Below are 72,089 nucleotides of genomic sequence, written 5' to 3' on the forward strand. Positions count from 1 at the left end.
GCGGAACCATTATTTTAACATCGTTCTTCAGAGGAAACAAATAGGGAAAACCACTCTGACAGTTGAGGAAATCGAGAATTCGTGCGGATCTACTGGACTTTCCTGCAGCTGAATGGGATTTAGACGTCTGAGTGTTTCATACGCAGAATAAAGAGAGATCAAGTATAACTAACAAATCATTCTTAAATGATCTTTAAGTTATCTTTAAAGATATTTGATTTTGTTTAAAAGCTGATTGTGGTCAATCTCAATGAAGCACCGTGACATGTGTATTACCCAGTGATTCGATTCCTTTTGTTGGTCAGTCATGTTTGCAATTCAATGTTTCCGATTTCGGAGATATTTCATTCAGAATGAGAAGATATGTGATTAATAAAAATATATTAATATTAAACATTGAACAACGAACAAATATTGGATAGAACTGGTTGAAATTATTCGAAGGAAGATGAGAATGATGCATTGATGATTGAGCAGAAATCATTGCTTGCTTCAATATTTGCCGGACGACCGCTGTTAAAGGTTGAACTTCAAGATAAGTTGAGAAATCAGGTGCCAGGTGTGCGAGCATCTTACGTAATTGTCGCACTGTGCTCCTGGAGAGCCGCAGCCGGCGGCGGCACGTCGCCTCCGAGACAGCCTCAAATAAATTTCTGGGCCTGTACCACCTTGCCCTCTCAACCTTTTTGAGAGACTGCTCACCCACCTCCTGGACCTCAGTGACAGCTCCCTGCTGTCCTTCCTGAGGGACTGGTATTGACTGCTCCTGCGGTGGTCTCCCCACACCCGCCGCCTCCTGAGCCACCTCCTCTTCCTCCTCATCCACCACCATAATGGCCAGCTCCAAATCTATTAATCTAAAATCCATCTGCACAATGGGGTTTGGAAAGACAAAGAATTACTGATTCGTGTCATTGGAAGCATAGACCCAGCACCACCCTAATTCCTCACTTGGGCCAATACTCCCAGTTGTGGGTACTGTCAACACCACACAATCCATGGTGCCGGACGCGACCTGATTCGGTTGTGTGAAATTCCCATCATGACAAATGCTGGCACAGATTATGCAGGTGAGTGTGCAGCTGTGGCACTGCGCACCCTTGAACAATTGCCATATGTGCAACTGCAGTATCCGTTACAGGCATGGTCAGTGTCACGGGGCAGAGGCAGAGTTAAATCATCACCGGATAGGTGCCCAGTGACAGCAGATTCCATGCAGTCGAAGTGCGAACCACCGCACCCCGGCCTGGAGCAGCAGCTGCTTGATGTGGTTAAGCCTCAGTCAGCACATGGTGCACTGGCCCCTCTCCCTCCCCCGGAAACACAGTACTCAGTGCAGTTCCTAACCACACCCCAGGTCCAGATAATACCACTGCACAGTGCCCTCAAGGGGAAGGCTGAGCAGCACTCCTTCAGGGCCCCTTTTCCACAAAGTTATAGCAGTGCCCTCTGGGGGAAAGCTGAGCAGAACTCATTCAGGGCCCGCCCACCTAGAGCTCTGAGAAAAAAGAAGCCCCCCCCCCCCACCCCAACACCAAATCCGCCTCCCCACCCCGCCACCCCAGGTATCACTGGTCCACCAGCCAGCACCGGAAGACAGCCAGGAGGAACCCCACCAAGCACCTCCAGTGCCTGCCAGCAACATCCCCCACATTCCTTTCGCTTCAGGTCCACAGCAGTCACGAAGCTTTGCAAAACACTGCTTCAGCCTTATTGGAATCATGGAGGTGACTCTCCCAGAAAAATCCAAGTGTGGCATTCGCGGGAAAGCTGGAATAATTCACGCTGGTTTAATCAGCGGGAGTTCAGATTAGAGTCTCCCACACTTTGTACAATGCAGAGCTCACCGGCGCGAATATCATTAAATCTCAGGGGGCGGGGCCTATTCGCAATGGGGGGTGGGCTGAATTCAGCGGGCCTCTGCGCATGCGCAGTGACCCCGCTCGCTCGCTGGTCAGCCCGGGACCCCCGCAGTGTTCCTCCCCAAAACCTCCCACGATCGTGGCCGCCCTGTCCATTTGCGGGCCAACCCCGAACCCCCACGTCCCAGACCGATCTCCAATCTGGCTCCTTCCCACAGTGGGAATAATCTCTCTCTCTAACGACTCGGCCCAGATGTCTCAGAGTTTTAAAACCTCTCTTGAATCCTCTTTCTACGTTCTACGCTCGAAGAAACAGACCCAGCTGCTTCCATCTATCCACAAAACGGTACTTCCTTATTTCTGGTGTCATTCTCTTGAATCTTTTCCACCCACGCAGCAATACTTTAACATCCTCCCTGCAGTACAGAGTGCCGAACTAGAACAATGCTCTACTTGAGGCAGAATCAGTTTTTACAGCCGTGTAAATCACATTTTAACACATTTGTGCACATACATTAAGATAAACTCTTTATACTTTCCTCATTAGCAAGCACAGACGGTTAACATACGAAACAATCATATTGGAAAGCAAGTCTCATACCGATATAAATCTAAGCCTCTGATCAACCTAGACAGTTCAGAGCAAACAAATAAGGTTTTTATTTAGAGTGCAGTCAGTGTTGCAATGTTAGACATGGGGCAACCATGTTATGCAAAGCGATATCGCAAAAACAGCAATGTGAGACAAGGAGACCAATGTTTTTATCTTTCAAAGCTGTCGTCTGAGAAACAGCGATTGTCCCCAGGAAACAAAGACAATGTCACACACTTCCTCATAGCCCTGTTCACAGTACTGGCCCTGTGATCTTTACTGAGTTACAGACTGGATTCGAATTGATGGGTTCAGGATGGTCTATACATAGAATAACAAATAACTGGGAGTGAGTTACAGACCGGAATCCAAGCAATGAATCTAAGCAGAGGGTTTATATATAGGATAAGATACCCGGGAGTGTGTTACAGACTAGAATCTAATCAAGGGTTTGGTGTGGTTTATATATGGAATAACAGATACCTGGAAATGAGTTCCAAACTGCAATCCAATCTCGGGGTTTGGGGTGGTTTATCTATAGAATAACAGATACCCATAAGTGAGTTAAAGACTGGGGTCCAATCGAGGATTTTGGAGTGGTTCACATAAAATGACAGATACCTGGGAGTGAGTTACAGAGTAGAATCTAATTGAAAGGTTCATGGTGGTTTATGTACAGAATAACAGATACCTGGGAGCGTCATAAACTGGAATCTAATCGAGGGTTTCTGGTGGTTTATAGAACAACAGATACCCGGGAGTGAGTTACAAACTGGAATATAATCAAAGGTTTTCGAGTGGCTTAAATGTAGAATACGCTGGGAGTGAATTTGTACCTGTCTCACTTCCCAAATCTATCTTGTTGCCTTACAATGTTGTCTTAAGTGTCACCTCCTCTGCTTCTGCTGAATATGTTACTGCACTTTGACCATCAGGTCCCTGTCCTCTGAGGAGTTGGTAGTCAGCATCTTTTGGTCGTTTCTTCAGGCTTGTGTATGTTGAATCTTGTACTGGAACCATCTGGGGAGTGTTAGGCTTAGTCTCATCCTGCCTTTGGAGGCTTGCAGCAGGCCCAGCCTCGGCCTGCTCTCTTATTGAGCCTGAGCTCGGCCCAGACTCGGCCTGAATTCTGAGGCTTGCAGCAGGCCCAGCCTCGGCCTGCTCGCTTAGTGAGCCTGCGCTAGGCCCAACCTTATCCAGCCTTCTGAGGCCTGCAGCAGGCCCAGCCTCGACCTCCACTGTCAGTTGCGAAGACCGCTTTGGCCTGCCCTGCACCCGTTGGCCAGTGGCCTGGGCTTGCTCCTTGGTGTCAGGTTGAGTTCCAGGACTTAGCAAATCAGAGTAAATTCCTTCTTCTCCTGCAAAGAGGAAAGATCAATTTCAGTGGAAAAAGAAACCTAAGAACAAGGAGCAGTTGGATGCAGTGAGCTTGGTTCTCGTCCTGTGGCACGATTATGCTGATCCTATCAACTCTATTCTCCACTCCACTCCCCGTTCTCTTTTAGAAAATGCCCGAAAATCTCTCAAACTCTGTCTTGAATCTACTCAATGAATGATCATCTACCGCTCTCTGGGTTAGAGAATTTCAAAGACTTACCACTCTGACTGAAAAGCCTGAAATTTGATCCCATACCCTGAAACCGTGACCCCCATATTCCAGACTCCGCAACCGGGGGAGACATCCGGTAAGCATGTTGCACTTGAAACTGTGAGAGATCTGTATACGTTTCAAACAGATCACCTCTTACACTATTTGCTTCCAGAATACTAATCTCATATCAGCCAATATCCCTCAGCCCAGGAGTCAGTAGCAAAATGATTTTCTCTGTATCGCTCGAATGTGAGTTAATTCGGTAAGGAGACCAAAACTGTTCGCAGTATTCCAGCTGTGACAGTACCAACGTAGCTCTAACAAGAATACCTCACTCTAATACACCAAATGCTTGTGTAAAAGAGGCAAACATGGGTTTCGAGCTGATTCCTGTGCCCGCCTGTTTGACAAATCTCCAGGCAAGGGAGATCGGGAGGCAGATTGACACAGAGACAGTCTGAGCATCTCCAAAATGATAAAATTACACTCAGTAATGTTTACAAATAAAAAATTCCCTCTTACACTGCCCCACAACCAAACATTCCGAACAGGTACAGCACGAGGTTAGGGACAGAATACATCTCCGTGTACATAGTTCCCATCAAACACTCCCAGGACAGGTACCGCACAAGGTTAGATACAAAGTAAAACTCCCTCCACACTGTCCTCATCAAACGTTCCCAGAACAGGTAGAGCACAGAGTAAGATACAGAGTAAAACTTGCTCTACACTGTCTCCATCAAACACTCCCAGGCCAGGTATAGCACAGGGTTAGATACAGTGTGAAGCTCCCTCGAGACTGTCCCCATCAAAAACTCCCAGGACAGGTACCGGACGGGGTTACATACAGAGTAAAACTTCCTCTACACTATCCCCATCAAACACTCATCGGACAGGTAAAGCACAGGGCTCGATACAAAGTAAACCTTCATCGATACTGTCCCCCATCAAACACTTCCAGGACAGGTACAGCTCAGGATTAGATACAGAGTACAACTTCCTCCACACTATCCCCCATCAAACATTCCCAGGACAGGTACAGCACGGTGTCAGATACAGAGTAAAACTCCCTCTACACTGTCCCCCATCAAACACTCCCAGGACAGGTACAGCACGGTGTTAGATACAGAGTAAAACTCCCTCTACACTGTCCCCATCAAACAATCACCGTTGTACCGGCGGAAAACTGCTGACCTCGTCGTACCCACAGTAATGGACAGCAGTTTGTTAGGCAGAGTCAGACAGTTTTGGCGTACACGCTGGATTGAACCCCTACCTTGGTTTTGTCTCCTTTTCTTTTCATTTTTACCTAGACATAAGAGGCAAAATAAGAGAAAGTCAGTATCAGATGATATTGAGTCTCTGTTATCACTCCCTCCCTCTCCCCACTCTCTCCCTCTGCTGCCACCCTCCATCCCTCTCCGACTAAAACCCCAGTTCCAGTGCGAGATTCCCTCTTTGCCGCACAGCACCAGTGCGAGATCTCCTGTCTCTCACAGCCCAGTGTGACATCCCCTGTCCCTCACACCCCCAGTGCGAAATCTCCTGTCTCTCACACCCCCAGTGTGAGATCCCCTGTCTCTCGCACTCCCAGTGTGAGATCCCCTGTCTCTCATACCCTCGTGCGAGGTCCCCTGTCACTCATACCCCCAGTGCGAGATCCACGACCTCTCACACTCAATGTTCGGGAAGCATTCTGGGATTAAGAGGAGATTGTTTGCTGCTATGAGAACAGACCCAACACTTAACTGCTCTGCTGATGGCACAGATAGAAGGTGATCAGCAAAGCCGCCGTATAAACTGCCAAGAAAATTGCAGTAAGAATAATCTTCACTTTCTGGTACTGAACTGAGGAAACATCTGTAAATAGAACAATATGGAGAAAGAGAGTCGTTCAATAGCAAATGACAACAGCAGGACATTCTCTCACATGCAGTGTGTGTGCGCTTGTGTGTCTCCGTACATTTGTGTGTGTGCATATGTGTCGCGTGTGTGCAGCCTTCTTGAAACGCTGCAGTCCTCGTGCTGTGTGATCCACAATGCCATCGTGATTGTTAAAATTGAGTGTCTCGCTGGGCTATTTCTGACAGCAGTTGAGAGTCAACCACATTGCTGTTTTTCGATTCACAGGTGGACCAGTCAGGGTAAGGACTGCAGTTTTTCTTCCCTAAAGGACAGTAGTGAACCCAACCATTTCCAAAAATGGTTTCATGCCACCAGCAGATTCTTAAATCCAGATTTTTGTTATTGAATACAAATACCACTGTCTGTGAGTGCGTGTGTGCGTGAGTGTATGTATGTGTGTGCACATAAGTGTGAGTGTCGACATGTGTGTGTGTATGTGCGTGTGTGTATGTGTGTGTGTGTTTACGTGTGCACATGTGTGTGTGTTTGTGTGTGCGCGCGCGTGAGTGTGTTTGTGTGTGTGTGTTGCACAGGTCTGTGTGTTTGTGTGCATGAGTATGTGTGTATGAATGAAAAAAAAATTCACACTCCGGATGTTGTGCCTCCCAGATGGTGGACAGATTGTGGGGAGTTAGGAAGCGAGTTAATTGACACAAGACTGCTTCATAGTGTCTGAGCAGTATCCTTCCTTATATCATGACGCAGAATATATTACAGTGACAGTGGTAGAATTGATCATCAACCCGCAGGTTAGGGGGGGATTCAGTGTTGGTAACGTCACTGAATGGCAAGGATTTGTTCATGCATTTGAGATGAAGTAAAACGATAGGTTGTTACCTGGTTGAATTCTGATATTGTTGCTGTAGCCACAAGTTTCTCCCAAATCAACAGTCTGCTCGACTCCTGCTGCAGCTTCCTTGCATTTATAAACCGTTTCTCCAAGCTGGGAATCGAGTGTGACATCCAAAATCATCCCACCAAACTTCAGCTCATGCCTCTGATCACTGATAACCTTCTTGTTCCCTCTGAACCACTCAACAGCCGAGTCACGCAAGCTGGAACACATCAGTTCCACTTTGCATGTCCCACTGCTGGGCTGCTTTCTCTCGAGGCAAATCTGCAGCTCTCCAGCAGTACCTAGTGTGAAAAAGAGATTCGTAACTCGAGCAGCTGGCTGCAAGCAAAGATCTATTTTTATTCTCTCACAAGATGTGGGTGTCGCAGGCTGGAACAGCATTTATTGACCATCTCTAATTGGTCTTGAGAAGGTGGTGGTGAGCTGCCTTCTTGAACCGCGTCAGTCCCCGTGATGTAGGTATGCCCACAGTGCTGCTCGAGAGGGTGTTTCAGGATTTTGACACAGCGACAGTGAAGGAACAGTGATATATTTCCAAGTCAGGATGCTGAGTGACTTGGAGGGGAACCTCCAGGTGGTGGTCTTTCTGTTACTCTTCTAGATGGTAGAGGTCGTGCAATTGAAGGGTGCTGTCGAAGGAATCTCAGTGAGTTCCTGCAGTGCATCGCGTAGAGGCTACTCATGGCTGCCACTGTGCGTCAGTGGTGGAAGGAGTGAATGTTATTGGAAGGGCTGCTTTATCTTTGGCCGTGTAGAGCTTCATGGGTGTTGATGGAGCTGCACTTACCAAGGCAAGAGCAGACTATTCCATCATACTCCTGACTTGTGCCTGATGGTGGGTCTGTCTTCACAAAGGAAGACATGAATAATGTACCAAAAGCTCTGAGAGAAACAAGTTTTAATGAAGTGCTGAAGGAAATCAGTATTTATAGCGAAATGGTTTGGGGGAAAATAATGGGATTGAACAAAGAACAAAGAAAATTACAACACAGGAATAGGCCCTTCGGCCGTCCAAGCCTGCACCGACCATGCTGCCCGACTGAACTAAAGCCCCCTATCCTTCTGGGAACCTTATCGCTGTATTCCCATCTTATTCATGTATTTGGCAAGATGCCCCTTAAAAGTCACTATCGTATCTGCTTCCACTGCCTTCCCCAGCAGCGAGTTCCAGGCACCCACCACCCTCTGTGCAAAGCACGTGCCTCATACATCGCCTTTAAACCTTGCCCCTCGCAACTTAAACCTATGCCCCCGAGTAATTGACTCTTCTACTGTGGGAAAATAGCGTCTGACTATCCATTCTGCCCCCTTCATAATCTTGTAGAGGTTGATCAGTTCGCCCGCTCAACGTTTGTCGTTCCAGCGAGAACAAACTAAGATTCTCCAACCTCTGCTCACAGCTAATGTCCTGCATACCTGGCAACATCCTGATAAAAGGGTGGCAGGTAAGAAGATTGGATAGGATAGGATAGGATAGGATAGGATAAAGACAGCAAAGAATGACAAAAAGATTAATAAAGAGGGAGAAGGAGAGAAAGTTATCGAGGAATATGAGAAATTGAAATATAGTATATAATGTAACAATTTCCACAGATACTTAAAAAAGAAAAGTCAACAAAGTGAGCATTGGTCCTATAGAAAGTATGTCTGGGGAGTTGAAAACAAAACAATAAGGAGATAGTAGATGAACTGAACCAGTATTATAAAAAAAGGTTGGTGGCACGGTGGTTAGCATTGCTGCCTCATAGCGCCAGGGACTCGGGTTCAATTTTGGCCTCGGGTAACTGTCTGTTTGGAGTTTGCACGTTCTCCCCATGTCTGCATGGGTTTTCTCCGGATGTTCCGTTTCCTCCCACAGTCCAAAGATGTGAGGGTTATGTTGATTGGCAATGGTAAATTGACACTCTGGTCAGGGGAATTAGCAAGGTTAATATGAAGGATGAGGGGAATAGGGTCTGGGTGGGATTGTGGTCGGTGGCAGACTTGATGCTCTCAATGGCTTCCTTCTGCACTGCAGGCATTCTATTCTATGAAATTTCTTCTGCACCCTCTCCAAAACCTCCACATCCTTCTGGTAGCGTGAAGACCAGAATTGAACACGATATTCCAAGTGCTGCCTAACTAAGGTTCTATAAAGATGCAACATGACTTGACAATTTTTAAACTCAATGCCCCGGCCGATGAAGGCAAGCATGCTGTATGCATTCTTGACTACCTTATATAAAACTACAGCACAAAATAGGCCGTTCGGCCCCACAGGTTGTGCCGAACATATCCCTACCTTCTAGGCCTACCTATAACCCTCCATCCCATTAAGTCCCATGTACTCATCCAGGAGTCTCTTAAAAGACCCTATTGAGTTTGCCTCCGCCACCACTGACGGCAGCCGATTTCACTCGTCCACCACCCTCTGTGTGAAAAAGTTCCCCCTAACATTTCCCCTGTACCTACCCCCCCCAGCACCTTAAACCTGTGTCCTCTCGTAGCAGAGATTTCCACCCTGAGAAAAAGCCTCTGAGAGTCCACTCGATCTATGCCTCTCAACATCTTATACACCTCTATAAGGTCTCCTCTCATCCTACGTCTCTCCAAGGAGAAAAGACCGAGCTCCCTCAGCCTATCCTCATAAGGCATGCCAGTCAATCCAGGCAACATCCTTCTAAATCTCCTCTGCACACTTTCAATCTTTTCCACATCCTTCCTATAATGAGGCGACCAGAACTGAGCACAGTACTCCAAGTGTGGACTGACGAGGGTCTTATATAGCTGCATCATTATCCCCGGACTCCTAAACTCAATCCTTCGATTGATAAAGCCAGCACACCATACTCCTTCTTAACCACCTCCTCCACCTCTGGGGCCGATTTTAGAGTCCTATGGACCCGGACCCCAGGCTTCTGATCCACTACAGTACGAAGAGTTTTTCCCTTTATATTGTACTCCTTCATCCCATTTGACCTGCCAAAATGGACCACTACGCATTTATCTGGGTAGAAGTCCATCTGCCACTTCTCCACCCAGTCTTGCATCCTATCTATGTCCCTCTGTAACTTCTGACATCCCTCCAGACTATCCACAACCCCACCAAACTTTGGGTCGTCGGCAAACTTACCAACCCATCCCTCCACGTCCTCATCCAGGTCATTTATGAAAATGACAAACAGCAAGGGTCCCAGAACAGATCCCTGGGGCACACCACTGGTGACCGACCTCTATTTAGAAAAAGACCCATCTGTACCCACTCTCTGCCTCCTCTGGGCAAGCCAGTTCTGGATCCACAGGGCAGCAGCCCCTTGGATCCCATGCCCTCTCACTTTTTCTAGAACCCTTGCATGGGGAACCTTATCGAACGCCTTGCTAAGATCCATATAAACCACATCTACCGCTTTCCCTTCGTCAATGTGTTTAGTCACATTTTCGAAGAACTCCACCAGGCTCGTAAGGCACGATCTGCCTTTGACAAAGCCATGCTGAGTATTCTTGAGCATACTAAACCTCTCTAAATGCTCATAAATCTTGTCCCACAGGATCTTCTCCATCAGCTTACCAACCACTGAGGTTAGACTCACCAGTCGGTTATTTCCTGGGCTATCCTTATTCCCCTTCTTGAAAATAGGAACCACATCCGCAATCCTCCAATCCTCCTACACCTCTCCCGTCTCCATCGACCTTCTCCACCTGCGTTGCCACTTTCAGTGACTTGGATATCTGCACACCCAGATCCCTCTGCCTGTCAATATTCTTAAGGGTTCTGCATTTACTGTATTTTTCCCATCTATATTAGACTTCCAAAATGCATTACCTCACATTTGTCCATTAAACTCCATCTGCCATCTCACCGCCCAAGTCTCGAACCATTCTATATCCTGCTGTATCCTCTGACAGTCGTCACTGCGATCCACAATTCCTCCAATCTTTGCATCGTCTGCAGACTTACTAATCAAACCAGTTACATTTCCCTCCAAATCATTTATATATATTTCAAGCATCAAAAGTCCCAGCATTGATCCCTGAAGAACGCCACTTGTCACAGCCCTCCATTGAGAAACGCACCCTTCCACTACTACCCTCTGTCTTCTATGACCGAGGCAGTTCTGCATCCATCTTGCCAGCTGATCTCTGATCCCGTGCGACTTAACCTTCTGTACCAGTCTGCCATGAGGGACCTTGTCAAAGGCCTTACTGAAGTCCATGTAGACAACATGCACTGCCCTACCCTCATCAATCACCTTCGCCACTTCCTCGAAAAACTCGATTAACTAAGTGAGACACGACCTCCCCATCACAAAACCATGTTGTGACTCACTAATACGTCCACTTATTTTCAAGTGGGAGTAAATCCTGTCTCGAAGAATGCTCTCCAATAATTTCCCCACCATTGGCTGAAGGCTCACCGGCCTTTAATTACCTGGTTTATCCTTACTACCCTTCATAAACAAAGGAACAACGTTATCCAATCTTCTGGGACCTCCACTGTACTAGCGAGGATACAAAGATTTCTCTCAAGTCCTGAGCAGTTTCCTGCCTTGCATCTCTCAGTATTCTGGAGTGTTTCCCATCAGGCCCCGTGGACTCGACTAATTTAGTGCTTCTCAAGAACCCAATATTGCCTCCTTTTTGGTCTCATCATGACCCAAACTATCTACACACACTTCCCCAGACTCATCATTAAGCAAGTCCTCCTCTTTTGTGAAAACTGACGCAAAGTATTCATTTAATACCGCGCTCATTTCCTCTTTTCCTCCAGCTCCATGCATAGATCCCCTCCCCTGTCCTCCTCCAGGTTTCTTGCTTTCTCTTCATATATGCATAAAAAGGATTTTCCTTAATCCTGCTGGCCAATTACTTTTTGTTACCCCTTTTAGCCCTCCTTACTCCTTGCTTGAGCTTCTTGCTACTTTTCTTGTATTCCACTTCTCCTTCGTGTGTTCCCAATCTCCTAGCCTTGACAAATGCTTCCTTTTTCTCCAGCCAAAAGAGAACATGCTGGAAAATCTCAGCAGGTCTGGCCGCATCTGTAAGGAGAGAAAAGAGCTGACGTTTCGACTCTAGATGACCCTTTGTCAAAGCTAAAAGACATAGAAAGTCAGAGATATTTATAGTGCAGGGTGAGGAAATGAAACATGAGTCATCGCCACAGGAACCATGAGCTTCCTTTTTTCTCTTTGACTAGGCTCACAATATCTCTCACTATCCAAGTTTGCTGAAACTTGCCATAGTTACCCTTCAGCCTTATAGGAATGTGCCAGTCCTGAATTCCTACCAATTTGCAGTTGAAAACCTCCACATGTCAGAAATTTATTTGCCCTCAAATATCTGCCCCAATCTATATTCTTCAATTCCTGCCTAATAATGTTGTAATTCGCCTTCCCCTAATTTAGCACCTTCACTTGAGGACTACACTTATCTTTATCCATCAGTACCTTAAATCTTACTGAATTGTGGTCACTGTTCCCAAACTGCTCTCCTCCTGAAACGTCGTCACCCGGCCAGGCTCATTCCCCAATACCAGGTCCAGTATGGCTCCTTCCCGAGTTGGACTATCGACATAATAGTTCAAGACATCCTCCTGGATGTGCCTTACAAACTCTGCCCCATCCACGTCGCGAGCACTAAGTAGTCCCAGTCATTTTGGGGAAGTTAATATCTCCCTCCACAGCAACCCTGTTACTTTTGCACCTTGCCAAAATCCGCCTATATATCTGTTCCTCTGTCGCTGGCTTTTAGGGGGACTACAGTAAACCCCCAACGTTGTGACTACACCCTTCCTATTCCTGAGCTCTACCCATGTTGCCTCGCTGTATGAGCTCTCTGAGGTGTCCTCCCACAATACATTTGTGATATTCTCCAGTAGTGTAACTCCCCCACCCCTTTTAGATCCCCCTCTATCCCACTGAAAACATCTGCATCCTGGAACGTAAAGCTGCCAATCCTGTCCTTCCCTTAGCCAAGTCTCTAATGGCAACAACATCATAATTCCAAGTATTAATCCAAGCCCTCAGTTCTTACCTGTTACACTTCCCGCATTGAAACAAATGTACATCAGTCCACCAGAACCTCTTTGATGAGCAACCACACTCTGCCTGCTCTTTCTCTGAATTTTACTGGACCTACTCTCCAGTCCTCCTTAAGTGGGCGGCATGGTGGCACAGTGGTTAGCACCACTGCTTCCCAGCGTGATGGACCAGGGTTCGATTGCCTTCTTGGGTTACTGTCTGTGTGGAGTTTGCACGTCCTCCCCATGTCTGCGTGGGTTCTTTCAGGGTGTTCCGGTTTCCTCCCACAGTCTGAAAGACGTGCTGGTTAGGTGCATTGATCCGAACAAGTGCCAAGTGCGGTGACTAGGGGAATTTCACCGTCACTTAATTGCAGTGTAAATGTAAGCCTTATTTATGACTAATAAATGAACTTTTACTTTAAGTTAATTCACCTTTGCTTTGGTTCCTATCCCCTGCCAAAGTACTTTAAATCCTCCCGTGTGATACTAGCAAACCTCCCGGTCAGAATATTAATGCCCCTCCAGTTTAGATACAAGCCGTCCTTGGACAGATCCCACCTGTCCCGTAAGAGATCCCAGTGGTCCAGATATCTAAACCCTTCCCCGTACACCAGTTGTTGAGCCACATGTTGAGCTGTACTACCTTCCAATTTCTAGCCTCACTGGTACATAGCGCAGGTAATAATCCTGAGATTACAATCCTAGAGGTCCTGCTTTTTAACATTCTATCTAACTCCCTAAACTGCTGCAGGATCTCATCACTCTTTCTAAAATGGTCTCTGGGGCCTTATAATCTTCATCTCAGAGTACATAACGGAACAGCCCTAGAGGGGGGTGGCACGGTGGCACAGTGGTCAGCACTGTTGCCTCAAAGCTCGAGCTTTAATTCCAGCCACGATCACTGTCTGTTTAGAGTTTACACGTTCTCCCCTTGTCTGCGTGGGTTTCCTCCGGGTGCCCCGGTTTCCTCCCACAGTCAAAAGTTACAGAGTTAAAGGTTCCAACAGTGCAGAAGGAGGCCATTCAGCCCATCAAGTCTGCAAGGAACGCAATCCCACCCAGGCTCTATCCCCGTAACCCCATGTATTTAACCAAGCTAGTCCCTCTGACACTATGGGGCAATTTAGCATGGCCAATCCACCTAACCCACACATGCTTGGAATGTGGGACGAAACCGGAGCACCTGGAGGAAATCCACGCAGACACGGGGAGAACGTGCAGACTCCGCACAGACAGTGACCCAAGCCAGGAATCGAACCCAGATCCCTGGCGATGTGAGGCAGCTGTGCTAACCACTGTGCCACCGTGCCGCGTGCAGATTAGGTTGATTGGCCATACCAAATTGACCCGAGTGTCAGTGGATTGGCAGGGTAAATATGTGGGGTCATGGGAATAGGGTCTGGGTGGCATTGTGGTCGGTGCAAACTCGATAGGCCAAACGGCTTCCTTCAGAACTGTATGAATTCTGTGATTCTATGAAATAGGGACACCTTTGGTGTCATTTTCCAGTTCTTTGGACTCTGGACTGGTTCCTGCAGATTGGAGGGTAGATAATGTAAGCCCGCGATTCAGAAAATGGGGTAGTGAGAACAGGGTACTATGGACCAATGAGCCTGACATCAGTATTGGCGAAGGAGCTGGAGTCCGTTTATCAAGTATTTCAAAACTCAGCAGTTGGAAAACAGTGGTATAATCAGACAATGCCAGCATCTATTTACAAAGGAGAAATCATGCTTGATGAATCTATTGGAATTATTTGAGAATGTAACTAGTAGAGGAGAACTAGAGAAGGTGGTTTATTTGGACTTTCAGAAGGCTTTTAACAAGTTAGTGTCTTGAGATAGATAGAAAGCTGGTTAGCAGGCCGGAAACAGAGTTCGCATAAATGGGTCTTTTTTCGATTGGCAAGCAGTGACTCGTGGACGACTGCAGGGATCGGTGTTGGGATCCCAACTGTTCACATAAAAGATTGATGATTCGGAAGAGGGAACGAAATGTATTAGCTCCAAGTTTGCAGATGACAAATTATGGTGGGAGGGTGAGCTGTGAGGAGAATGCAGGGATTCTTTAACCTTATTTGGACAGGCTGAATGAGAATGAGTGCGCATACGAATGGCAGATGCAGTATAACGTGGACAAATGTGAGATTATCCACTTTGGTGGCATTAATAGGAAGACAGATTATTGTTTGAATGGTTGTAAACTGAGAGAGGTGGATTCTCACCGAGACCTTGGTGCCCTCGTGCATCAGTTGCCGAAAGTAAACACTGAGGCACTTAGCAGGCAGTAAAGAAGGCAAATAGTATGTTGGACTTCATAGCGAGAGATAAGAGTGTCGGAATAGGGATGTTTTATTGCAATTGTGTCGGGTGTTGGTGCGGCCACACTTGGAGTATTGTGTGCAGTTTTGGTGTCCGTATCTGAGGAAGGGTGTCCTTGCTACAGGGGGCAAGCAGCAAAGGGTTACCAGGCTCATTCCTGGAGTGGCAGGTCCGTCATGTGAGGAGAGACTAAATCAGTTAGGCTATATTCACTGGGGTTTAGAAGAGTGAGAGGGGAACTCATAGGAATTATTAAATGGCGGGAGAGTCCAGAATTAGGTGTCGAACTTTGAGGATAAGGGATGAACTGATTGAGATTGAGGTGATTAAAAATGTCTTCACCCAGAGAATGGTGAATCTGTGGAATTCAATGTGACAGCAAGGAGTTAAGGCCAAAACGTTGTGTGATTTCAAGATATTAGATATAGCTCAAGGGATCAAGGGATATGCGGGGGGTGGGGGGGGGGAGAGGTGGTGGGGGGATGGTTGAGGGAGGGGGTGATCAGTTTCTGAGTATCTGACTGAGAAGATGAGGGTTATGTTGGAACAATGAGAGGCAAACATAAGAAATATTTCTAAAATCAACAAATGAGACGCCATCAAATCTGAATTTCAAATTGAGACTGAGGGTTTTTAAAATCTTAATCAAAGGGACTTCAGGAAAAGGTGAGTAGATGGTGTTGATCCCAAAGAAGACAAGATCATGTTGAAAAGCTCAACAGCTTTATACTGCCTGTCCTCAACTGCCTCACACTCAGACCCTTCCTCACACTCACACACACCCCTCTCACCCTCCTTCACACACCCTCTACCATATAAGCACCCTCCATCGCAAGCTCACCACCTCTCCCTCACATTATCTCCCTCACACACCCTTTCCCTCACCCCTTCTCCCTCACAGACAGTTCCTTACGCACCCTCACTTATACCCTCACCCGCCCTCACAATCACACCCACCCTCGCACCCTGTCCTGCTTATACCTTCTCCTTCCCTCACATCCTTTCCTTCACACCCGCTTCCTCATGTGTATTCTCCTTCATACTCACCCCCTCTGCCACACTCTCCCCTTCCCTCTCCCTCACACACTCTCCCTCACACTCACACGATCCTTCAGGCTCACCGTTCCTCTCCCTCAGTCACATTCAATCACGCTGGTGCTCACTCACAACTCACACCCTTTCCCTCTCATACCTTCTCCCATGCTCTCATCCTTTCCTGCACACTCGCCCTCCTCCGCACTTACGCCGCCCCACGCCCTCATCCCCTCTCCCCCACACTCACCCTCTTCCCGCACTCTCGCCCCCTGCCCTCACACGCCCTCACCCCCTCCCCCACCCTTCCCTGCACTCACCCCCTCCCTCATCCTACCACTCCCATTCCCCCACCCCGTTCCCCGCACTCTCGTGTCATAGAGTTTTACAGCATGGAAACAGGCCCTTCTGCCCAACTAGTCCCTGCCGCCCTTTTTTTTAACCACTAAGCTAGTCCCAATTACCTGCATTTGGCCCATATCCCTGTCGACCCATCTTACCCATGTAGCTGTCTGAACGCTTTTTAAAAGACAAAATTGTACCCGTCTCTATACTATCTTTGGCAGCTTGTTCCAGACACTCACCACCCTCTGTGAAAAACGTGCCCCTCTAGACAATTTTGTGTCTCTCCCCTCTCACCTTAAACCTATGCCCTCTAGTTTTCCCCTACCTCTGGGAAAATAGGTTGATTAGCTCACTGATCTATGGCCCTCATTGCCTTTTAGACCTCTATTCTCACCCCTAAGTCCTCCTAATTCTCCTGCTCTTCAAGGAAAAATGTCCCAGTCTATCCAGCCTCTCCTTATAACTCAAACCATTAAATCCTGGTAACATCCTAATAAATCATTTCTACATTCTTTCTAGTTTAATAATCTCCTTTATGAAATAGGATGACCAGAACTCTACACAGTATTCCAAGTATGGCCTTGCCAATGTTTTGTACAAATTCAACAAGACGTCCCAACTACTGTATTCATTGATCTAACCGAGGGAACCAAGCATGCCGAATGCCTTGTTAACCACTCTGTCCTCCCCCTCCTCTCCACTCACCCCCTCCCCCGCACTCTCACCGTCCATCACAGGCACCCTCCATCACAGGCACCCTCCATCATAGACACTCTCCATCATAATCACTCTCCATCATAGTCACTCTCCATCACAGTAACCGTCTCTCACACACCCCTTCCTCATGCATCCTCTGCCACTCCCTCTCTCTCAGGCCCTAATTCAATTGATGTGGTTCACTCCATCTTTTCACTTTCTCACCTCACATCCTCCCCTCACTCTCTCACTTTTGCTGAATCTTTCTGTGACTCCCTCCCTCTCAATGCCTCTTTCTCACTCATCCTCTCTCACTCCCTTCCTCCTACTCCCTCTCCTCACTCACACCCCTTCCCAATTTCTTCCTTTCCTCCCTCACCACTGTCTCCCTCATTCAACCCTCCATCACTCAAAACTCCCTTCCTTACTACTCAATCTATAACTCACTCACCACTTCTTCCCTGTCCTCCCTCACTCTACCCCTCACCCCTTCACCACTCCCTCCCTCCATCACTCTTTCCCTCCCTCACTCACAACTCCCTTCTTCACTCACAATTCCCTCCCTCAGTCACTCACCACTCCCTCCCTCACTCACTCACGAGTCCCTCCGTCAATCTTTCCCTCACTCACTCCATTCCCTCTATGTATAACTCACTCACCAATCCCTCCGTCACTCTTTCCCTCCCTCACTCACCACTCCCTCCCTCACTCACCACTCCACAGTGACAGCAGGATCATGGTTCCCCACAGCTTTCCATACACTGGATCCATTGGTTGATTCCTGCGGATTGGAAGGTGCAGAGAGATGATGGACGAACGAGGCTGAGAGAATCTTCAGAAACTGCTGACGAATTGAATCCGTTCAGTGTAAGAATTGAAGGGTTTGGTCCAGAAACTTGCGATAGCATCTGAGACTTGGTCACTTCCTGAGAAAAGGTGTCAGCTGATAACATCCACAAAACCAAAATAGACGCCAGAGCACAAAATTCTTCTCGGAACTGACCACGACAAAGAGAGAGAGAGAAACAGAGTTAAAGCAACAGCAGAAGGGGAAAGGGAGAAGGAGTAACAGAAAGAGGAACACAAAGGGAAACAGACAGGAGAGATGAAAAAGCAGCAGCAAAGATTGAGAAACAGAAATAGAGATAGAAAGAAACAAAATGGCAGAGAAACTCGTCGAGAGAAACAAGTTAATACAGAAAGGCAAGCAGAGAGACGTGGGCAGACAGAAGCAGAGGCCAAAAGAGAGAGACAGCAACAGAGAGAGAGAGAGAGAGACAAACATAGAAGCAGGCAGAAAGAGGGCGCGGCACGGAGGGAGAGGGCGATAGGCAGGGAGAGAGAGGAAGAAAGGCAGAGAAAGTCGGAGAGAGGGAGGCAGGGAGAGAGGGAGGGAGAGAGAGAGAGAGAGACAGGCAGAGAGAGAGAGAGGGGCAGGGAGAGAAAGGGAGACAGGGGCAGGGACAGAGAGGGGGCAGCGAGAGAGAGGGACAGAGAGAGAGAGGGGGAGCAGGGAGGGAGAGAGAGAGAGATGGAAAGAGGCAGGATGAGAGAAAGGCAGGGATAGAGAGAGAGGCAGGGAGTGAGAGAGAGAGAGAGATAGAGAGAGAGAGAGATAGAGAGAGAGAGACAGAGGGAGGGAGATAGAGAGAGACAGGGAGAGGGGGAGAGAGGCAGGGAGAGAGTTAGAGAGAAGCAGGGAAAGAGAGGGAGAGGCAGGTAGAGAGAGAGTGAGAATGAGAGGCAGGGAGAGGGAGAGAGAGGCAGGGAGAGAAAGAGAGAGGCAGGGAGAGAGAGAGAGGCAAGGAGAGAGAGAGGGGGGAGGGTCAGGGAGAGCGAGAGAGAGGCAGGGAGAGAGAGAGAGGGGGGGAGACAGGGAAAGGCATGGAGAGAGAGAGGCAGGGAGAGAGAGAGAAAGAGACAGGGAGAGCGTGAGAGAGAGGCAGGTGGATAGAGAAAGAGAGGAAGGGGAGAGGGAGAGAGAGAGGAAAGAGAGAGGCAGGGAAAGAGAGGAGAGAGGGAGAGAGAAGCAGAGTGAGAGAAAAGGTGAGATGCGAAGAGAGAGAGAGGCAGGGAGAGAGCGAAAGCGAGGCACGGAGTGAGAGAGAGAGGCAGGGACAGAAAGTGAGAGACGGGGGGGGGGGGGGAGAGGCAGGGAGAGAGAGGCCGAGAGAAAGGGACAGAGAGAGGCAGGAGGACAGAGAGCGAGAGGCAGGGACAGAGAGGAAGAGAGGCAAGGAGACAGGGAGAAAGAGAGGCAGGGAGAGAGAGAGTGAGGCAGGGAGAGAGAGAGAGTGAGGCAGGGAGAGAGCGAGTGAGAGCGAGAGAGAGGCAGGTACAGAGAGAGAGAGGCGGGGGGGGGGGGGAGAGAGAGAGAGAGAGAGAGAGGGAGAGAGAGAGGCAGGGAGAGACAGAGAGAGGGGAAGGGTGAGAGAGGGAGGGAGTCAGAGGGAGCGAGTGAGAAAGAGAGAGAGAGTGTGAGAGCTGGAGAGAGAGAAACAGGGAGAGAGAGAGAGAGGGGGGAGACAGGGAAAGGCAGGGAGAGAGAGAGAGAGAGCGAGAGGCAGGAGGGGAAAGAGAGGGAGAGAGACAGGGAGAGAGTGAGTGAGAGGCAGGTGGACAGAGAAAGAGAGGCAGGGAGAGAGAGAGAGAGCGAGAGGCAGGAGGGGAAAGAGAGGGAGAGAGACAGGGAGAGAGTGAGTGAGAGGCAGGTGGACAGAGAAAGAGAGGCAGGGAGAGAGGGAGAGAGAGAGAGAGGAAAAAAAGAGACAGGGAAAGAGAGAAGGGGAGAGGGAGTGAGACGCAGAGTGAGAGAGAGGCAGGTGGATAGAGAAAGAGAGACGGAGAGAGGGAGAGAGAGAGGAAAGAGAGAGGCAGGGAAAGAGCGACAGAGAGAGGGAAAGAGAAGGAGAATGTGTGAGAGAGTGAGATGCAGGGAGAGAGAGAGGCAGGGGGAGAGAGAAAGCGAGGCAGGGAGAGAGAGAGAGGCAGGGTCAGTGAGTGAGTGAGAGAGAGAGAGAGGCAGGGAGAGAGAGGCAGAGAGAGAGGGAGAGAGAGGGGCAGGGGGAGAGAGAGCGAGACGCAGGGACAGAGAGGAAGGGAGGCAAAGAAAGAGGGGGAGAGAGAGAGGCAGGGAGAGAGGCAGGGAGAGAGTGAGAGAGCGGGAGAGAGGTAGGCAGAGAAAGACAGAGAGAGAGAGGCGGGGTTGGGGGGGGGGGAGAGAGAGAGAGAGAGAGGCAGGGTGAGAGAGAGAGTGAGAGGCAGGGACAGAGAGGAAGAGAGGCAGGGAGAGAGAAAGAGAGGCAGGAAGAGAGAGAGGGAGGGAGGGGATAGAGGCTGGAAGAGGGAGGCAGGGAGAATGGCAGAGGGAGAGAGAGGCAGGGGGAGAGAGAGAGAGGGGGGGAGGCAGGGTGTGACATAGAAGCAGGCAGAAAGAGAGTGAGGCAGGGAGGGAGAGAGCGAGAGGCAGGGAGAGAGAGGAAGAGAGGCAGGGAGAGAGTGAGAGAGAGAGAGGGGCAGGGAGAGAGAGAAGAGGGTGAGAGAGAGAAGCAGTCAGAGAGAGAGTGAGAGGTAGGGACAGAGAGGAAGAGAGGTAGTGAGAGAGGGAGAGAGAGAGAGGCAGGGATAGGGAGGCAGGGAGAGAGGCAGGTGGAGAGAAAGGCAGGGAGAGAGCGAGGGAGAGGTAGGGTGTGGCATAGAAGCAGGCAGAAAGAGACCAAGGCAGGGAGGGAGAGAGCGGGAGGCAGGGAGACAGAGGAAGAGAGGAAGGGGGAGAGTGAGAGAGAGAGAGAGAGAGGCAGGCAGAGAGAGAGACAGAGAGGGGCAGGGAGAGAGAGAGGGTGAGGGAGAGAAGCAGTCAGAGAGAGAGCGATGGAGAGAGAGAGAGTGAGAAGCAGGGACAGAGAGGAACAGAGGTAGTGAGAGAGGGAGAGGGAGAAGGAGAGTGAGGCAGGGAGAGAGAGAGTGTGTGAGAGAGAGGGAGGGTGAGGGGCAGGGAGAGAGTTAGAGAGAGAGGCACGGAGAGAGAGGGAGAGGCGGGGAGAGAGACAGAGAGAGTATGATAGGCAGGGGGAGGAAGAGAAGGGAAGGGAGAGAGAGAGGGGGAGGGTGAGAGAGGGAGAGGGGGTCAGGGAGAGAGAGAGAGAGAGAGAGAGCTGGAGAGAGAGAAGCAGGAAGAGAGAGAGGCAGGGAGGGAGGGAGAGAGAGAGAGAGGTAGGGTGAGAGAGAGAAGCAGTCAGAGAGAGGGCGAGACAGGGAGAGAGATAGTGAGAGGCAATGACAGACAGGAAGAGAGGCAGGGAGAGAGGAGAGAGAGAGGCAGAGAGAGAGAGAGGCAGGGAGAGAGTGAGGCAGGGGGAGAGAGAGAGGGAGGGGCAGAGAGAGAGGCAGCGAGAGGGAGGCAGGGAGAGAGGCGGGGGAGAGAGAGGCAGGGAGAGAGAGACAGGGAGAGAGAGAGACAGAGAGAAAGAGGGAGAGACAGGGTGAGACAGAGAAGCAGGCAGAAAGAGTGAAGCAGAGAGGGAGAGAGCGAGAGGCAGGGAGAGAGAGGAAGAAAGGCAGGGAAAGAGGGAGAGAGAGATGCAGGGAGAGAGTGAGAGAGAGGGAGAGGCAGGCACCGAATAGAGGTGTATAAAATTATGAAAGGCATAGATAGGGTGAACGGTGGGAAGCTTTTTCCCAGATCGAAGGTGACGTTCACGAGCGGTCATAGGTTCAAGGTGAGGCGGGGTGGCGGGGGGGGGGGGGAGGTTTAACACGGATATCAGAAGGACGTATTTTACACAGAGGGTGGTGGGGGCCTGGAATGCGCTACCGGGCAAGGTGGTGGAGGCGGACACACTGGGAACGTTTAAGACTTATCTAGATAGCCATATGAACGGAGTGGGAATGGAGGGATGCAAAAGAATGGTCTAGTTTGGACCAGGGAGCGGCGCGGGCTTGGAGGGCCGAAGGGCCTGTTCCTGTGCTGTATTGTTCTTTGTTCTTTTGTTCAGCGTGAGAGAGAGAGGCGGCGGGGGCGCGGGGAGAGACAGGGTGAGAGAGAGAAACAGTCACAGAGAGAGCGAGGCAGACAGAGGGAGAGCAAGAGCAATGGAGAGAGAGAGCCAGGTAGAGAGTAAGACAGAGGCAGGCAGAGTGAGGCAGAGAGAGAGAGGCGGGGGGGGGGGCAGAGGCAGGAAAGAGAGAGAGAGAGACTGGGGCAGGGAGTGAGAGAGAGAGAGAGAGCGAGAGAGAGAGAGGGGGGAGATGGAGGGAGAGGATGGGAGAGAGGGGGGGTGCTGGGAGCGAGAGACAGGGGCAGGGAGAGCGAGATGGGGCAGGGAGAGAGAGTGAGGGAAGGAGGGAGAGAGGGGGGAGGAGGGATTCAGAGAGACAAGGGGAGAGAGAGAGAGAGTGAGAGAGAAATGGAGAGAGGCGGGGGAAAGAAAGGCCGGGATAGAAAGGGAGGCAGGGAGAGGGATAGAAAGGGAGGCAGGGAGAGAGAGAGAGAGAGAGAGGCAGGGAGAGAGGCAGAGGGAGAGAGATAGAGAGAGAGGCAGGCAGAGAGAGTGAGAAAGAGAGAGGCAGGTAGAGAGAGAGGCAGGGAGAGAGAGAGAGAGAGAGAGACAGGGTGAGAGAGAGAAGTCAGAGAGAGAGCGAGGCAGGGGGAGAGTGAGAGTGAGAGGCAGGGACAGGGAGAAAGAGAGACAGGGAGAGAGAGAGACAGAGAGGGAGAGGCCGAGTGTGACATAGAAGCAGGCAGAAAGAGAGTGAGGCAGGGAGGGAGAGAGCGAGAGGCAGGGAGAGAGAGGAAGAGAGGTAGGGAGAGAGTGAGAGACAGAGAGAGGCAGGGGGAGAGAGAGACAGAGAGGGGCAGGGAGAGAGAGAAGAAGGTGAGAGAGAGAAGCAGTTGGAGAGAGAGAGCGATGCAGGGAGAGAGAGAGTGAGAGGTAGGGACAGAGAGGAAGAGACGTAGTGAGTGAGAGAGAGAGAGAGAGAGGCAGGGAGAGAGAAAGAGACAGACAGAGAGGTAGGGAGAGAGGGAGAGAGAGAGGCAGGGAGAGAGAGAGAGAGAGAGAGAGAAAGAGCAGGCAGAGAGAGAACGAGGCAGGGAGAGTGAGATAGAGCGAGAGGCAGAGAAAGAGAGGAAGAGAGGGAGGGAGAGAGGGAGAGAGAGAGGCAGGGACAGAGAGAGAGAGAGAGAAACAGGGAGAGAAAGAGAGAGGCAGGGAGAGAGAGAAAGAGGCAGGGGGAGAGAGAGAGAAGGCAGAGAGAGAGAGAGAGAGAGGTCCAGGGAGAGAGAGTGAGAGGCAGGGAGAGAGAGAGAGAGAAGCAGGGAGAGAGAGAAGCAGGGAGAGAGAGAGAGAGAGAGAGAGAGAGAGGCAGGGAGAGAGAGAGAGAAGCAGGGAGAGAGAGAGAAGCAGGCAGAGAGAGAGCGAGGCAGGGAGGGAGAGACTGAGTGGCAGGGAGAGAGAGGAAGAGAGGCAGGGAGTGAGGGAGAGTGAGATGCAAGGAGAGAGAGGCAGGGAGAGAGAGGCAGAGAGAGAGGCAGGGGGAGGGAGAGGCAGTTGGGGAGACAGAGAGAAAAAGAGGCAGGGAGAGCGAGAGAGGCAGGGAAAGAGAGAGAGAGAGAGCGAGAGAGTGGGCCAGGAAGAGAGAGAGAGAGGCAGGGGGAGAGAGGGAGAGAGAGAGAGAGACAGACAGAGAGGTAGGGAGAGAGGGAGAGAGAGAGAGGCAGGGAGAGAGAGAGAGAGAGAGAGAAAGAGCAGGCAGAGAGAGAACGAGGCAGGGAGAGTGAGATAGAGCGAGAGGCAGAGAAAGAGAGGAAGAGAGGCAGGGAGAGAGGGAGAGAGAGAGGCAGGGACAGAGAGAGAGAGAGAAACAGGGAGAGAAAGAGATAGGCAGGGAGAGAGAGAAAGAGGCAGGGGGAGAGAGAGAACAAGGCAGAGAGAGAGAGAGAGAGGTCCAGGGAGAGAGAGGGAGGTGCAGGGAGAGAGAGAGGGAGAGGGAGAGGGAGAGAGATATAGATAGAGATAGAGGCAGGGAGCGAGACAGCTAGGGGCAGGGATCCAGGGGGTGGGGCAGGGAGAGAGAGAGAGAGAGAGAGAGAGAGACAGACAGACAGACAGACAGACAGACCGACAGACAGAGTGAGGCAGGGGGAAAGAAAGGCAGGGATAGACAGAAAGGCAGTGTGAGATAGAGAGGCAGGGAGAGAGGGAGAGAGAGTTAGTGGGAGAGAGAGTGAGGCAGGGAGAGGGAGAGAGAGGGTAGGGAGAGACCGAGTGAGGCAAGGACTGAGAGAGGAGGGGGAAGAGAGAGAGTGAAGCAGGGAGAGAGAGAGAAACAGGGAGAGGGAGAGAGAGAGAGAGAGAGAGAGAGAGAGAGAGGCAGGGAGAGAGAGAGAGCAGGGAGAGAGAGAGAAGCAGGCAGAGAGAGAGCGAGGCAGGGAGAGGGAGACTGAGAGGCAGGGAGAGAGAGGAAGAGAGGCAGGGAGTGAGGGAGAGAGAGATGCAGGGAGAGAGAGGCAGGGAGAGAGAGTGGCTGGGAGAGAGAGAGAGAGGCAGGGAGAGAGAGGCAGAGAGAGAGGCAGGGGGAGGGAGAGGCAGTTGGGGAGACAGAGAGAAAAAGAGGCAGGGAGAGCCAGAGAGGCAGGGAAAGAGAGAGAGAGAGAGAGAGAGAGAGAGAAAGTGGTCCAGGAAGAGAGAGAGAGAGCGCCAGGGGGAGAGAGGGAGAGAGAGAGAGACAGGGAGCGGGAGAGAGAGAGAGAGGCGGGGGAAGGGGGAGAAAGGGAGAGGGAGAGAGAGGCTGGAAGAGAGAGAGAGAGAAGGAGCGAGAGAGGGGTAGGGAGAGAGAGAGAGAGAGAGAGGCGGAGAGAGGCAGGGAGAAAGAAAGGCAGGGATAGAGAAAGAGGCAGGGAGAGAGACAGAGGAAGAGAGATAGAGAGAGAGGCAGGGAGAGAGAGAGAGAGACATGGAGAGAGAGAGAGAGAGGCAGGGGGATAGAGAAAAAGAGGCAGGAAGAGAGGGAGAGAGAGAGAGAGCGAGGCAGGAACAGAGATAAGCAGAGAGGGAGAGAGACGCAGGGAGAGAGAGAGAGGCTGGAGCAGGTAAAGAGACAAATAGAGGGGCAGGGATGGAGGGAGAGTCAGGGAGGGAGAGAGGGAGAGAGGGAGAGAGAGGGAGAGAGAGACAGGGAGTGAGTGAGATAGAGGGGCAGGGAGAGACAGTGTCTCTTCGCTGAGATTGTGTGCTTTTGCTCACATGGACACTGCATTTCCTTTATCCTAATGATTTGAGAGTATATAGAACTCCCCCCAAAACTTTAGCAGTGTGACAATTCTAATTATCTTCAAGGATCACACCGTGATGCCTCTTGCCCAGAGCAGGGAAAATCCTGACATACATTCCCCTGAATCGCCTACTTCCTGTGGCTGAGAATATCCTCCCAGGGTCACAGCGCGGAGATTTCCTGTCCCACTCACGGCAATATTCGCCACTGGTGGGACCAGAAAATCCCTCTGACAGTGCAGCTTTAGGACTTCCAGAGGAACCTCATGGTCTTCGTTGCCAGACAAATCCAAGAAGATTCGAGAACCACATCAGGAACTTTTTGTTGCATTCATTGACCTGCCCAAAACATTTGACTCAGCAAATTGTGAGGCTTTGAGGAATGTGCTTCCAAGAGAATTTATCTGCAGTTGCTTTACGATGATCTGGCTGCAGCCATCCTGCATGGGAAATCTGAGTAAGAAGTTTAACAACACCAGACTTGTTTGATATCCTGACTGGCATCAAACAAAGCTGTGTAAAAACCTTCACACTATTTACAATCTTCCCAATAGCCAATGTTCACTGCATCAAATATGATCCAAGTGTCAATATTTTTATAGAATCTACAGTGCAGAAGGAGGCCATTTGGCCCATCGAGCCTACACCGACAACAATCCCACCTAGTCCCTATCCCCATAACCCCACATGTTTAACTTCCATTCCCCCTGACACTAAGGGGTAATTTATCATGACCAATCAATCTATCCCATTGGGAGAGACAGAGAGAGGGGCACGGAGGGAGAGAGAGAGAGGCAGGGAGAGATAGAGCGAGTAGGGCAAGGAGAGGAAGAGAGAGAGATTCAGGGAGAGAGAGGAAGAGAGGCAAAGAGAGAGAGGCAGGGAGAGAGAGAAAGAGAGAGAGAGAGAGACAAAGAAAGAGAGATGCAGGGAGAGAGGGAGATAGAGGGGCAGGGAGAGAGAGACGTAAGGAGAGAGAGAGAGAGGCAGGAAGGGGGAGAGAGAGAGAGGCAGGGAGGGAGAGGGAGGGAGAGAAAGAGAGAGAGAAACGGAGAGGCAGAGAGGAAGAGAGAGAGGGGTACTGAGAGAGAGAGACAGAAAACAGAGAGAACAGAAACAAAGAGGCGGGATGGCAGGTAAATAGGATGGTGAAAAGAGCACATGAAACACTCGCCTTTTCGAATCGGTGTTTCGGTTACAAAAACATGGAGGTCATGATGAAGTTGTATAGAACTTTGTTTGGCCACAGCTGGAGTGCAGTTCTGGTCGCCACATTATAGGAAGGACGTGAACGCCCTGGAAGGGGGTGCAGAGGAGATTAACCAGGATGATGCCTGGGATGGAACATTTAAGTTATGAAGAGAGTTTGGGTCGGCTTGGGTTGTTTTCCTTGGAGGAGAGCAGACTGAGGGGGCGACCTGATTGAGGTGTTCAAGATTATGAGGGACATGGACAGAGTGGATAGGGAGCATCTGTTCCCCTTAGTTGAAGGGTCAGTTACGAGGGGACACAAGTTAAAAGTGAGGGGTGGGAGGTTTTGGGGGGATTTGAGGAAAAACCTTTTTACTCAGAGGGTGATGACGGTCTGGAATGCGCTGCCTGGGAGGGTGGAGTAGTGGGATACGTCACATCCTTTAAAAAGAACCTGGATCAGTACATGGCACCTATAACATTCAAGGCTATGGGACAAGTGCTGCCAAGTGGGATTACGTGGGCAGGTAACGGCATTTCATGCGTGGGTGCGGATTCGATGAGCTGAGGGGCCTTTTCTGCACTGTAGGATTCTGTGATTCTGTGAAAGAGAGACAGATACAGTGAGGGACAGAAACAGTAAAATACAAATAAAGTGACAGACACAGGGGCTGGGAAACAGTGGCTGGGAAAGAGGGCGGAGAATGAGTGAGATAGAAAGAATAAGGCAGCAAGAAGGAGCCAAAAGAAAGGATCAGAAACAGAGAGACACTGAGTGACACAGAGACAGCACATTCCAAACCCACAACCACTACCTTCCAGGACAAGAGCAGCAGATGCTGGGAAAACCGATAGTCAACAAGTACCGTAAGGGAAAGTTGAAAAGAACTTTGAAGAGAGGTCACTCTCCAGGTCACTCACCAATCCGACTTGAAAATATATTGCTGTTCCTTCATTGGTGCTGGGATAAAATCCGGGAACTCCCGACCTATGGTGTGTCGACACCTCAAGAACTGCCCAGTTTAAGAACGCAGCTCACCACCACCTTCTCAATGGCAGTAGGGATAAATCCTGGTGTAGCCAGCGATGCCACATCCGATAAACAAATAAATAAAGAACTCTTCTCCCAGGCAAATGGATTCTTTCTGTATTTCTAAACAGCTGATTATGGTTTCCGGGGGCTACTGGTATCGCAGCAAGTCATCTCGAAGTTTGTACAAATTCAAAAACTTTTCTGCAGCTATCAGACATCACAACATGATGACAATTGGAACTAAATACTTTGCTTTCAAAGACTTGGCCTTCATCATTCAGCAAATGCTTGAACACGGGAGATATGGAAATTACCTCTGAAGTGATTGTTTCTGTCTCTGATTAAAAACCGGAACTGAAAACCAGCAAGCTTGGGTATCATTGTTTCTGACATTGAAATTGATAAAATATATTGAAATGAGCTGCTATTTCAAAGCATTCAAGTACAAACAAAAACTAATGGAAAAAAAAAGATCAGGGTTCCCGGGTATCAAGAAGAGTTCTTTGAGGAGAAGTAAATTGAACAGGAACAAAACCAATGAGCTCAACAACAAATCTGGAATTGATTTGAAATTTCTGACACTTTATAATGGGTTAAAGTGAAAAACAAATAAAATATATTAATCTCTGGATTTAAGTGGTAATGTTTGAATCTGTTTTACAGATATTATGAGAGTATTGAATTCGACAGTTGTTTCTCCAAGGCTGATCAGTGAGTTCAGATAGTAATTGAGATCTGTCTGCTTGAATGAGAAAAGGGGCTGAGGATGGTGGAACATCACAGTCGCAAATGGGAATTGGAATAACTCACCCTGGGTGTAGTTTAATGTAACAGTTCAATCTGGTGTTGATGTAGATTCTAGTGAAAGAAAGGTGCAAATTAGACTCATATATTGATGGCTTCTCTCGGATATATTTGTATCTTTGCCTTTCAACATTTATTTTGAAGGAAAACTGCATTTGTTAGTCCAGCTGCAAACAAATTCATCAGGACAATGCATGTTGATGTGGAGACTGACACCATTTCATTTTCTGACAGGATCACCTGAATGGCGAGGAATGGCTTGTATTGGATGGAGCATGTGACATGATGTTAGAATGCCAGTGTGAGTGTGCCGATATGATTTATTACTTGTAGAGTAACTAACATGCAGAAGTGCTTGGTGAACCGCTCCTGAAGGACAGGCCCCAGACTTGCTCAGCTACTGGACAACAGATTATGCAGGTGCTAACGGGGGCTCGAAGAGTATATCACTTTTTGCAAGTCAATTAGACATGCTCCATAAAAAAGTGGATTTGAAACTATTAAGATAGTGGTCCGACGGAGTGAAATGAAAGTAAAAGGGATTTGGATTGGGACAATTGAAGGAATTCTTAATAAGAATTATACACAAGATGGATACAGGAGAAGGGAGAGCTGGAGAATATTTTAAGCACAGTAAGAAGTCTCACAACACCAGGTTAAAGTCCAACAGGTTTATTTGGTAGCAAATACCATAAGCTTTCGGAGCACTGCTCCTTCGTCAGATGGAGTGGATATCTGTTCTCAAACAGTGCAAACAGACACAGAAATCAAATTACAGAATACTGATTAGAATGCAAATCTCTACAGCCAGCCAGGTCTTAAATGTACAGACAATGTGGGTGGAGGGAGCATTCAACACAGGTTAAAGAGATGTGTATTGTCTCCAGACAGAACAGCTAGTGAAATTCTGCAAGTCCAGGAGGCAAGCTGTGGGGGTTACTGATAATGTGACATAAATCCAACATCCCAGTTTAGGCCGTCCTCATGTGTGCGGAACTTGGCTATCAGTTTCTGCTCAGCGACTCTGCGCTGTCGTGTGTCGTGAAGGCCGCCTTGGAGAACGCTTACCTGAAGATCCAAGGCTGAGTGCCCGTGACTGCTGAAGTGCTCCCCCACAGGAAGAGAACAGTCTTGCCTGGTGATTGTCGAGCGATGTTCATTCATCCGTTGTCGTAGTGTCTGCATGGTTTCCCCAACGTACCATGCCTCGGGACATCCTTTCTTGCAGCGTATTTTAAGCCCTTGCATGATCTGTTGTTTCCATTTAACATTTTTTAAAAATTCATTCCTGGGACCTGGGCGTCGCTGGCTGGCCAGCATCTATTGCCCATCAATCGTTGCCCTTGAGAAGGTGGTGGTGATCTGCCTTCTTGAATCGCTGCAGTCCATGTTTAGCAAACACTCACTACAAAAGGATAATGAATATCATTGAAAGGTGGGGAGCACAATCCACATCAATCACCTTTTCCAAATCTATTCCTGTACCTCGTGGTGCACTAAGACAGGCGTTTGTCTGTTCCCATAGCAAGTTCTTTCAGGAATAGGTCGCTCGTCTGTTTCCAGGGCATTGTAACTTGAGAGACATCACTCCGCAACAACGGAACCATCACATCTTTGGAGTCTGGGAGGAAACTCAGCACCGAAAGGAAACCCACACAGGCACAGGGAGAACATACAAACTCCAGGCAGACAGTCACCCAAGGCCGGAATTGAACTCGGTCCCCTGGCACAGTAAGGCAGCAGTGCTCACCACTGTGACACATTCGTTAATAGTTTCCCAGAGGTCAGAGTCCTCATTGATTTGAGGCCATAAGACCATAAGATATAGGAGCAGAATTAGGCCATTTGGCCCATCGAGTCTGCTCCATCATTCAATCATGATATGATTCTCATCCCTATTCCCCTGCCTTGTCTCCGTAACCCAAGATTGCTTTCTTGATCGAGAACCTATCTAACTCTGCCTTAAAGACATTCAATGACTTAGCTTTCACAGCCCTCTGTGGCAATGAGTTCTATAGATTCACCACCCTCTGGCTGAAGAAATTCCTCCTCATCTCATAGAATCCCTACAGTACAGAAGGAGGCTATTCAGCACATCGAATCTATACCGACCACAATCCCACCCAGGACGATTCCCGCCAACCTACACATTTACCCTACTAATCCCCCTGACACTAGGGTCAATTTTAGCATAGCCAATCAACTTAACCTGCACATCGATGGACTGTGGGGAGAAACCAGAGCACCCGGAGGCAACCCACGCAGACATGGGGAGTAAGTGCAAACTCCATACAGACAATGAGTGACCTGAGGCCAGAATTTAACCCAGATCCCTTGGTGCTGTGAGGCAGCAGTGCTAACCACTGTGCTGCCTCAGTTACAAAGGAGCGATCGTTCACTCTGAGGTTGTGCCCTCGAGTTCTAATCTCTCCCACTAGTGGAAACATCCTCTCCACATCCACTCTATCTGGCCTCTCAGTATTCTGTAAATTTCAATTAGATCCCCCCTCATCTTTCTGAACTCCATCGAGTATAGACCGAGACTCATCAACCACTCCTCATATGACAAACCCTTCCTTCCTGGGATCATTCTTGTGAACCTCCTCTGGACCACCTCCAAGGCCAGCACATCCTTCCTTTGGTATGGAGTCCAAAACTGCTCACTATACTCCAAATGGGGTCTGAGCAGAGCTTTATACAGCCTCAGAAGTACATCCCTGCTCATGTAGTCTACCCCTCTAAAAATAAAATTTGACATTGAATTTGCCTTCCTAATGTCCAACTGAACCTGCACGTTAACGTTGAGAGTCCTGAACCAAAACTCCCAAGACCCTTTTTGCTTCAGATTTCCAAGACCTTTGCACATTTAGAAAATAGTCTACGCTTGCATTCTTCCTACCATAGTGCATAACCTCACACTTTCCCACTTAGAATTCCATCTGCCACTTCTTTGACAACTGTACTAACTTGTCCAAGTTCTTCTGCAGTCTCCCCACTTCCTCAACACTACCTGTTCTTCTACAAATTGTAACCTCTTATTTATTGTTCCCCTCCCCCATCCTCTGAAGTGAACCATCCTCCAGTGGATGTGCCAGGATGGGGCCGTAAACTTGGGCCTGCCCCGGGAGGGAGAATGCCCGCAGCTGCAAAGGGAGCTGACAATGATCCTGAAGGTTTTGCAGATCCGCAAAATGTTCCCAAATCCTCACATTTCTAGCCCCGCCCCCTCTTCCTATTGGTTCGGAGCTGCCGTCAATCAGTCCCTGGGCACTGTGACGTGGAACAAATCCTTCTGAATCATTGTCAGCTCCCTGTATTGCAGCTGCGTGGCTTCTCCATCCCTCCCGGGAACAGGCCCAGGTTAACGGCCCCATCCGGGTTTGCAGCTGGAGCATGTGCAATCCCTGGAGACAGACGGCAAGGAGCTTCAGCGAGAGGGTTTTAAATGGAGATTTTTACCAAGACCCAGTACGGATGCAGAGCCCGAAGTAGAACCGGAAACAGATATTGAGCCGGTTGGTGGGTTCTGAGGCTTCATGAACAAGCGGTATATCGAGTACAAACAAAATCCTCGGGCCTTCAGGCCCGAGTTCACATCCGACATCTTGAAAGAAGGCAGTGAGTGCCAAGGCGCATGCGTGTGTGTCAATGTATGGGGTAGTAAGCTGCAGGGCGCATGCGTGTCCGCCATCTTGCAATTGGGCAAATCCGAATGAATAATCCACAGAAGACAAAATATTGGAGATAGAATTTGTCGTGAAATCAATGCATTGTTGAAAGAGGACTCCAGGGTTACAGTCAGCAGCAACTTGTATTTATATAACACCATTAACATCACCAGTCCCAGTGCATTTCACAGGAACATTATAAAACAAAGTGAGAAAGCCAGACGCATCAGGACTTTTTCAAACAAGTGATCTGAAGCTTGGGAAAAGTGGTTTATTTTAAGGAGGGTCTTAAATCGTAGGCAGATAGTACAAAACCTAAGTATTGCTGAAAAAAGAGGCATGGTGTTAAAGCTTTTCAAATTGCTCTCATCAAGATTCCAAAGGGAACAACAATTTATACTGTGTAAGCAAAGGACAACCATTGGTTTGCCAGTCAGCTCTGATTAGTCTAGCCATTGCTATGTAGAACAAGTGACGGAGCTGTCAACCGCCGCCCCCCCCCCCGCCCAACCCCCATCCACCGATGCTCCCCCAGGCTTTTCCTTTGACCTGCAGAGGACAGGTTCTTGTCCATGAATATATGCAGCCTGAGTGATATTTTGAAATTTGGAATTCTGGAATCTGTTCTGATGACTACAAGGACAGCATGCCCTTTTTACAGCAATATATATATATATATATTAAGTCCTACAGTGCAGAAGGAGGCCATTCGCAACATCGAGTCTGCACCAACCACAATTCCACCCAGGCCCTATCCCCATAACCATGTATTTATCCCAGCTCGTCCTCTTGACACTAAGGGACAATTTAGCAGAGCCAATCCACCTAACCCGCACACCTTTGGACTGTGGGAGGAGACCGAATCTCCTGGAGGAAACGCACGCAGACACGGGGGAGAACGTGCAAATTCCACACAGACAGCGAGCCAAGCCGGGAATCAAATGCAGGCCCTTGGCGCTATGAAGCAGCAGTGCTAACCACTGGGCCACCGTGTCACCGTTTAAAGCAGGAAAGGGAGGGAGGCAGATGGAGAAATTCGGGAGAGAATTTCAGACCTTGGAGCCGGGGAAATTGACGGCCTGGTAACTAATGGTCGAGCGATTAGAGTACAGAATGCTCAAGAAGCGAGTATTAGAGCAGTGCAGATACATCAGAGGATTATGAAGCAAAAGGGGATTTGAGAGATAGGGAGGAACGAGGCCTTGAAGTGATTTATACAATTTGGTCAAAAGGATACTGAAAAAATAAGCTGCACATTATTTGAATTTCAGCCCAGAGGGAAGGGAGATCATGTGGGGCAGAGATTTACAGATTTGGGGGAACAAGAGAAGAAAACATGTTCCGGATATTAGAATTGTCTGTTTTGAATTTCTGTCCTGAACTGACAGTAATTTTGTTAACTTCTTTTGCAGGATATTTGAAGTGGAATCACACATCAATACTCACACCAATGGCTCGATTCATCAGCTCCTAAATACTGTCAGCCTTTGCATGTGGAATGAGAAATGTTTGTTTTGCCCGTGGGAAACGATTTCAAACATCAGTGTGACTGAAAAGCTCCCCCCCCCCCCCCCCCCCCACACACACACACACACACACACATCCGAGTGAGAGTTTTCCAGTGAATTGACTGTGGAAAAAGCTTTATCAATTTCTGTCTTGAAGACGCTCAACGTCTCGGCCTCCACAGCCCTCTGTGGCAATGAATTCCACAGACCCACCACTCTCTGGCTGAAGAAATTTCTCCTCATCTCTGTTCTAAAGTGACTCCCTTTTATTCTAAGGCTGTGCCCCCGCGTCCTAGTCTCCCCTGTTAATGGAAACAACTTCCCTACGTCCATCCTATCTAAGCCGTTCATTATCTTGTAAGTTTCTATCAGATCTCCCCTCAACCTCCTAAACTCCAATGAATATAATCCCACGATCCTCAGACGTTCATCGTATGTCAGGCCTACCATTCCTGGGATCATCCGTGTGAATCTCCGCTGGACCCGCTCCAGTGCCAGTATGTCCTTCCTGAGGTGTGGGGCCCAAAATTGCTCACAGTACTCCAAATGGGGCCTAACCAGTGCTTTATAAAGCCTCAGAAGTACATCCCTGCTTTTGTATTCCAAGCCTCTTGAGATAAATGACAACATTACATTTGCTTTCCTAATTACGGACTCAACCTGCAAGTTTACCTTTAGAGAATCCTGGACTAGGACTCCCAAGTCCCTTTGCACTTTAGCATTATGAATTTTGTCACCGTTTAGAAAATAGTCCATGCCTCTATTCTTTTTCCAAAGTGTACGACCTCGCACTTGCCCACGTTGAATTTCATCAGCCACTTCTTGGACCACTCTCCTAAACTGTCTAAATCTTTCTGCAGCCTCCCCACCTCCTCAATACTACCTGCCCCTCCACCTATCTTTGTATCATCGGCAAACTTGGCCAGAATGCTCCCAGTCCCGTCATCTAGATCGTTAATATATAAAGAGAACAGCTGTGGCCCCAACACTGAACCCTGCGGGACACCACTTGTCACCGGTTGCCATTCTGAGAAAGAACCTTTTATCCCAACTCTCTGCCTTCTGTCTGACAGCCAATCGTCAATCCATGTTTGTACCTTGCCTCGAATACCATGGGCCCTTATTTTACTCAGCAGTCTCCCGTGAGGCACCTTGTCAAAGGCCTTTTGGAAGTCAAGATAGATAACATCCATTGGCTCTCCTTGGTCTAACCTATTTGTTATCTCTTCAAAGAACTCTAACAGGTTTGTCAGGCACGACCTCCCCTTACTAAATCCATGCTGACTTGTCTTAATCCGACCCTGCACTTCCAAGAATTTAGAAATCTCATCCTTAACGATGGATTCTAGAATTTTGCCAACAACTGAGGTTAGGCTAATTGGCCTATAATTTTCCATCTTTTTTCTTGTTCCCTTCTTGAACAGTGGGGTTACAACAGCGATTTTCCAATCCTCTGGGACTTTCCCTGACTCCAGTGACTTTTGAAAGATCATAACTAACGCCTCCACTATTTCTTCAGCTATCTCCTTTAGAACTCTAGGATGTAGCCCATCTGGGCCCGGAGATTTATCAATTTTCAGACCTTTTAGTTTCTCTAGCACTTTCTCCTTTGTGATGGCAACCATATTCAACTCTGCCCCCTGACTTTCCTGAATTGTTGGGATATTACTCATGTCTTCTACTGTGAAGACTGACGCAAAGTACTTATTAAGTTCCTCAGCTATTTCCTTGTCTCCCATCACTAGATTACCAGCGTCATTTTGGAGCGGCCCAATGTCTACTTTTGCCTCCCGTTTGTTTTTAATGTATTTAAAGAAACTTTTACTATCATTCCTAATGTTACTGGCTAGCCTACCTTCATATTTGATCCTCTCCTTCCTTATTTCTCTCTTTGTTATCCTCTGTTTGTTTTTATAGCCTTCCCAATCTTCTGACTTCCCACTACTCTTTGCCACATTATAGGCTCTCTCTTTTGCCTTGATGCATTCCCTGACTTCCTTTGTCAGCCATGGCTGCCTAATCCCCCCTCTGATAACCTTCCTTTTGTTTGGGATGAACCTCTGCACTGTGTCCTCAATTACTCCCAGAAACTCCTGCCATTGCTGTTCTACTGTCTTTCCCACTAGGCTCTGCTTCCAGTCGATTTTTGTCAGTTCCTCCCTCATGCGCCTGTAATTACCTTTATTTAACTGTAGAACCTTCACATCTGATTCTGCCTTCCTTCTTTCAAATTGCAGACTGAATTCTACCATATTATGATCACTGCTTCCTAAGTGTTCCCTTACTTTAAGATCTTTTATCACGTCTGGCTCATTACATAACACTAAGTCCAGAATAGCCTGTTCCCTCGTGGGCTCCATCACAAGCTGTTCCAAAAAGCCGTCCTGTAAACATTCAATGAATTCCCTTTCTTTGGGTCCACTGGCAACATTATTTACCCAGTCCACCTGCATATTGAAATCCCCCATGATCACTGTGACCTTGCCTTTCTGACATGCCCTTTCTATTTCGTGGTGCATTTTGTGCCCCTGGTCCTGACCACTGTCAGGAGGCCTGTACATAACTCCCATTATGGTTTTTTTGCCTTTGTGGTTCCTTAACTCTACCCACACAGACTCCACATCGTCTGACCCTATGTCGTTTAGTGCTATTGATTTAATTTCATTTCTAATTAACAAGGCAACCCCGCCCCCTCTACCCACCCCTCTGTCTTTTCGATAGGTTGTGAATCCCTGGATGTTTAACTGCCAGTCCTGAACCCCCTGCAACCACGTCTCTGTGATGCCTACCACATCATACCTGCCAGTCACAATCTGGGCCACAAGCTCATCTATCTTGTTCCGGACACTGCGGGCATTTAAATATAGCACCTTTAATTCCCTATTGACCGTCCCTTTTTGTTTTCGTAGTGTGGTGGACCTTGGTTTACTGAGCCTTTCCAGACACTGTGTCATATTTTGTGAGATGGGGACTATCGTAACCTCTCCTGAGTGCTGTCTTTTCGTGATTTTTTTGTAATCCTAAGCAGCTACGCTTCCCACTGATTCCTTCACCTCTTGGTTCCCTGACTTTCCCTTCCCCCCCAATCTCTAGTTTAAAGTCCTATTGACCACCCCATTTACTCTCTTCGCCAGAACACTGATCCCAGCTCGGTCCAGGTGGAGACCATTCCAACGGTATAGGTCCCCCCTGCCCCAAAACTGATGCCAGTGTCCCATGAAAAAGAACCCTTCTTTCCCACACCACTCTTTCAGCCACGTGTTAACTTCCCTTATTCTTGCCTCCCTATGCCAATTTGCACGTGGCTCGGGCAGTAATCCGGAGATTATGACCCTTGAGGACCTGTTTTTTAATTTGAATCCTAGCTCTTTATAATCTCTAAACAGGTCCTCTTTCCTAGACTTGCCTATGTTGTTGGTACCAACATGGACCACAACAACTGGATCCTCCCCCTCCCTCTCCAGTATCCTTTCAAGCCGGTCAGAGATGTCCCGTACCCTAGCACCGGGCAGGCAACATACCATGCGGGACACTCTATCCTGCTCACAAAGGATCCTATCTATCCCCCTGATAATAGAATCCCCTACAACTACAACTTGCCTATTTACTTCCTCCCCTTGAATGGCCTGCTGAACCATGGTGCCTTGGTCAGCTGACTCATCCTTCCTGCAGCCCTGTGACACAGCCTGAAAAATTGAGACCAGGCGCCTGTATTTGAGACGGAGGAGAAATCAGCCATGATCTGATTGAATGGCGGAGCAGGCTCGAAAGGCTGAATTTGGCTACATATTCCTTTGTTCAAATTCAAAAACATTGCAACATTCACAGCGGGGAGAAACTATACACATGTTCTGTATATGGACGAGGTTTCAACTAATCATCTAATGTGGAGAAACATGATGGTATCGACACCACAGAGGAACTGTGGATATGTGGGGACTGTGGGAAAGCATTCACTTGCTCATCCAAACTGGAAACACATCGACACTCCCACACTGGGGAGAGGCCCTTCACCTGACCCGTGTGTTGGAAGGAATTTACTCAAACATCCTGCCTAACATTACACCAGCGAGTTCACCCTGGAGAGAGACTGTACACTTTCTGTGTGTGTGGGAAGGGATTTATCCAGATACATAACCTCGAATTACACCAGAGAGTTCACACCAGGGAGAGGCCGTTCACTTGCTTCGTGTGTGGGAAGTGGTTCATTAATTCATCCAACCTCGTGAAACACCAGCGAGTTCACACTGAGGAGAGGACTTCATCTGCACTGACTGTGGAAAGAGCTTCAGACATTCATCCAGCCTCAAAGCACATCAGCGACTTCACACTGGGGAGAGACCATGCACCTGCTCAGAGTGTGGGAAGGGATTCACCACCTCCTTCCACCTGGTCACACACCAACGAGTTCACGAGTGAGTGCAGGTAGTGGATTCTGCTGTAGGTGCTGCTGTTAATCACATCGAGGAGTGAGCCACATTCATTCTGACATTTGGGGTCTGTTTCTGCTGATGTTAACAACCCCTGTAACTGGGCTGGAGTTTAATATTCTGGATCTTCAGCTGATTGTGTTCTCGGGGTTGCAGTGTCCATTTATGAGCCGTTGTCTGTAATCTTTCCCCATCATTCTGGAACTCTCATCACAGAATATTTCCAGTGCAGAACGAAGCCATTCAGGCCATCGAGTCTGCACGGGCTCTCTGGAAGAGCCTTACCCCAATAACCTTGCATATTATTTTCAGATAAGAATCCAATTGTCTTTTGAGTACCTTGATCGAAGCCGCCTCCATCGCCGTCTCAGAAGTTTATTCCAGACTCCAACCACATTCAACCTGAAAAGATTTTTGCTCATATCACTTCTACTCTGTTTTCCCCATTGATGTAAATCTATGCCGCCGAGCTCTTGATGTTCTCCTGGTGGGAACATTTGCTCACTATTTCACCTGCCCATACCCCTCAGAATCTTGAATACCTCTATCAATCTCCTCTCAATCATCTTCATTCAACAAATAACGTTTATTTCTTACGATGTAATTAATCTATGTTACTGGGCGGGAGTTTAATATCTTGATGTCTGTTTAATGAATCAGCTTTGTTTCAAATACACGGTGTTTAAAGTCCGTGATTCCTTCAGGAGAAGAGGAGATTAATTGATGTCCTGTTACCGACTGTTCTAATATTGGATCTTTTCTTCTTTCTAAATCAAATTATTTCAGTCTCAGACAAGTCTCAGCTCCCCATACCTTCCAGAAGGTCTCTCCCAGCCTTAAGATCCAGGGAGGTTTCAGTGTTAAAAACAGAAAATGATGAAAATAATAATCCATACTTTTCCAAGTACCAGTTGATTGCATCCCAGGTTATTGGTTTCATTTTTCCCCACAGCTGATGTTAAGCTGATTGTTCTGCAATTGTTGTGTTTTTGAACAGGGATGTAATATTTACAATCTCTCTGTCCTTTGGCGACACTGCTCTACAAGGAGGATTGGAAGGGTGTGGCCAGAGCCTCCACAAGCTCCATGTGAAGGACACTGTGTGACAGAGTGCAGCAGTCCCTCAATGTCAGACTGGAGTGTCAGCGAAGATAGTGTGCTTATTTTTACGAATATTTCTCGTTGTTCTTGAACAAAGAAAATTATAGCACAGGAACGGGCCCTTCAGCCCTCTAAGCCTGCACTGACCACACTGCCCAACTGAACTAAAACCCCTAACCCTTCCGGGGACCATATCACTCTATTCCCATCCTATTCGTGTATTTGTCATTACACACCTGAAATGTCACTATCGTATCTGCTACTACTACCTTCCCCAGCAGCGAGTTCCAGGCACCCACCACCCTTTCGTAAAAAAAAAACTTGCCTCGTACATCTCCTCTCAACTTTGCTCCCCACGCATTAAACCTGTGCCCCCTAATATTTGACTCTTCCACCCTGGGAAAAAGCTTCTGACTATCCACTCTGTCCATGCCGCTCTTAATCTTGTGGACGACTATCAGGTCGCCCCTCAGCCTCCGTCGTTCCTTTGAGAACAAACAAAGTTTCCCCAACCTCTCCTCATAGCTCATGCCCTACGTACCAGGCAACATCCTGGTAAATCTTTTCTGTACCCTCTCCAAAGCCTCCACATCCTTCTGGTCGTGCGGCGACCAGAATTGAATACTGTATTCCAAGTGCAGCCGGACAAAGTTGCTATAAAATTGCAACATGACTTGCCAATTTTTAAACTCAATGCCCCGGCCAATGAAGGCAAGCATACCGTATTCCTTTCATGGCTACCTTCTCCACCTGCGTTGCCACTTTCAGTGACTTGTGTACCTGTACACCCAGATCCCTCTGCCTATCAATAGCTTAAGGGTTCTGCAATTTACTGTATATTTCCCCATCTGTATTAGACCTTCCAAAATGCATTACCTCATTCTTGTCCGGAATAAACTCCATCTACCATCTCTCCACCCAAGTCTCCAACCGATCTATATCCTGCGGTATCCTCTGACGGTCCTCATCACTCCACTTTTAAACCCGCCAATACCTCCAATAACTCGTCACTCCCTATGGTAATATTCTCGAGAGCCTCACAGTCCCTCTCCACGTGTTCTATAGCTACCTCCTCCTCATGGGTGAAGACAGATGTGAAATATTCATGTACACCCTACCAATTTTTTTTTTTTTTTTAACTGGTCGGTGCAACATCGTGGGCCGAAGGGCCTGTTCTGCGCTGTAATGTTCTATGTTCTATGTTCTATGTTCAATGTCCTCTGCCTCTACCCACAGATTTCCCCGTTGTTCCATAATGGGGCCCATTCTTTCCCTGGTTCTCCTCTTCCCATTGATATACTTTTAGAACATCTTAGGATTCTCCTGACATTTAACACCAGAGCTTTCTCATATCCCCTCTTTGCTCTCCTAATTGATTTCGTAAGTTCCACCCTGCACTTTTGTGCTCCATTAATGCCTCCACAGACTTACTCTCCTTCTGCTTGTTAAAAACCTCTCTTTTCCTTCTCACTGTACCCTGAATTTCTCTGATCATCCATGGTTCCCTGGGTTTGTTATAGCTTCCTATTACCCTCGAGGGAACATGTTGGGTCTGTGACCTCCCCATTTCTTCTCTGAATACCCCCCACTGCTCTTCGGTAGATTTCCCCACAAATAACTCGTTCCAGTCTTCCTTGGCCATATCCTTCCTAATTTTGTGAAACATTTATTGACTAAATGGCTAAATTCCATTTTGTCTTTTCATATTAACGCTACTCTGTCCCACACAGTATTTGGCAGCAATCCAGCTTGCTACCAAAAGCCTAAAGTTATATACAGGAAGCATCTGTTGGTGTTAGTTCAGTAAATCAAAGGGCTGTTTCCTCAGTACTGACCGCTTGGCTGCAAGCCAAATTCAAGCACGCAACATTGTTAATGAGGCCTATTTATAAACAAAACTGCCCAGCAACAGTACTGGAAGAAATTTATATTTTAAAGTTGTAAACCTATGTGGAATATTGCCATCTCTCAGGAAATTAAAATTATCGAGCTTCCCTGTTTGCAAAAATGATGATTTTTCCAGCACATCAGGATATTGTAATGGATGGATAGAAAAAAATATAGACAGACTGTGAGAGATGATTCAGAGAGAGGATATATGTTGTAATACATAAACATGTAAGTTTGTGTTTACTTTCCCTTTTCCTTCCAGGGAGATGGAAATTGGTGGAAAGTCCAGCATTTTTTGCCTGTCCTCAGTTCCTTTGGACTGAGTGGTTCAGAGAAGACATTGAAGGGTCAGCCATACTGCCGACCGCCTGGAATCACATCCAGGTGAAACCACGTAAGGATTGCAGATTTCCTTCAGTGGGGAATCAGGGAAGTTTCCTTGGTCGTCTTTACTTTGCATTCCAGATTTATTAATAGAATTGAAATTCCACCAGTTACAATGGTTGGATTTAAACTCATCCTGGGCCTTTGCCTCTGCAGGATCTGCCTCTCCAGACCTGCTAAATCCAGTCGTGAATAGTGATGGTCAATTGAACAAATAACAATTGAACAATAGCAGGAGCTTCAAGAAAAGTAACCACCCTGAATGACGGTGATCCGGCACATCAGAGAAAAAACAAGACTGAACCATTTGCTACAACCTTTAGCCACAAGTGCCAAGAGGAAGATCCATTTCGGCTTCCTCAAGGTGACTCCCAGCATCGCAAGGCCAGTCTTCCGGCAATTTAATTCACATCACATGATCATGCTGAGTGCATTGGATAGTGAAAAGCAAATTGGGCCTGACAATATTTCAGCACTAGTAATTAAGACTTCTTCTCTGGAACTAGCTGTGTCCCAGCCAATATGTTCAAGTGCAGTTGCAATACTGACAGTTGCTCAACTATGTGAAAAATTGGCAGACATGCCCTGGTGCAAAAACAAGGGCAAATACAACCCGGCCAATTACTGCCCAATCAGTCCTCACTCGATCACCACATTGAAAACTTTCAAGGATGATCCTATCAAATGGCTTTGACTCAGCAATAGCCTGCTCAAAGATTTGGGTCCCGCCAGGAGCACTCAGTTCTAGAATGATTTACAACCAGTCCAAATATAAATAGAATATTTAAATTAAAGAGCTTTAAATTAAAGGCAATTGACCGTGTGTGGTATTAAGGAGCCCGAGCAAAATGGGAAACGGGGAAAACAGTTCACTGACTGGAGTAATACTGAGCACAAAGGATGATAGTTTAAGCTGTTGAATGCCAATCATCTGAGTCACAGGGCAGTGCTGCAGGAGTTCCTCACGATAATAACCTCGCTCCAAGCCTCAGCCTTCGGCAGAGTTCAGAAGTGGGATGTGCACTGATAATTGCACAAAGTTCAGCACAGTTGCGGGATTCCCCAGATACTGAAACAGTCTGTGTCTATTTGCAGTAAGACTTAGAAAAGGTTCAGTCTTGGGCTAATGAGCGGCAAGTAACATTGAACTGCTCCAATAAGCGAAATTCCAACCATCTTATCTTGACATTGAATGGTATTACACATTGCTAAATTCCTCACCACCAACATCCTGGTAATTATAATTAAAAATGCACTGAACTGAGACTGACACTTCAATAATTTTGCTACATCAACAGATCAGAGGATAGGAGTTCTGCGGTGAACAACTCACCTACTAAATTTCCAAACCCTATCCATCATCCACAAGGCAAAAGTCTCAACTTGTCAAACTTTTGCCACTCATAACGCTCCACACCATCTGGGAAAAAGTATCTGTCTCGATGAACACCCCACCCACTACTTTAAACTTCACTTCCTGCATCACAGATGCACAATTGTAGCATTGTGAACCATGAGCAAATGTACAGCAGCAAATCATTCCTCAACTACCAAACCCATTACTTCTGACACTTAAAAGGACAAGGGTAGCAGATGCGTGAGAATACAATTACCTGCAAGTGCCGATAAGATCCACGCACCATCTTGACTGGGAACTATATCTCTAACCTTTCACTGTCATTGGATCAAAAGTTTGAAACTCCCTCCAATTAGCACTGTGGGTTTCCTTACTCAATATCGAATTCAATGGTTCAAGAACAAGGCTCACCACCACATTCTCAAAGGAATATAAGGTTTCACTGATTTTACCAGTAACACCAAAATCCCATTAAATAATCTAAAACATTTTTGTCTTCTTATATTCATTGAGCCCCTGCTTCTGTCTGTATTATACTAGGCCGTGCCTCGATCACGTTACAGCAGGACGTAGCTCAGCTTTCTCTGCATTCAGCTCGATATATCAGCTATTCATATACAATGCCAAGGCCCTATTTACATGATACTTTCTTAGTTATGACTGCATGGAACACAGTCTCGGTTAATTTGGCAAGAGGCTGTGTCTCAATTCTTACTACATCAGAACGGTTATCTGTATATCCGGAACTGGGATCACACCCTTCTTGCATTACACACTGTTCGGTCACAGTTCTTACTCTAATAGCTCACTAAATTCTAATAAACTGGATTCTCTTTTCATTAATGCTACATCAGTCCATATATTTTTTATTGAACACCATGCTCTGTCTACAATGTTATTGTATTATGTGACTCCTCTAATTGCTGCATTGTCCATATCTCAGTGTGTACCATTCTAGATACCATATTAATAATTACTATTAATGCACTCTCTTTGTCTCAGTTTATTTCAGTCTATGTCCTGTATCAATAATTGATGCTGGGACATTAGGCTCCATCTCAGTTAATATCACACAAACCTCTGTATCCAGTTAAACTGCACGAGCCACCGTCTCGATTTTTCTTGTCAGAGACGAAGTCATTCACATTTCTCAATGTTTGTGTCATGGGATGTGGATGCCACTGGAAAGACAAGTGTTTAGCCTTTAACTAGCCCACAAGGCACTTGGCACTACCTCATTTCTATTTTACTGGATTAGGCCTCTGTTTAGATTAAAATTGACCCTGTCAGTGTTAAACTAATAGCTCATTAAATTCTAATGAAATCGATCCTGACCAAAACATAGTTTAGAACATAGAACATTACAGCGCAGTACAGACCCTTCGGCCCTCGATGTTGCGCAGACCTGTTAAACAAATCTAAAGCCCATCTGACCAACACTATTCCAATATCATCCATATGTTCATCCAACGACCATTTAAATGCCCTTAATTTTGGTGAGTCCACTACTGTTGCAGGCAGGGCATTCCACGCCCTTACTATTCTCTGAGTAAAGAACCTACCTCTGATATCTTTCCTATTTCTATCTCCAAGTGTGGATCACCCCTCAATTGAAAGCTCTGTCCCCTCGTGCGAGCCATCACCATCCGAGGGAAAAGGTTCTCACTGTCCAACCTATCTAATCCTCTGATCATCTTGTGTGCCTCTACTAAGTCACCTCTTAACCTTCTTCCCTCTAACGAAAACAGCCTCAAGTACTTCAGCCTTTCCTCATAAGACCTTTCCACCATACCAGACAACATCCTGGTAAATCTCCTCTGCACCCTTTCCAATGCTTACACATCCTTCCTATAATGTGGCGACGAGAACTGTACACAATACTCCAAGTGCGGCCGCACCAGAGTTTCGTACAGCTGCAACATGACCTCATGGCTCCGAAACTCAATCCCTCCACCAATAAAAGCTAACACACCGTACGCCTTCTTAACAACCCTATCAACCTGGATGCCAACTTTCAGGGATCTATGCACATGGACACCGAGATCTCTCTGCTCATCCACTTTACCAAGTATCTTACCATTAGCCCAGTACTCTGTGTTCCTGTTACTCCTTCCAAAGTGAATCACCTCACACTTTTCCGCATTGAACTCCATTTGCCACCTCTCAGCCCAGCTCTACAGCTTATCTATGTCCCAATGTATGTCCTATGCCCCAACCTATGTCCTAAGTTTATATTACACCAGACACGATCCCTGTGTATATAATATTTAATCCGAATTTTGTCTGTATTTCATTCGATCAGGACATTGCTATTACTACACTAGACTATGCCTCTGTTTGAATTATGGCTGCATTATTCCACGGTTTTGGGCAGAGAAGAGATAAATGATACATTATTATGTTGCGATAAAAAATTATCGTATGCAACAAGATGCTGAAGCGGACAGTATGGATCAACAGTGCATGCCAAGCGGGGTATTGTAGTCACCAGAATAAGAATTTAGATTTCTTCTTCTGGTAGAATGCCCAAGGCAAATTTCTACTCCACAGAGTTGTATGTTGGATGATGCAGGCAATTGTGTTCCCCAGCCACTTTCCACATTATTGGGCATTATAACTGAGGACGTCTGCAATGTAATATAAATATGGACATGATCAATTGCAGAAGTGAGGCCCAATCTAGTTTGATACAAATAGAGACAGGTCAAGATAATATAGATGATTCGGGGTCTAGTTTAGTATAAGTAGGGACATGGGGACGTGTAATAGAAACGGACACGGTTTCTTGTTTTATACGAACAAGAAAATATATTCTATTCAAGATAAATAGAGACAGGTTCTAGTGTAATATAAGAAGAAGCAGGGCCTAATTCAATATGAATTGACACAGTGGCAAATATAAATATTGAAATAACTTGCCACTTGGAGTACTGTGTAGAGTTCTGGTCGCCACATTATAGGAAGGATTTGTAAGCATTGGAAAGGGTGCAGAGGAGATATAGATTGATAAATAAATTCCTTGTGCAATTTTGAGACAGGGCCTACTGTCCCATGAAATAGTCCCAGGGAAGAAGTAACATGGGACTAGGTATAGAACATAAGGCTCTCTCTTCATCGCCACATCAAACACTCTGAAGGGTGGTGCAGCACGGGTTAGATACGAAGAGAAATTCTCTGGAAACTGGCAAGCTTTCCCAGAACCGGTAGACTGTTTAGAAACACAGTGAAACTCCCTCTCCAAAGTCCGCTCAAACACAAAGAAGGCATTCAGATCAGGAGTTCTATGCTAGGAAATGTCTCTTCTGCGCTCTTCCTTCGAGGTTCTCGAGGTAGGTAGCCATTGGTTGTTCGGCACAGGGTAAAGAGCCATCTTTGCAGTTCCATCAAACGCACCCAGGCCTCGTACAACAGAGATTGAATTTCCCATTACAAAGTCATATCGAACATTCGCGGGGCAGCTACAGTGCAGGTTAGATGCAGGGTAAATATTCCTATGCACTGTCGAATAAAAACCTCCAAGGGGAGGGATAACATGGTTTAGATCAAGGGAAAGTTCCTCCGGTACTGCCATATCAACTCCTTACCACTAAGAACAGCCCAGGTTAGGTAATGAGGAAAATCTCCACTATAATTCTATCAGATACTCCAAGGTCATTGAACGCTCAACGTATTTTTTTGAGTCAAACTTCCTCTAGGAATTCCAATCAATTGAATTAGATCATTTTACACGCCTATGGCTCGGGCTGAAATAATATATTGGGCAGATGTTGACTTCATGTTGTGGAGTGAAGACAATGATCCATCATGGAGAGACAAGACTCAGAGAGATGAAACACAGGAAATCTTCACAAACACACTGGCCGTGTCATTTTATTCCGAGATTAGAGGGAACATTTCTTAATTTTGAACATAGATATCTAATGACGCAACACAATGTCGAAAAGCAGTCGCTGCTCGAATCCGTTGATTTATTTACATGTTTGCCTTTATTTCTGTGCTGTTGGCGGGGAAATATTTGTTGTATTTTTGTCAGTGAACAATCTTATTTGGGAATTCTACTTCTGTGCTTATTTACATAAATACATAACTGGCAGCAATGCAAATTGTTTATAGCAGCACAACCAAGTGACAACCAATCGCTTCTTTATTCAACACAATTGCAGTGTATTTTTTAGCATATCGGCAGTTGGTTCTTAATGAATAGAAATTTCTAGAACATTCATTAGATCAGATGCTATTTAATTTAAATAAAATATACATTCCAATTAAGAATTAGTTTTGAAAGCTCTGATGTCACAACAAATAAAGCGTCTGTGAACAGGCTGGTATTCCACAATGTATCAATCTGATTGACGATAATCTCGATAAACTGAGCAAGTTAAAGCATGTGTGCAGTATCACACTCACATCGAGAGAAGGATAGGAAACCCAGAATGTGTATCATTACAGAGGTACAGTTATACTTTCTGCATCACGGCGACAGGGAAGCGGGTTCGATTCCAGCCTTGGGTGACTGTGCATATTCTCCCCAAGTCCATGTGAGTTTAATCCGGGTGCTCCAGTTTTTGCCTACTGCCCAAAGATGTTCAGGTTAGTTGGATTGGCCATGCTAAATTGCCCCTAAGTATCCAAGGATGTGTAGGATGGGGGGAATAGCGGGTGTATATGTGGGAATAGAGTAGAGGGTGGGCTTGGTAGGATGCTATGATGGTGAGCCAGTGTAGACTCAATGGGACAAATGGCCTCCTTCTGCGCTGTAGGGATTCTATGATACTATGATCAGGCAGAGAGGTAGCTGCAATTGCATTAATTCTTGTAACTTTCAACATATCGAAAGTTGCGTTTTATAATGTTAACATTTGGAAATAACTTGCATTTTTAAAACGCTTTACCTGACATTCTGTCGTTCCAAAGCATTTATAACTCACTGAGGTACCTCTACTGAATTTAGTCACTGTTGAAATGTTAGAAATCCAGCAGGCAATTTGTGCACAGCAAGCTCCCATACACCGAAATATGATAAATCACCAGTGCATTTGCGATTTTAGTTGAGGAATGGACATTTGTCCAGGATACTCGGAGGCCTGTCGTATTCATAAGAATTATATCAATGTGAATTTACATCCTTTCATCGACCTGGAATGTGAATCTCTCTCTCTCTGCTAATGCCCACTAACATGCTGAGCAACATTTCTTGTTGTTTTTGTAGATTTCCGTAATCTGCAGTACTTTGTCCTGTTTTAATTCATTCTCTGGATGTGAGCATTACTGACAAAATCAGTATTGATTGTCCATCCTAACAAGGCAGTCGTGAACTATTTTTTATTTGAAAACCTGTCCTCTGGTGGGCTTTATCATTGTTTGACTTTCTGGAGCAGCTTTGATACAAGTGGATGTCTTTTTCGGCTAAAAGTCATTTTCATCGCTGTGGAAATGGAATCAAATGTAGGACAGATGGGGTAAACTTGGGAATCCTTGATCTTCAGGCTCTTCATTTCCAAAGCCAAGGTTTTGTTTGAAGTGTCTTTGGGCGGATAAAATTAATTATGGGGAATTTCACAGTAGTTTCGTTGCAGTGTTACTGTAAGCCTGACTTGTGACTATTCAATAAATAAATATTAAAAACTTATTAATAAATTAATTCGGAATCCCTGGGGGATATGTGTTGGAGGATGATCCAGGACTACCGTCCTGAAGAAGACACTCTAGACCCTTCCCAATAACCTGTCAGACTCAGGCCATCGAATTGCTGCCAACAGTGAACCCGCCGATTATTTAAATCAGTCTCAGGGAGTTTCCGGGACACCCTGTCGCTGCCTTTGGCTGAGTCAACACGACTCCGTCTGGCAACTGGGATTATATCAAAACCCCGAGGAATAATCCTGGTGAAATGATTACAGTCTCTGAAACATTGCAGACCAACACTGAGACAGTAACGTGAGATCCATTGTAATCTCTCTGCTGAACCTAAATGCGAAATTGCATTTGAGCATCTGTTAGTTAAAAAAAAACATTCGAATTTAAGTCTCTTTATTTCTGAAGCATTTGACAAATGAATTGACATAAACAAGATTAAATTATTTTATCAGGGAAAATACATCAGTTGAAACAGTTGGAAGCTTTTTCCCAGGGCAGAAATGACAATTAACAAGGGGGCACAAGTTCAAGCTAAGGGGGGAAAGGTTCAGTGGAGCTGTGCGGGGGAAGTTTTCTTTCGCAGATAGTGGTGGGGGCCTGGAATGAACTGCTAAGTGATGTGGTTGAGGCAGACACTTTAGCAATATTGAATACTTATCTGGATTAGACATATGAACACACGGGGAATAGAGGGATACAGGCGGCTGGTCGAGATAGGACAACGCGATCAGCGCAGGGTTGGAGGGCCGAAAGGCCTGTTCTATTGCTGCACTGTTCTTTGTTCTTTGATTTGCAACAATTCCGTGTCTCTAACACATTACACAAACAAAACATAATTTATCAGATAAATTATTATAGATTCATGTGACTAGATGTGCGGATGAAAGTAAGTGATGCTATTTGCAGTGCCGATGACTATCGCTGCAATTTGGGATTGGATATAAGAAGAAACTCCTTTTATTATATAATTTTTCTCCTTATATTTCTCGAACAGCCACTTCACCCTGTGGAAATTAGCGGTGAAATAAAGCCAGTTGACTTACAATTATATAGTGAGTTGACAGGGAAACATAAAATTGAAATCGACTTTTGACAGAGACGTTAATGAATCGGAACGGGCACAGCGATCCGTAAAGTTCTCCTTCAGCATCCAAATCATTGCAGCTCATTTTATTGGCCACTGGCTGTCTAACATTCACTGTATTCGGAACAAAAGATATCAGTGCTTTGTGGCATATTGCCCAATATCACGCGAATAAGTGTTTTGTCTTCCATTGAATCACGTTCTGAACTTGTCATTTCTCCACTCATTGGCAGCTATGAGAGCGACGAGAGCAGCTATGAGAGCGACGAGAGCAGCTATGAGAGCGATGTTCAAATCACATTGCGCTGTCGAACAGTACCCAGTGTTAAACAGGTACAAGAGACGCTGCCATTGAAATGATGTGCAGAACTCTGAGAATATCCCAGGAATCCCCGCTGTTCAAGGCAGTTTTATGGTTTTAATTTTATTTCTATTCCTTTTTTGCCACCACACTGATCTCATTAGGCTGGGGATTTGGGACCATCAACATTTCTCCCTCGCATTTTCATGAAGTTGTTTGCAAAAAGGCTTTAATTGCTTTGACAACGGGCCATCTGGACTGGAAACATCAGCTCCTTTCTCTCCTGACAGATGTTGCCAGACCTACTGAGATTTTCCAGCATTGTCCTTTGGTTTCAAATGCCAGCATCCGCAGTAATTTGCTTTTATCCAGGCTTTAATTATTGGAATGACATTTACTTGGAAGTTGTACAAATAAAATATCATCTTGCCAATTTATATTTTCCGATAGTATTTAATCACAGAATGAACATGACATTTATTTAAAACATTTGTTTAGATGGTTGAGATGAGAATGAAACATTTATTGTTTAAATGGCTGAATCCTATTTTGTCCATTCAGATTCGCGCTAATCTGTTCCACACAGTATTTGGCAGCAATCCAGCCTGCTGCCAAATGCCCAAAGTTGTTTACAGGAAGCATCTTGGGGTGTTGTTCAGTAAATCAAAGATGTTTTAACTCAGTACTTAAGCCAACTTCAAACTCTTCGGATTTTCAATGAGGACTCTTTATAAACAAATATAGCCTGCAATGGTACTGCAGACAATTAAATTTTCCGACGTTGTAAACCTATATGAATTATTCTCATCTCTCAAGAAAGGAAAGTTATCCAGCTTCTCTGACACGATACTGGTACCAAAGATGAGCTATCCAACAGATCTGAACATTGCGATGGACAGACAGAAATAAATACAGGCAGACAGTGATAGTTGACTCACAGGGAGATTACATGTTGCATACATAATTATGTATGTTTGTATTGTCTTTCCCTTTCATCTTCCATGGGCTGTGGAAAGTCTTGCAACTCCAGCATTTGTTTCCTCTCCCTAATTCCCTTGAAATGATTGGTTTTCTAGGCCGTTTCGGAAGGCATTGACGAGTCTGCCACATTTCTGTCAGTCTGGAGAAACATCCTGGTGAGAACAGGTGGCATGGCAGATTTCCTTAATTGGTGAATCAGAGAGGTGTCCATGATCACCATTCTTCTGTATTCCAAATGTATTAATTGAATTCAAATTCAACCAGCTGCCAACGTCAGATTTAACTCGTGTCCCCATAGCATCAGCCTGGGCGTCTTGCATTAATATTAATCCATCATCTTTCCTAAAATAAACAAATGATTGTGTTGATGCAGGAATGAATGATATTTGGATGCCTGATTATTTTGATTGAGGAACCAGTGAATGGAATGATGGATGTAACGATCGATGATTTTTAAATTTTGCTCTTCTAGACTCTCATATTTGTGTTTGACTACTTCAGAAATTGATGCAGATTTTGTATTTCATTTGTGTCAGTCTATAACCTTCTGTCCTTCCAGCTTTTCTGGGTGAATTTCACCCCCGGGCTAACGGGAACAAACGAGCTGAACCTCTTTGAGAGGAGTCTGGAGATATTCCTGTATTTCCTCTGCTGATGATCAGTCTTCATATCCAAGATAGAAAGAGGGGACATAATTAGGTTGAGGAGGGAGGATTGTAACATTTGGAACATGTGGCCCTTTCATGTGCAACAAATTACTCAACTTATCATCATTCATATTGGGGAAGTAACAGGCTAAAATGTTAATAATATGGGAACAGGAATATCGTGAAAGTTACTGGACAGATGCAATTTTTTAATTGCGTTCCAAAACAATGTAACACCAAATCGGGATTTTAAGATTCCAAAACTCCACAATAGGGACAGATAGTTTCAGTTATACAGTCGCTTTAAAAAACGGATCGCACGCCCCAGTTATATATCGTGAGTTTCTGTGAGATGATGAGGTGATCACTTTTCAATGAAGTGCAGAGGCTGCTGGGTAGCTGGTCATTATCCTCGGTCTGAATTAATTTATTTTCCCATTGAATTCTGGAACATATTTGATTCACAGAAAGGCCAATGTGGTCTCAATAAGTTTGAATCTCAATTAATTATATCAAAAGGTGCATGGTCCACTGTTATTTGTTATTTATATTCATGGTTTGGATGAGCATTTATGGGGCATGATTAGTAGGTTTGTCGCTGACACCAAGTATGGTGGCATAGTGGACGGTAAAGAAGGTTATCTCGGATTGCAACCGGATCTTGATCAATTGGGCCAGTGGGCCGATGAATGGCAGGTGGAGTTTCATTTAGAAAAATATGAGGTGATACATTTTGGTAGCTCGATTCGGGGCCGGTTAATGTTCAGGCGTTGGGGAGAATTATAGAACAAATAGATCTAGGACTACAGATGTATAGCTCCTTGAAAGTGGAGTCACAAATAGACAAGGTCGTGCAAAATGCTTGGTGTCATTGGTCAGAACATTAAATACAGGAGTTGGGACCTCTTGTTGAAGTTGTACAGGACATTAGTTAGGCCACACTTGGAAGACAGTGTACAGTTCTGGTCAGACTATTATAGAAATGATATTATTAAACCAGAAATAGTGCAGTAAATGTATTTACTAGGATGCAACATTGACTTCATGGTTTGAATTAGAACGAGAGGCTAGATCACCAGCACCTTTTTTCCCCTGGAGCGTCTGAGGCTAAGGGGTGATCATATAGAGGTCTATAAAATAATGAGGGGCATGGCTAAGGCAGATAGTCAACGTCATTTCCCAAAGGTAGGGGAGTCTAAAACTAGAGGGCATATGTTTAAGGTGAGAGGGGAGAAATACAAAAGTGTCCAGAGGGGCAATTCTGGTGACTGTCTGGAACGAGCAGCTAGGGCATTAGTAGAGGCGGGTACAATTTGATATTTCAAAAAGCATCAAACTTTTGCATGTTTAAGATGAGTATAGAGGGATAGGGGCCAAATGCGGGCAATTGGGACCGGCTTCGTGGTAAAATGTGAGCGCATGGGCAAGTTGTGGCGGAAGGCCTATTTATATGTTGTAAACCTCGATGACTCTGTAACTCTAAATGAATTGAAATTATATTTTGTATCAAATAAAATGCTGCAAATAATTGGTGAAATTGTTTTTATCATAGTGAATTGATGATAATTTACAATAATTATTTCTCTTTGTGAATTGATAATGATTAGTGAAAATTGCTTTTTAATCTTTTTGAATTAATAGTAATTTGTGAATATAATTATCTATCTGTGTGAATTGATAATTGTTGGTAATATTCGCCTCAGGCAACGACCATCTCCAAAAGGAAGAAATCTTCCCATCGCCCCTTGGTACTCAATCATATTGTGAAAGCTGAAATACCCACTAAAAACTTCCTTGGCGTTACCATTGGCTAATCATTGAATGAACAAGGAATGCAAATGCTCCGGCTGGAATATCAAATCATCCTGGTGTGAGTAACTCACCCCCTGACTCCCCAAGCCTCTTCAACATCTATAAGGCTCAAGTCAGTAGTGTAATGGGGTTCACTCCACTTCCTTGAATGTGTGCACCTGAGGCAACATTCAAGAAGCTTTACACAATTCAGGAGAAAGCAGCCAGCTTGACTGGCACAGCATTTGCAAACATGCACTCCCTGTCCCAGAGACGAACAATAGCAGCATTGTGTGCCATATGCAAGATTCATTTCAAGAACTTGCCAAGGCTCCTTTGGTTGCACTTTCCAAACACACGACCGTTCCAATCTGGAGGCACAAGCGGAAGAGGACCCTGGGGAATCACCTAGAAATTCCCCTCCAAGTCATTCATGGACCTGACTTGGAAATATATCGTCCTGATCTGTGGCCTAACTCCATGTACCTGCCCGAGACCCATAATCCTTGCTACCTCTGCTCTATAAATTATTGCCTATCTCAGATGTAAACCTAACAATTGAACGAGCATCCAGCGCCATTTGCGGAAGAGAGATCCAAATCTCTGCCACTCTGCGTGTCGAAATGTTCTATAAAGTCGCTCCTGAACGGCTTGGCACTAATTCTCAGAACACGACCCTTTGTTCTAGAGCCTTCAACTGGTGGAAATACTTTATCCTTATTCACCCTGTCCTTCAATGTAAATATTTTTTGGGCATCTATCAGAGATCCACTCAACCTTCTGAATGCGGGAGAATAACGGCCTAATTTGTCTCATCTCTCCTCATAGCATTACCCCTGTTATCCAGCTGCCATTTCTTGTAAACCCTGCGTTGAACCCCCTCCAGAGCGACAACATCCTTCCATATGGTGCCCATGTCTGCTCACAGTACTCCAAGTGGGGTCTATCTAGGTTTTTGCACATCTGCAGCGCAACATCTGCATCCCTAAACTCCGGTCTTTTAGGCATGAAAGCCAGCATTCAGTTGACAAGCTGGACTATTTTCGGCAGCTGCTCGTGACATTTTAAGCAGGTTTGAAACCCCAAATCTCGTTGGACATCCACTATATTTAACGTTTTGCCTTCTGATAATATCTTGATCTCTCATTTTTGATCCGAAATGGCTAACATCACACTTGTCCATGTTAAAATCAATATGCCAAACCTTTGCCCATTCGCACAATCTATCAAAATCCTTATACTGTCCTCAACAGTATCTACAAAGCTGCCCAATTTTGTCTTGTCTATAAGTTTGGATATTTGATGTTCTATGCCATTATGCAAGCCATTAATGAATCTTGTAAATAATTGAGGCATCAAGACAGATCTTTGCGGGGCACACACTTAAGCTGCATTATTCATCAACGTACACCTGCAATTCGTTGCACCTTAAATTTTGGCACTTCGCAAAAAAGGCGATGCGGTATTACATTTATGGGGATGCATTCTAAATACATTAATATCAAAGATCAAACCTGACAGCCGTATATTCACAGTAGTTGCAATTACAGGGCTTGGCACGCAGATGGAATTGAAAACTTGATGGTTTGAATTACATGAAGCAGGCACTGCCTCAATAAATATTACACTGGGCCCCGGGTCTGTTCATTTTGAATTGTGCTCCATGTGTATTTATGTTATAATAGGCTCTGCCTCTGATTATATTACACGACACCCTATTTAAATTAATATTGCAACAGTACACGTCAATGTTTACATCAAATAATCACTCTGATCCGATTTTTTACAGAAGGATCGAAATTTGCAGTTTCGCCACATGCCGCCCTGAATGGTGGTGGACATTTAAACAAATAACCAGAGCAGAAGCCTCAAGTAAAAACCCAATTTTTAATGACGCGGAACCCAGTACGTCAGTGCAAACAAACAAGGCAGAAACAATTGCTCCCATCTTCAGCCTGAAGTGCTGAGAGGATGACCCATCTCGGCCTGCCCCAGAAGTCCCTAGCATCACATATACCAGTCTCCAAGCAGTTCAATTCACATTACATGATAACATAGCAACAAAAAACAGGAGTAGGTCACTCAACACCTCGAGCCCTCTCCGCCATTCAATAAGATCCTAGCTGTTCTGCGATCTAACTCCATGCTGAATGCACTGGATGCTGCAAAGATTATAGGCACTGACAATATTTCAGCAAAAGTAATGACGATTTGTGCTCTGGAACTTGCTGCGCCCCAACCAAACTGTTCAACTACAGCAACAACACTGTCATATAGCCAACAGTGTGAAAAATTGGCAGACATGCCCTGTCGCAAAAGGCAGAACAAATCCAACCCAGCCAATTACCGCCGCATGAGTCCCCACTCGATCAATATGATGGAAAGTGTCAAGAATCATCCTACCAATTAGTTTTCACTCAGCAACAATCTGCTCAATGATCCTCAGTTTTGGTCCCACCAGGAGCATATTGGTTCCAGAAATGATTTAAGTTTAAACTAAGCATGGATGTAAGGGAAGTTGGGGAAATACAGAGTGATGTTTTGAGGAGTATACATATTACAGAGAAGGAGGTGCTGGAAGTCTTAAAGCGCATCAAGGTAGATAAATCCCCGGGACCTGATGAAGTGTATCCCAGGGCATAATGGGAGACTCGGGAGGAAATTCCGGGTCCCCTGGCAGAGATATTTGAATTATCGATAGTCACAGGCGAGGTGCCTGAAGATTGGAGAGTGGCAAATGTTATACCTTTGTTTACAAAGGGCTGCAGGGAAAAGCCAGGGAACGATAGGGCAGTGAGCCTCACATCTGTGGTGGGTAAGTTGTTGGAAGATATTTTGAGAGACAGGATCTACACGCTCTTAGAGACGCAAGGAATGATTTGGGACAGTCAGCATGGTTTTGTGAGTGGAAAATCATGTCTCACAAATTTGATTGAATTTTTCTTAACTTTGGGACTTGATGATTTGTGTTTCAAACAGAGGCTGGATAGACTGTGACTTTTTTCTCTGGAGCGTAGGAGGCTTAGGGGTGATCTTATAGACGTCCATAAAATAATGAGGGGCATAGATCAGCTAGATAGTCAATATGTTTTGTCAAATGTGGGGGAGATTAAAACTAGAGGGCATGGGTTTAAGGTGAGAGGGGAGAGATACAAAGGTGTCCAGAGGGGCATTTGTTTTTCACACAGAGGGTGGTGAGTGTCTGTTACAAGCTGATAGAGGTAATAGTAGAGGCGGGTGCAATTTTGTCTTTTAAAAAGCATTTAGACAGTTACGTGGGTAAGATGGGTATAGAGGGCTATGGGCCAAATGCGTGCAATTGGGACTAGCCTAGGGGTTTAAAAAAAAGGCGGCATGGACAAGTTGGGCCGGAGGACCTGCTTTCATGCTACAAACCTCTAAAATCTCTAAATCTAGAAAGTTAGTCCAAATATCGTGAAAATCGTTGATTTAATGAGGTGAGGCGAGGATGCCTGCACTTGACATCATCAAAGCACTTCACCGATGATGACATCAAAAAGTTCGAGCAAAACAGCAGTCTATGGGGATCCGGGGGAAAACATTCCACTGGTTGGAGTCATACCAAACACTGAGGAAGATAGTTGTTGTTTTTGAAAACCAACCATCTCAGTCACAGGGCATTGCTGAAGGAATTCCTCAGTATTGTATCCTCGGCCTAATATTCAGCCTTAATTGCAAGGTCAGACGTGCAATGCTCACTAATCATTCCACAAACATTGCACATTTGTGACTCCTCAGATGCTGAAGCAGTCGGTCTCCATAAGCGGAAAGACTGAGAAAAAATTCAGGCTTTGGCAAGGAAGTGGAAAGTAACATTCACGCGACACAACTGGCTGGCAATTATACTCTCAGGTAAGAGAGGTGCCAACGTTCTCCCTTTGACATTAGATGGCATTACGAGCGCTCAAACCCACACTATCATCATTCTTGGAATTACTACCGATGGAAAACAACTGGGCAGCAATGTACATAATATTGCTAAAGAGCAGGTTAGAGGCTGGGAATTGTGTGGCGAGTCACTCACCTTCTGAATTCCCAAACACTGCATCATCTACAAGGCAAAGGTCAGGCGTGTGATTGAATATTCTCTACTTTCTTGATTCTTGCCCCTGAAGCAACACTCAAAAAGCTCAATACCACCCAGCAAAAAGCAGCCGGGTCGATGAATTAACCCATCCACCACTTAAAACTTTCACTCCCTGCATAATAGATGCACAATGCTCGCAGTGTTCATCATAGACAATTGGTATCGAGTAACTCATTCCTTCGTTAGCACTTTCCAAACCCAGCAACTCTAACACTTGAAAGGACAAGGGCAGCAGACGCCTGTGAATACAATTACCTGCAAGTTACCATTAACACCCACGCACCATCTTGCCTTGGAACTACACCATTTTTATTTCACTTTCATTGGATTAACATTTTGGAACTACCTTCCGATCATCACTGTGGGTATATTTACTCAGGATGGAACAAAATGAAGAAGGCTCGCCACCATTCCCAAGTGAAATTAGGAATTGGCAAGAAATGTGGATTTTACCAGTGACACCAATATCCCATTCAATAATTGTAAATATATCAGATCTCTGCTTATACACACCCTCCTCCCACACACTGTTTATATTACACCAGGCCATGTCTCTGGCCACATTACAGCAGGCCCTGTTCCATTGTTTCTATACTCGGCTCAACATCAGTTGTTCATGTCCGGGGCGGTGCGGTGCCTCAGTGGTCAGTACTGCTGCCTCACAGCGCCAAAGACCCGGGTTCAATTCTAGCCTCGGGTCACTGCCTCTGTGGAGTTTGCACATTCTCACCGTGTCTGCGTGGGTTTCCTCCCACAGTTCAAAAATGTGGCTTCATGTGGATTGGCCATGCTAAATTGCCCGTTAGTGTCAGGGCTGTTAAAAGGGTGAATGTGTCGGGTTACGGGGATTGGGTCTGTTGTCGGTGCAAGCTCGATTGGCTAAATGGCCTCCTTCTGCGCTATGGGGATTCTATGATTCTATCGATTATTTTATGAGGCCAAGCCCCTATTTAAGTTCATAGTTATGACTGTACCGAACCATGTATCAAGTCATATGGCAAAAGGCCGTGTCTGAATTCTTGATGCATTGGAACATTTATGAAGTGCAGTAAACTGTAACAACATCCTGCTTGTATGACATGTGGTTTGGTTACAGTCAGTGCTCTAATAGGTCATGAGATTCTAATAAACTTGATCCTGCTTTTGTCAATTCTGCGCCAGTCTATGTATTTGGATATTCAGTGTGTGCCCTTCTCTGTTATTTTTGTATTATGTGATCCACCTAACTGTTGCATTGTCCATGTCTCAGTGTGTACCAGAGCGTATATGGAATGAGCTGCCAGAGGAAATGGTAAAGTCAGGTACAGTTACAAAATGTAAAATACATTTGGGCAGGTACATGGATAAGAAAGGTTTAGAGGGATATGGACCAAATGTAGGCGAATGGGACGTGTTCAGTTGAGGAAACCTAATCGGCATGGAGGAATTGCGCTGAGGGGTCGTCTTCCGTGCTGTATATCTCTATGAATTTAAGACTCTAGGGATAACTTCCTCTGTACTCTTCCTTCAGAGATTCCCAACGGAGGTTGACGTTGGTGCTAGGACAGTGTAAATCTCCCTCTGCGCTGTCCAGTCAAACAAACCCAGATCATTTACAGCACAGTTTAGATCCAGAGGCAATCTCCTTCTACACAGTAAATAGCAAACCCTCGCAGGACAGGTCCAGTGCAGCTTAGCGTCAGCTACACATCCTATGTTCTGTCCATTCAAACATAGAAATGGCTGGCACAGCCCGGGTCAGATACAGGAAATGATCAACGCACATTTTAAAGCACAGCGTCCTCTACGGATTCAATTGACTGAACAGAATTCATTTACCAAGAAGCGCATGAATAAGGTTAAGGTGGTACATCGGCTAAAAGTTAACTTCATATTCTGGAGTGAAGACAATGACGCAGTGCGAAGACACAATGCACAGAACCAGACAGGAGGAAGACACAGAGAAACAGATAAAACACAGGAAATCTCGACAAACATATTTGTCGTGTGATTATAGTTCGAAATTAGCGGGAATCTTTCCTAATTCTGATCGCAGATATGATCATAGCTTATTTTTCACATATAACTGACGAAGGAAAAATGTCTCAAAAAATAAAAACTACCGGAATACGTTGATTGATTTGCACATTTATCTCTATTTCTGTGCTGTGCAAATGGCGAAATATTTGTTTTGTTTTCAGTCAACAATCTAATCTGGGATTTCTATTTCTGTATTTATTTACATAAACACCTCACTGGGTTACAGTGAAATGTTCATGGTAGCAAAACCAGATAAACCGCCACCTATTGATTAGTTTCAACTCACAATAGCGATTTATTTTAAGAATATTCACAGGTGGTTCAAAATGATTAGAAGCTTCTTGAACACCAATTAGACCAGATGCTATTTAATTAAAAATAAAAGATACATTCAACTTAAGAATCAGTTCAAAAAGTCCTGATAATAAATGAAGCATTTGTGAACAGGCTTGTGGGTTCCATTGAAAGTCAATTTGAATGGCGATTTAATCTACTTGAACTACACAAGTTAAAGCATCAGCCAGAGGACTGACCTTTATTCACATTAATTTCAGAGGTTTCAACATATCAAGAATTAACATTTAAAATGTTGACATGTGAAAAGAACTTCCATTTTCAAAATGCTTTACCCGACCTCATTTCGCCCGAAAGCATTTAAAACTCGCTGAGGTACATTTGCTGAATTTAGTCACAGTCGCGATGTTGGAAATACAGCAGGTAATTTGTGCACAGCAAGCTCCCACACACCTTGATGAGATAAATGGCCAAAGAAATTGTGATTATTATTGAAGAATGCATATTGGCCGAGGATATTTTCATTCTGAGATTCATTTTGATAACATCCATACAGATTATAATTGATAGAACAGACTGTTTGATTTCCCAAATAAAGCAATGCAATTTACATAAAGTTTACAGTGGCAATAAAAATTGATTGTAAGGGATTTCTTCTTTTAATTGTTCACAAGGTTTCCACTTGGCCATTTTATATATCAAATAAAGTTAATTCTCAACCTATGAAATCCCTTCCTCTATCTGCCCTCAGTTGATTTTGTCTTCTGGTTTTTGAGCATCATGCTCCGATTTCACCAAGTAAAACCGTTCATTGATGGTCTGACAGTGTACTTTCTACAGGCTCTATCCTACGGGATGGATTGCAGGAAAGCAAGAATTCTGGAGTTCAAAATTCTACACGTCTCTTTAGGATTCTGGGCCACTGCAAGATCCAACAACCCAGTCATTTTCTTCAGGATTCCCCTCGGTGCGTAGAGTTCTGCTCTTTAGAATTATATCAGTGAGATTTTGCATTTTATCATCGATCTGAAATGCGAATCTGTTTCTCTCTCAGCTGATCCCCACTGACCTGCTCAGTATCTATTTTGTTGTTTTTGTTTCAGATTTCAGGAACCTGCAGTATTTTGCTCTGTTTTATTTATTCTCGGGATGCCAGCATCACTGAAAAATTCACCATTAATTGCCCACCCTGAGAAGGTGGCTGTGAATCACCTATTGAAAACCTGCCCTGTCATCGGTTTTATTCTTGTTTGAATTTCTGCAGCAGTTTTGAAAGAATAGAATGGTTTCTTCGGTAGTTAAGAGACAATGACGTCATGTGTAACTGGAGTCATATGTAGGGCAGGCAGGGTGAATAGGAATATAGGAACAAGGAAAGAAAGGAGCAGGACTAGGCCACTCGACCCTTCGAGCCTCCTCCGTCATTCAACATGATCATGGCTGGTCATTTATCTCTAAGGCCACATTCCTGATTTCTGTTCATGCCCTTTGATATCATTTAAATCTGATCAAAAATCGAGATCTTTCATGAATATATTCAGTGACTTGGAAGGATGCTGATGCATTTGAAAGTGTGCAGAAAAGAGTTACTAGGATGCTGCTTGGTTTGGAGGATATGATCTATGAAGAAATGTTGAACAAAGTTGGATTGTTTTCATTGGAGCGTCGAAGGATGGGAGGAGGAGGGAGTGGGGTGGGAGTGGGTGGGGAACTGATAGATATTTACAAGATTACGAAAGGCTTGGATAGAATGGATCGTCAGAGTCTTTTTTCCCGGGGCCGATGGGTCAATTACTCGGGACATAAGATGAGAGTGAGAGGGGGTATGTTTAAAAAAAATGAAAGGGGCAAATTTTTCACATGGAGGATGGTAAATGCTTGGAACTGTCTGCAGGAGGGGGCGGTGGAATCAGAATCTAGAACAAAAGTTGAAGAGGTACCTACAGAGATACATGAATAAGCGGGGAATAGAGGGATATAGGCCATCTAGAGGCAAGAAAATATTAGATTAGGGAGGCATTTGTGTCGGCACAAACTTAGTGGGGTGAAGGGCCTGTTCCTGTTCTGTATTGTGCTTTGTTCTTTTGCATCCACGCCATTCTGCTCTGGAGAATTCCACAGGTTCGCTACCCTCTCATATGAAGAAACATTTCTCACAATAAACATCTCACACTTAAACTTTTGTATTACAGAATAACACTCTGTGGGAAAAACCATTACTTTAATTTTCTGATTTTTCTCCCATTCATAGTCGTCAGTCCATCTCTCCTTCAATTACTGTGCTAAAAACCAAACTATTATCATTTCTTTTACACATTGAAATGGGAATGGAGGTGAATGTAATGCTGAGACCGGCAGCATTCTGTGCGGTTGTTCTGGACGCTGTCAGAGTGAGTTCACCCTCACAGGCAGGAAGTCTGTTCACGGCGATAACATCAAATTGACCCCGGTTCTTTCATTCCCAGGTGACACATCTTCCTGTTCCTCTGTTGCAAACCGTATATCTCACTTCTGAGAAAAAAATAAATCCATGGACCACAATCTGGTGAGAACATCTGTCAAGGCGGCCTATATCTGTCTTCAGTCACGGCAGTGTCACATAGATCACATTGGGATGACATTTACAAATTAGCCTGTTGTGATCTGTTTAGAGCTTCCATTCCAGGACATAACTGCATGGTCAGTGGATCAGTCACTGAGCTCCCTTCGTTCTCTGAGGCGAGAAATGAGATCTTGCTAACTTACACATTTTTCTATTATTTCTCTCTCTCTCTGTTACATTCTCTTTAATGGTTCTCAGCTTTTAACTGCCAGCACCCTGTCTCTATTTCTCATTTTAATTTTCCTATCTCTCCTGGTATCTCTCTTCATCTCCCTGTCAGTCTATATAATTAAAGTTTTCAAAATCATTAAGGTGGGAGTGGCAGGAGTGTCGCTAACCAGTGTGCACAGGTTATTAGACAGATGACGTTAGAAGAATAATTGTTTACTTTTACACAACGAGTTGACATGAACTGCAATGAGCAGCCTGAAAGGGTGATGGAATCAGATTTGACAGTAACTTTGTAAATTGAATTAGATAAACACTTGATGATGTTTAAATTTGATGTCTTGTCGAGAATAGGACTATCTGGATGGTTCGTTATATCATTGTCCAAGCATAATTTCTGTACCAAACGTCAAAAGAGTGATAAGGTCACAGGAAGGCGTCCATCGTTGGAAGGAGAAATGTCGAGAGTTTCTCTCTTCTTCAGCTCTCTCACCCATTCTGAGTCGAAGAAAATAACAGATAAGAGAAACAGAAAGAAATTGAATATAAAGTATCATCGTGAACATTGGCCTTTATTATGTGGTCAATACTCTGAACTCAGACTTGAACCCAAATCATTCCGAGGAGTCTGTGTGACTGCAGTTAGTCAGTGTCGATCTGGTCTGTTCCCAGTTCCTACTGCACAATTACAAATGTAACCTGCCACAGACGCTGAAAATCTGAAACCTAAATGTAATGTGCTGAGAAAGACTCAACACGTCACACAGCAGAAGGAAAATACGTTTGTTTTTCACATATTCTTATCCTTTGCACGCTTACATTATGGGTTTTGGAGACTGATTCATCATCACCATTTAGTTTAAAACGTTAACTGTTTCTCTCCTCAGATCCTGTCTGAGACGCAGAGCATTTCCAGAAGTTTGTGTTGTAGCTGTCCTGACACTAGACCCTGTCAGTATGATTGCACTAACTCTTTCCTGACCATATTGCAATGGCACTTGACTCTGTTTTTAAGAATTAAACAAAGCATTTGTTAGCATATCAATAGGCGCTGTCTCTCACTCACGATTATTTCAAACAGAACTTTGACTGTGTGCAGCAGAAACTGACTGTGTCATCATCAGAATCGACCCAGTTATGTGTTCAGTAAAATACTGCACATTCCTTCTGTTAAAATTACACCAAGCACTGCATTTCTTAAACTCAATTAAGTATTGATTTGCTAATTTTATTGCGTGTTATACATTAAGATTGATTGTAATCGTTGCTCTAATAGCGCCCCTGTCATCCACATTTCAATACAGGGCGTCAGCTAGGATGTTTTCTTCAGGACAATAGGCCAACATTACAGCAACTCACTTTAAATTCCAAATTTTAATTGCATGTTTGAATCTCACGATCTTCTGTGGGATGTAAATAAGGTTGAAAGAGTGCAGAGAAGGTTCACAAGGATGTTGCCGGGACTTGAGAAGCTGAGTTACAGAGAGAGATTGAATAGATTGGGACTTTATTCCCTGGAGCGTAGAAGATTGAGGGGAGATTTGATAAAGGTGTATAAGATTTTGATGGGTATAGATAGAGTGAATGCAAGCAGGCTTTTCCCGCTGAGGCTAGGGGAGAAAAAGACCAGAGGGCATGGGTTAAGGGTGAAAGGAGAAAAGTTTAAAGGGAATATTAGGGGGGGCTTCTTCACGCAGAGAGTGGTGGGAGTGTGGAATGAGCTGCCGGATAAAGTGGTAAACTTTTAACATTTAAGAAAAACTTGGACGTGTTCATGGATGAGAGGGTGTGGAGGTATATGGTCCAAGTGCAGGTCAGTGGTTCGGCACAGACAAGAAGGGCCAAAAGGCCTGTTTCTGAGCTGTAATTTTCTATGGTTCTATGGTTCTATGATCATTCAGCCCGCAAATATTGTGTGCTGAGCCTTTTCAACAATTTCAGCTTTTACCAGAGATGGTTGGGCTTCTTTGAATTGAAACAAATGTGTTATATTCCGGTCAACAATGTTCATGTGTCGGGTCGTAGCTCCAGGAATATTCTTCCCGCTTCGGATGTTTCAACTGGTGGGCACGCGAGAGGTTCCCTCATTCAAATCGTAGGCAACCCCTTTGCTTCGTTTTGTCGAAAATAGGTGTTTTGATTTGTTTGTGGCGCAGGTGGCGGAGTTAGTTTTTGCTGGCCAGCTCCGAAAACGATTCAGAGAGACACAGAGTTTTACAGTACGGGAGAGGCCGTTCGGCCCATCGGCCATCGTGTCCGCGTCGACCGTCAACCCCCAGAACTTGAAACATGAACGCTGTTTCCCTCACCATAGATGCTGCCAGGCCTACTGAAATAACGCAGCATTTTCTGTTTTAATTTCAGGTTTCCAGTTTTTGCCGTGTTCCACTTCATATTCGGTCCGGTTTGAATGATACCAATTGCTGGGCCGTGAGTATCAATGTGCCAGAATGTTTGATGCGTTGCAAATTTGATCAGGGGGTCAAAGGAATGTATCAGAAAAGAGGGGCAGCGGCAGATCCGCACTTCATCTTGAATTCCTCGTCTTGAATATTTTTCCCCATTTCTCCATCATGAAGGCATCTTTTTTGAAAAGGTGGATCCCCTGTCATTTCCTCTAGTTCAGTTACAACATCAATTGTGTCTCTCTCTCTTTGAGCACACGCTACTGTTCGACATGTTTTAGATGGAAATTAACTTTGTTATCTCCGTCTATAAACTCAGTATTGTTGAAAGAAGCAACGACTATATATGCACGGTGTGAAAATAGGAACATCATTTTACAAAGAACAAAGAACAGAGAAAATTCCAGCACAGAAACAGCCCTTCTACCCTCCAAGCCTGCACCGGCCACACTGCCCGACAGAACCAAAGCCCCCTATCCTTCCAGGTACCATAACCGTCTGTTCCCATCCTAATCATGTATTTCTCAAGACGCCCCTTAAAAGTCGCTATCGTATTTGCTTCCACTGCCTGCCCGAGCAGCGAGTTCCAGGCACCCACCACCCTCTGTGAAACAAATTACCTCGGACATCTCCTTTAAACCTTTCCCCCCACAGCATAAACCTATGCCCCCTAGTAATTGACTCTTCCACCCTGGGAAATAGCTTCTGAGTATCCACTCTGTCCATGCCCCACAGAATCTTGTCGACTTCTATCGGGTCGCTCATCAACCTCCGTCATTCCAGTGAGAACAAACCAAGTTTCTCCAACCCCTCCTCACAGCTAATGCGCTCCATACCAGGCAACATCCTGGGAAATCTTTTCTGTACCCTCTCTAAAGCCTCCACATCCTTCTATCAATGTGGCGACCAGGATTGAACATTATATTCTAAGTGCGACCTAACTAAAGTTCTATAAAGCTGCAATACTTAATTGAGAATATTTAAACTCAAAGCCCCGGCAGATGCAGGCAAGCATGCCGTATGCCTTCTTGACTACCTTCTCCACCTGCGTTGCCACTTTCAGTGACGTGTGTACCTGTACACCCAGACCTCTCTGACTATCAATAGTCCTAAGGGTTCTGCCAATTACTGTATATTTCCTATTTGTATTAGACCTTCCAAAATGCATTCCCTCACATTTTCTTCTCATTGTACCATGAATATTCAGCACTTCTAATTTTAATGAATGAATTTTGAGGCCATGTCAGAGCAAATAAATATCCCTGGGAGCTAGCAGGTCTATTAAGATTGGGCATGAAATTTAAATTCTACAAACGTCCCTCAAGCTGAGCGAGAAACAATTGATTTTTCTTCCTGGTTTTAGAACGTGTTAGGTGAACATGATAACCACTATACTGAAGCAGCTGATCGCAGAGCCCATGCAATCAGGCTGTCTGCAATGTTCAACTCCACTATGTTGTTGCAGGTTCTAATGGTGAAACTGACAGCCCATGTCACTGAATACAAGAAGACAAACGTTACATCCGACCGGATGTCTCAATTTATCTTGAACTTCAAAATTTAAAATCTTTCATCTGTCAAATGTCTAAGAGAGCAATGATTTATGCTCAATCATTAATGCATCATTCTCACCTTCCTTCGAATAGTATCAACCAATTCTACTCAGTGTATGTTTCATAGAATCATAGAATCCCTATAATGCAGAAAATGCCATTCGACCCAACGAGTATGCACCGACCCTCTGACATCCTATCCCCGTAACACCACAGCTTTCCTCTGGATGATCTATCTAACCTAAGGGGCAGTTTCGCATGGCCAATCTACCTAAACTGCGCATATTCTGTCAATATTTAATATCCGTACATTTATTAATATAAATGTTATCATCGTGAATTGAACTTATCTGAAATACATAATATTGAATTGCAAACATGACTGACCAACAAAAGAAATCGAGTTTAAAGCAGAACACTGCGGATGCTGGAATCTGAAACAAAAACAACAAATGCCGCAAAATCCCAGCAGGACTGCTAGCATCTGCTGGGAGAGAATGGAGCCAAAGTTTTGAGTCCAGATGACTCTTCGTCAGAACGTATTTCCTCCTTTCATTCCATGAAGCTGATTTTTCTCCGTGTGAAGTCATTGTCCAATCCAAATTTGAAGAAGGAGTTTCTGCATTTTGCCTTAGTTAACAAAAGTTATCTGACGAAGCGTCATCTATTAGACTCGAAACGTTGGCTCTATTCTCTCCCCACAGACGCTGTCAGACCTGCTGAGGTTTTCCAGCATTTTCTGTTTTTGTGTGTGAAAAGAAATCGAGTCGCTGGGTGATACAGATCCCATGGTGTTTATTTCACATTGAGCACAGGCAGCTATTAAACAAAGTCAAATATCTTAAAAGGGAAGACGTTTAAGAATGATCTATTAGTTATACTTGATCCCCTTTTATTCTGGGTGTGAAACATTCTGGCGCCTAAATCCTGTTCATCTATAGGGAAGTCCAGCAGATCGCACTGAGTCTTGATTTCGTCATCTGCCTGAGTGTTTTTTTGCTACTTCTCTATTATGATGAACGATGTTAAAAGATTGTTCTGCGCAATGTTGCCATTTCCTCTAGTTCAGTTACAGTATCACTTGTGTCCGCTTTATTAGCACACAATTCCATTAGATATGTTTCAGATGGTGATTATAGGTTTGTAGGTGCAGACATGTTAGTCTGCACCTATAAACCCATTGAATTTTGTTGTACACTGAACGAATTGCCAACATGTGCATCTTATCAAAATAGGAACATTTCATTCCTCATGACGTCTTAAAATGCAGCATTTCTGAATTTGCTGAAAGCATTTGGGGCCGAGGTCACGTCAAATATAATATGGCTGTAACATCGAGATTCTGATAATGTTCAGAAACAAGCTTGAATCCTGCAAACATCGCAGTTCTATGTTTCCAATCGGTTGCAAACCAGTGACTTTTCGGGTGCAAGGCGAGCGTGATGACCAATAAGCTACAGAAATGATTGTTTACTCTAAAACCTAAAGGGACTGTCTCTGTATCATTCACTGCTCTCAGGCCCGCATTCATCTCTGTACTTCAGTTGGATTGTCTCTGAATCATTCCGCTCAATCTCAGCCTTGCCTATGTCAATGACTTTTATAGCTCTCTCAAAGTGTACAGGTGCATTGGATGATATAGGAAGTGTACAGCTTAGGGACTAAGGACTTACTTGCCTGCATAGCACCGTTGATCAAATCTTTAAACATGGTGGGTTAGCAAGCACTGAGCTGATGCTCTGCTGACGCTTCATTCAGCCACCTAGTCTTGGAAATTTCTTCGACATTAAACAGAGAGATCAGGCAGTGACAGGGCTGATCCGCTGTAGGATGCCGAAAATAGCTCCATGGCCAACAGTCTCCGACTCCAAATCACTGAATCCAGGCAGCCACTGAGCTGATGCACAAACTGGGCCACACTCACCTGCATAGGCACATTGCTCAGGTTTTTAACAGGAAGTATGTACAGGGATAGGAAAACATACCTTTCAAGTTATCACCAATTTACACTTGCATATTGCTCAGATCTACCTTGCAGCCACATTCATTTTACTGCTGCATTGTTTTGATTAAATGTTTATTTTTCTATTCTTTGATTGAAGTGTTTTTAGGCGTACATTTCTTCCCATCTGTTCTCTCTTTTGTTCGCTCCCTCAACATCAACTTCATTACTCCCTTTGTCAGCCGGAGATATCCCCTACCGCCCCGCCCCCTTTTCTATCGTCCCGTTCCCTGGTTAAATCTCGCAGTCCATGAGGTGCTGTCGGGCAGCTCTGAAGCCTTTTTAAGTCTGAGCAACCTTTACTTGGTGAAGCTGATCTTCCCAGCCAAGCCTGAATTGAAGCAAATAACAATTGGAAACGAAACATAAACTCTTTAACTGATAGCTACTCTCTCTCTCTCACTCTCGCCGATCAACCTTCCAGTCTGATGGGATTCTGCTGTGTGTTGTCTCAGCCGATCCTGGATTCAGTTGGGTGACAGTTTGATCCGAGGTTAATGAGGTTTCCTCTGGGTGTGTGTTGGAGCGGCTGACAGCGCCGCTGCTCAATCTGGCTGTAACCTTCCGCGATTCTCTGCACAAACCTCAACAGACTGGAGCACCCAATGATAGCTGGAAAGCAGTTTTTGTACGGGGGTGAGACTGCTTTCTATCACTGTGAGGCTGAAAGCGCAGTAATAGCGGCCAGCGTCAGTCAGCTGTAGGCTCGAGATGGTTAAAGTGGTTAATTTAGCCGAGGTCTGGAGATCAGCAGAGAAATTTGGTCCAAAAACTTCCCCTCTCTCTTCTTGTGTATCCCAGGACCTTTTCCATATAATGAACTGCAAATTCTTCTGTGGCTGCTGTCTGTACCAATATAGGACATAGGCGCTCGCTGTTGTGCTGTAGGTACATCGGAGAGTCACCGTTTCACCTTCTTTCCTCTCGAAAGACTGCGGCTGAGAAACAGAATCTCCATCACTCGGATCTGTAACATGTATTCAAGAAGAAAAATAAACTATGTGTTGGATGTGCTGCTGAAATAATATTAACACTTTACAGTCCAGTCTACATAACTGGAGTTATGAAGTAAAAACAAATAAAGGCTGAATTACTCAGCAGCGTCAGGAAGCATCACTGGAGAGAAGCAGAGTTAAAGTTTCAGATCGAGATAACATTTAACCAGATTGGAGTCATCCTTACCGACAAGAAACAGCCCGAACACAATGCATACGGTGAGGAACTCCATGGCGGCAGCAGAGCCCGGGGCTATGGTTACCTTTAAAAATCCAAGCATTACCGGTACGGAATCTATTTTTAACGTCACTTTCTGATTTCAATGTTCCCGTCCAATCAAACAATCTGCAATCTACCCGTCATAGATTGAGATAATATTTAAATGAGTTTCAGTGATTGGCTGAAGCTCTTTGACCAACTGTATTAAATATCTGAGACTGGAGTCAGTCACTTGAGTGAATGCAATGTGTGGTGTGACGGAAGAGTCAGCTTTGCTGACAAGACCATAAGATATAGGAGCAGAGTTAGGCTATTCGGCCCATCGTGTCTGCTCCATCATTCAGTCATGGCTGATATGTTTAGAATCCCGACAGTGCAGGAGGAGGCCATTCCGCCCATCGAGTCTTCACCGACCACAGTCCCAGTCAGGCCCCGTTTCCGTAACTCCATGGCCAATCAACCTAACCCACATACTTTTGGACTGTGGGAGGAAACCGGAGCACGCAGGGGAAACCCACGCAGACACGGGGAGAATGTGCAGACTCCGCACAGGCAGTAACCCGAGGCTGGAATTGAACCCGGGCCTCTGGCGCTGTGAGGTAACAGTGCTAACCATTGTGCTAGAGTGCCATCCCTGTGGGGTTTCTCAACCCCATTCTCCCATCTTTTCCCCATAACGTTTGATCCCTTCACCAATCAAGGACCTATCGATCTCTGTCTTAAATATACTCAATGATCTGGCCTCCTTAGCCTTCTGTGGCAAGCAATTCCACAGATTCACCACCCTCTGCCTGAAGAAATTACTCCACATCTCGATTCAAACGGGCCCCCACTTTACTCTGAGGCAGTGCGCTCGGATCCAAGACTCTCCTACTAATGGAAACATCTTCCTCACGTCTACTCTAACCAGGCCTTTCCGTATTCTGTAAACCTCAAAGAGATCCCCCACATCACTCTAAACTGCATCGAGTACAGACCCAGAGTTCTCAGGTGGAAGCAGTTTTTTATTTGATCGGTTTAAATCGTTCATATTGAATTTTATTTATTTTTATGTAGGTTTGTGATGGCTTCTCAAGATCATTAATCTCACTGTCATGTGCGTGACCTGTTCACACTGAACGCTTCGTTCTGAACAGTAGACTTCGTCGGGTTGCGAATTTAAATAAAACAATATACTGATTGTACAACAGCGGATTAGATGCAGATCCCTTGAGAGAAACAAGTTCAGCAACACAGAAACATCCAAGCTAAGAAATGAAGGTAAACGAATGCAAAGACACTGAGTGATTCGAAGGCCGAGACCGTGATCGAAGGAGAGAGATAAGTGGAGAGGAACAGATGGAGATGGAGAGAGATGAGCAAGAGGAAAGAGAATGACAGAAATGAGGCAGTGACAGGGAGATAAAAAGTGGGACAGACATTGAGATAAATGAGGGAGAGACGGGGGCAGCAAGGGAAATAGATGGTGATACGGTGAAGGGAACAGTTGCAGATATGTAGAGATAATACAGAGAGTGACACAAAGAGAGACAAACGAACAGATCACAAGAGAAACAGAGATAGACAGTGACAGGAACAAACGGGTACAACTTGAAAATCAATGGCCTAAATCCAATCAGGAAGGGATTCCAGAAAGCGAAAGATAAATAACATAATTTAGAACGTGATGCCAGCGGGGAGATTTCCGGGAGCTCCTTGACACCCTGAGAATGAAACCAGTATCACTATCACATTGTGATCCTTCTCGTGCCCCTGCAGTAAACACGCACATGCGGTGAGGCAGCTCCATCTGGCGGCGATCCGAGGTACGTTGTTAATTTCTAGAAAACCACCGAATTCTCAGAAGACGGAAGGACGTTACTGCATTCGTTTCAAATCTACGTTTATTTATTAGTGTCACAAGTCTCTGGACTAATAGATTCTGAGTTTCTCTTTCTCCCTGTATTTCTCGGGTTCTCCGGTTCTCTTTTCGTTTGGGACCGATGTATCTCGTTCTGTCATTCCGCCTCGGTTTCTCTATCTCCCTTTGTCCTGCTTCTGACCGTCTCTGTCTTCACACTGGCTCTACCTTCTTCTGTTTCTCCCCTTTTCCCTAAGGTTCAGGGTTGAGACAATCCGATTTCTCCCACTCTCCCACTTCAACGAGTCCACTCAATTACTCATTATATTGGAGCAGCAATAATTGATAAAGTTAATAACCAGAACTTAAGGGGTAACATTACGATGGAAAGATTTAAATGCAAATAACTAAAGAATATAGGAAGTGAATGTGAATCCAGGGTCATGTTTGCATCTTGTGTTGTTATTTTAGAGTAGGCATCTTATCGGAATCTTGATGGCTCCTTCTTGTTTAAAATGGGCGTTTATAACCACTATTAATTGAATAAAGCGAATCGCCAGCAACGAAATAAAGTTGGGATTATCTCTCATGCATACGTTCAACTGCAT

The 72,089-nt window shown here is 45.6% G+C and overlaps 1 protein-coding gene across 1 annotated transcript; it reads right to left on the reverse strand.

The window, feature by feature from the left end:
* Positions 1-2,446: 2,446 nt before the first annotated feature.
* On the reverse strand, positions 2,447-18,454 carry LOC144486041 (uncharacterized). Its single transcript, XM_078204153.1, has 6 exons — positions 17,912-18,454; positions 6,788-7,087; positions 5,795-5,905; positions 5,322-5,354; positions 2,869-3,812; positions 2,447-2,797 (listed from the first exon to the last, which is right to left on the reverse strand). Exons 1-5 carry the CDS (start codon positions 17,967-17,969, stop codon positions 3,322-3,324), a joined length of 993 nt encoding a protein of 330 aa, XP_078060279.1. The 5' UTR covers positions 17,970-18,454; the 3' UTR covers positions 2,447-2,797; positions 2,869-3,321.
* Positions 18,455-72,089: the final 53,635 nt, after the last annotated feature.

This window comes from Mustelus asterias, unplaced genomic scaffold (genome assembly GCF_964213995.1).
Source record: "Mustelus asterias unplaced genomic scaffold, sMusAst1.hap1.1 HAP1_SCAFFOLD_277, whole genome shotgun sequence".
Lineage (NCBI taxonomy): Eukaryota > Metazoa > Chordata > Chondrichthyes > Carcharhiniformes > Triakidae > Mustelus > Mustelus asterias.

Excerpts from the sequence above, each read along its gene's own strand:
- LOC144486041 (XM_078204153.1), bottom strand. The coding sequence starts at position 17,969 with ATGGATCCAGTGTATGGAAAGCTGTGGGGAACCATGATCCTGCTGTCA. Across the intron at positions 7,088-17,911 it reads CCTGCTGTCACTGTGGAGTG|GTACTGCTGGAGAGCTGCAG; the intron begins GTGAGTGAGGGA and ends TTTTCACACTAG. Across the intron at positions 3,813-5,321 it reads GAAAAGGAGACAAAACCAAG|GAGAAGAAGGAATTTACTCT; the intron begins GTAGGGGTTCAA and ends TCCTCTTTGCAG.